We start from the raw sequence: 72,089 nt of genomic DNA on the forward strand, positions 1-72,089 counted from the left end.
CAAAGTTCCACTATGGTTGTTCATGTATCTCCTGCGTAGTTTGAAGAGCGAGTGATCGTATCCAATGTGTGTAGACATACAACTACGTTAGCCGATGCTACCAAAGCATATGCCGAAGTCACTAGCTTGAGTGTTAGATTCTTAATATATGAGAACAAGCACATGGCTAAGGAGTTAGAGGAGGCCACGCACCGAGGAGAGTAGGTTACAGCATATGCCAGAGCAGAGTTGAGGAGAGAGATACTAGATGAAGTATCAGCTCTTGAGACAATCATTAGGAAGTTGTACTTTAGATTTGTCACCATGCATAAGTCAGTTGTCCATCTAAACAGTTGCCAACAACGTTGTGCTAGGAGAGCACGCACCTTGTCAGATATGAAAACTACTATCAATCACATGAAAATATGCACAATGAGGTATAAATGATCCCCATTTCACTTTCCAAAGATGATGAAGCCAAAGGCGGTAGAGTTGAAGGAACACATCCGAAGTCAAATGCAGAACTATGAGTAACTTCTGTAGTTCATCACTAGTTTGCAGGCTTCACATGCATGGGTGTTCAGGAGCATGAATTTCACTGTTCACACACATGAAATCCCATACATTGGCACACTCACTGAGGTGATGTCAAAGAAACAAATACGACTGGAGTTGGACATGTAATTTGATTAGTTGATTCACGTAGCCATGAGCATAGACTTGCAGATGAGCACAGACACTATGCACCAGTATGTTGTTGGTCCGACTGCACTAAAGACTATGATGTGCATGTTATCTAAAAAGTTGGAAAGAGGTACCAAATCAGTGTACCCAGGTGCAACATAGGCAAGAGTTCCCTTTTAGAAGGATGTCACCACATAGTACACGGACACCATAATAGACTACCAAGCTTAGCGTCATTTTGCCACCATCAATCATCGCGAGGATGTCAAAGAGTTAATCTTCCCACAACTCTTTGAGTCTTAGTGATGTCTTGTATTGCTTACTTAAGCTTATTTTTTGTCTCACATGGGTACATGTTCAGATTGTAATGTAAGCATGTTGTAAAAGTGAAAGACCAAGTTTCAATAGTATAATGTAAGAGTCATGAGGGTAGGTGAAGCGTCATAAAGGGGAATTTCAATGGTAACCCCACCCTTTTCTATTTATAGAACCTCATAAATCATCGTACAAGATTTTTGGGAGCCAAGCTTCCTATAGGTGTAACTTAGAGAAAGCTTTGAGTGTATAGTAATGAGCCTCAGATTCTTGATAGTGCAGAGCTAGTACATCTCTTTGGAGGAGCAGGCGGCAGTGACTATAATGTTCCACTATCGAGGCTAGTGGAAGTCATGGTTGTATGTACGATCGGATCTTTCACTCTTTTAATATAATAGAGCCAACATGTTTCATGGATATGTTGTTATTGTAGTTCGGCTATCCTAGTTACTCTAATGATATACGTAGTTGTTATTTGCACATGTATGTATGGACTATTCCATATGTGTTTGTATGAATCTTATCATAGCGTGTTATTGATATAATCCTTCAATTTAGATCGTCGGCTATCCTGCATTCCATCTCTTGATTTCCTTCTGCTTGTGTGTTCCCTTCCAAGCTGCGTGCTATCACAGGTTTGTAAGGGGTGCACTCTTCCCCCCTTCTGTGTGTTAGAGCCTTTCATGCACCTTCCTTGACTTACTGCAAGGTCACACCCTTGCTACCAACAAGGACATCTTACTTACCTCTACGCACAACCACACTCAGGGCGATACTGTTCTACCCACTATTGGGACACCTACTCCAAACGGTCTCAGGTCTAGTTGGGACTTCTTACCAAGGAGATCCCCTAACATGTTGGCGGGTTCAACATCGTCAACAAGTTTGTAGACCTTAGTGACAGGATTCCTTACGATCAATAATGGGTCTACCTTATTGACTCTTAATCAATTGTGTCTGCTTTTGTTCAACATTGACTGATTTATTCACACTTATTGGACTGTGTTAGGTACCTTTTGGTCCATTTTCATTATTTGTGAGTCCCTTCATGTCAGTTAATGGCATACTTTCATGATCAATAATCAAGATATTTTAGCATGTTTGACATAAACACATCTATTTTCATACCATAGATTCACAGCAACGAGATGTATAAAATACCTTGGGTGAGGGACATTTCACTCTTATCTAGCTCCTTTCCCAAGATTTGTTGGAGTTATGTACCATTCTATGTACTTTGAGGACTATGGTAAGGAACCTCTCTTTCATGTATCCATAGTTCTATTAATATATGTTGTAACATAGGCCCACATTTTCTTTGTTAATGTCTATGATCTTTCGATTTTTCACTTAGATCCACTATTTATTACTCATGACCATGTCCTAGCATTTTATGTCACATATCTACACCGTATAGTTAGCGGCCATGTTCAATTTCTCTTTATGACTCAACATGGGTATGCTCGACTCAAGGATGATATAAATATGGTTGAGACTTCAACATTTGAGATAGTCTGATTGAGCTTTGTAGTCCTGACTCCTTCCTCCCATTTTGAGTTTTGTGTTTTTGTAATACATTTCACCCATTAATTTCTCTTCTAACCTCATGCATTAGGGGGGCATCTATTATAGCATATTTTACCCACATTGAGTTAGTTACAAGAACCCTTATGTCATTAACCTTGATGAATATCTTCACCTCTTGGTTTTTCCTTTCTTACAACAATGTTGGTGGTTAGACACGTGCATCCTATGACATAACTCTAGTTCACAATGTATAACTAGAGTTGTTAGTTACAACTTTTCCTTTCATAACGTGTGACATTGTTGATATTTCTAAATTTTGTAATTTCTAAGGAGATCAACTTGAATGATTTGTCTATGAGTAGGATAAGAGTGATTTATTATAGAATTTTCCCTAACTTCTCAAGCCCCTACGTGTCCATATAAATTCTCTCAAAGAGGAAAAAGGCCTATATAAAATTATCATGTCAAGGGGATAAGAGAGCATAAAAAATAGTGTGAGAGCTCTGTTAGATTTTTTCCTTGAGACTACCATTACTAGAGGAGGAGACCAAGATAGTAGGTTAGAGAAGAGATATCTCATTTGGATGGTATATCATTGTATCAAATTTTTATTGTAATTAAATTCAATTCCCTTCCCATTATATTGATTTCCTTTTGTTATCATATTTTATTCATAAGCTTTCAATTATTATCAAGTTGATACATCTTGCAAGAAATATGTTTGGTAGTAGTTTTGGTTGTTTATGTGTAATTCTTTGGCATTTGGGAGCTCTGCATGAAGATATTTTTAGTTTATTCCCTCAATATTTTTGCACCAACAAGTGGCCTCTATTGTTAAGAGTTACAACCCATCTTCCTACCTTCACAAGTTCTAGTGTTGTTTGTATGTGATAGGGATCCATCTAATTAAAATTACTTACACACTTAGTTGGTGAGTCTTTGGATAGACTCATGGAGAAAAAAATTCTTGTGACTAAGTCAATTTGGTTGCAACATAGATTAAGGGTAAATAAAATAAGGCAACTAATGCACTTAGCAAAAGATCAACCTAGATCTTTGACCTTGCAGTTACGACACTTCAAACTAGCAAATCTAGAATTTCGAGCTTCCAATAGCAGAATCTTCGACCCAAAAATTTTAGAACTTTGATCCCTTCAATAGTATAAATTTGATCCACCAACTAGCCCAGTAACTTCACATAACAGAGAGGAAGAGATAGCCCAAAACATTGACTTGTATTTTGTCCTTCTTCACCTTGAACTTCACACTTTTTTGCACTTCCTTGAGATAGATAGAACTACTTAGGATGATGTCTCAAGAATGACTTGATCTTCTTGAGGCCAACTTGGTGTGGAGGTGTTAAATACCTCATTTGACTCAATATTAAACCCTTTTACATGATTCAAAAGCCCAAGAAGGGCCTGCTTAAATAGAGAATGACTCTAATGACTTAGAGTAAATCCTAGAAGTCCTCAATGGGGGCTTTATACTAAACCATGATGATCCAAGCATGAAACCCATGCTTTAAAAAATATATATATAGTTTTCATTCTTTGAATTGAGTATAAATATGAAGATCGAACTTAGTTACATTATTCAACAAGATAAAGAAAAGAAAATGTAGACAAAAATGGTAGTAGGTAGGGCCCTACCTAAATGAGTATCATGATCATTTAAGTACAAGTTTGTCAACTGTCAGTTTCATATAAAGTTGTCATCACGGGTTACTCTACATTGTGTTAGAAATTATCAATGTGAAGGAATGGAAGTTATCAGCTCATTTGATTCATGTGAAGAGGTAATATGCATATGTCTTCATCTCAAATAATGATTAATATGAAGTATAACTTGTTGCCAAAATAGTGCAAGTAGATATTTTGAACAAGGTGTTAAGGTAATTTTATTCAATGTATATCATATTAGTTTTCTTTATTCCCTTTGATGATGTAGAAAAATACACTTCAACGTTATTTCGTATGTGATGCCAACATAACATTTTAGTGTAGACATATAGTAGACAAAATAATTGCAAATACAATATGGTGACTTGACCACTCATGCCCACCATAACAAGTAGGGACAATGGGATAAAAGTATGCTAAAAGGGAAGGTTTCCTCTCATAGAAAGCATTGCTCTTCATTTCCGTCATTTTTTATTTTCAGATCTAATGTTTATGTGGATTGACTTCAGTTTTCATAAGTACATTTTTATTGTGCATCGTGTATAGTCAGTACTCGTACTTCAATTTTGATATAGTACTACATTTACATATTTTTAAGACAACATATATTTTGGGACAACATATTGTTTCAACTTTTAAGATATGTGGCATCCATTTTTTGAGGATATTAATACATGCTCATTGCTAATATTTTTAAAATTTTTATTTTACCTTTTGTGAAAGGGAGACATAAGGGGTTTATCACAATTTCGAGAGTTACAAGTAGTAAGGGTTTTAATGATTTGACTTCATTCATTTCATGGCATGAATTTTAGTTTAGCATGTTTTTGTCATATGAACATGTATATGGTTTATGACTACCATCTTGTTATATATTTATTTAAAAACAACGTTGATCGAAAAGTCAAATAAATAAATAAAGTCTTTAGGATCAGGGGGGACCCACTACAAAAATAAAAATATAAAACATAACAACGAAAAAATAAATTAATATTAACCAATTCCTTCAAAAAGCTCCTCCCCGAATTATAATTAACATTTCTTTGGAAATAGATCCTAACAAATCTCTTAAGTAGTTTCAAAACCCAAACTAATTTGAAGATATTTAAAAGAGGATGGAGCCTATGAAGGAGAGAGAAGATTGTGAGAAGAGGTATGCATTAAATAATTTCCATTTGTAATTCATTCCTTCTGATTTAATTTTTCTGTGAGTTTTAAGAAGCTGACCCAAAGGTGGTGGTAGACTATATTCGAAGGGGATATAGAGTTTGAGGGAAACTCCATTCAACCTTTGAGTACTTTTTTTAGGTAACCATTCTTAATTTCCTGAAATTTATTTGTTGATATAAGGTCTAGTTTGTTTTAACTAGTGATAATAGTCATCAATATTGCAGAGAAACTAGATTGTATGAAGTTAGATCAGATTACTTAAGGGTGTTCAAAACTTAGCTTATAATTTATGACTTTCCAAAATATTTGAATATGATCTCTGCTACATTGCAGATACTCCAAAATTTAGTTTTCCCAAAGATTCTTTGTAGTAACCTGCCATTGTGATCTATTCTACTCATAGACATATTTCTTAATAAAATTAGGCACTTTTTTGCCCATTTGCCATGCATTTTTCTCATAGCTTTTTTCATATTTATCTACATTTTGTTCTCTTGATTTATATAAAATTAAATTATAGCTGAGGCTCTACAATTATTTGGGTCGTAATACTTCAAAACACTGATCAATTTTCTACTAATTTTAAGTATACTTTTTAATTTTATTTAATGATATTGTTGTGTAGAATGTTTATTTGTATATATTTTACAAAGTTTTTATCATATTTCTTTACATGTTTTATTTAGTTTTCGTTTATGTTTCATATTCAGTGTAAATAAATATGCTTGTGTTATAAACACTTGTAAATTCTATTTCAATCCATCACCAGTCCTTAGGGTATAAAATGATGGGAAACGTGTCCCATTATCTTACCTTCCCTGTGATGTTCGAACAGTTAGTTGACATAAGTATAATAACTTCTCTTCCATCAATAATTGGTGCCTCCAAGTGATGTGAAGCACATGTATTTAATGCATATCCTGAAGTCCAATTACCATACATGGATGATTTAACAATTGCATTATATGACATATAGAGACAATTACCGTGTGTTGCATTTTATTCTCCTATGTGTAAAATCTCAATGAGAACATTGGCCATAAAGGTCACATTGTGAATTCCATTCATTATGTTGGATAACCAAGAACAAGGCCCATTTGTCTAACAAAAATTTGAAGATAAAAATTGTCATCTCTATACAATACATCGATGATGTGGGGGTCGATATTGATGTTGATTTTGGTAAATGGTATGTGTGTGAGGTAATTTTCACCAACCATTATTATGGGATACAAAATCAATTTACACATTTCTGCAAAAAGACATAACTTCATCCGAAATCTATTTTTTTTAATCGGCATAAGTTTTTGAGATTTTTCCATTGGAACTCTTAGTTTCAACATCTACAGCTTCAGTTTCTTTTAAAATGGAAAGTCCATGTCTAGTTATTCTTGATAGCACCAACTACTTCCAATGGTTATCCTACATTTTGGATTTACTTAGAAGTAAAGGTCTTTATAGAATAGCCTTAGTCCAAGAGTTTAAACCTAAACATGATCATAAGCAAGCCAAATGGGAAAATAAGAAAAACCAAGCACGTGGGTTGATAGGGATGTATATTTATCCATAATTTAGATTCTATATCGTAGAAATTGATACCCTTGATGAGGCAATGAAATGACACAATAATGTTTTTGGAATTAAAAATGAGTTTAGAGCCCATCAACTCGAAAATGAGTTGGTTATGTTGGACCCCAATATGTTTTTCTTCCATAGAAGATTTTTTGTCCAAGTTCAAGACCCTTAGACTTATCTTGGAAGGTGTTAAGGTTAAGAAAGAAGATGGTAGTCTTATCTATTACATTCTTACTAATTTAGGAACAACCTACTCTATGTTTGTTTCCACCTTCCATTCTACTAGAGAATCCTTCATTTCTTAAGGACATGACTACAAGTCCCCCTCTTTTGATGCCTTTTGTGATTCATTAATAAGAGAGAAAGAAAAACTCTTACATCTTGGTCTTCTTAAGACTGAAAACTCTTCTAAGAAAACCTTAGCATCACAGTAGCAACCAACTTCAAATAATCCTATGAGGCAGCATCCTAAACGAATGGTCCTAAACCAAACAGGTGTCCTAAGCAATTTCAATCTGACAACGAAAATCAACTCAACAAAATTATAAGACAACTAAAAACAAAGGGAAGAATATCGATAGACATTGCAACTTTTGTAATCATGATGGCCAATTAGAATCCAAAAGCTTTAAGAAGATGGAAGCCTTGGAAGCAACCATGAAGAGTCGTAACATCCATTTGGAGCACTCTTCAACTTCAACTTCATCTTCAGGAATAACACTTTATACATGTGGTTTTCAAGCATCTCGGTTTGGTTGTTCACTAAATTTATCTTCTTATTCTCATTCCCATGAGTGGCTCATTGATTCTGGAGGTTCTTATCACATGACCAAAAACAAAGCCATCTTTTATTCTTTAAATTATTGTAACACCAAAAATATATATGTTGGTGATGATAGATCTCTTAGCATTTTAGGGACATGAACTATTCATCTAGACAATTATGTGTTCCTACCTTATCGTACAACCTTCTATTTGTATATCAGATAACTCACTCATGGGAAGGTAAAACCGTTGAATTTTCACCTCATGAAGTTGTAATTAAGGACCTAAGAGATCCTAGACAGATTTTAGCTACTAGCATTGTTGATGATTCTACAAGGTTGTATAAGTTTAGTGACTTTGGCTCATCAACTCTTCCCTTAGTATTTTTTGCTTATAATGATGAAGTGAGGAAACTTTGGCATGAACGATTTGGTCACTTAAACTATTGATCCCTTCAAAACCTATGTAAATAAAATATGGTGACATATATTCCTATGGTATCTTGTAGAGATGAGTTTTGTTCCAGATGTGTGCTCATAAAACATCATCGGGGTACTTTTGAAAAATGTGCCTCTTGGCATGCCTCAGCTCCTTTACAACTCATGAATAGTGATTTGTGTGGTCCACTGCCAGTTGTTTCATTCTTTGGCTACAATTATTTCTTATCTTTCATTGAAGATTTCTACAGAGACACTTGGGTATAATTCCTAAAACTCAAGAGTGAATTCTTTAACATGTTCTTGGCCTTTAAGGCCTTTGTTGAGAAACAATTTGGACATCAAATGATTAAGCTAAGATATGATAATGGTGGAGCATATGTTAACAACAAATTCATCAACTTTTTAACTGAGCATGGAATTCAATAACAAAATAGTGTGCATATACTCCACAACAAAATAGTGTAGCTGAAAGAAAGAATCACGCCTTAAAGGAAATGGCTAACTGTATGCTTCAATCTAAAGGACATAGTCTTAATTTTTGCGCAGAAGAAATTCGCTGCAAAAATTACAGAGTAAATCACACTCCTACTAAGGTTTTAAATAATATCACTCCAGAAGAAGCATGGAGCTCAATTAAACAAGATGTAAGTCACTTTCATGTTTTTTGAAGTGAAGCATGGGCCTATATTCTAGATGAGAAACATAAAGCCTTAGAACCTAAGAGTGAAAATTGTATTCTTGTTGGATATTCTGAAGATGTCAAAGGATATAAACTTCTTCAACCCAAATCTAAAAATTTTATCATTAGAAGAGATGTAAATTTTGTTGAAAATATATCATCCTATGAGCCTAGTTCGGTAGATATTCCACCTCTCTCTATCCCTGCCATTTATGAAAATATTTCTTCCTTATATGATGATAACGAGGATGAAAATCCTCTCCCACCTTCTGAGGATCGTCATTCAGCTCCTCAACTTCCAAAATGGGTCTATGCTACATGGGATGCAATAGGTTCTCTTGCAGGTGATCCTACAGATCAACATCATACACATTCTCAGCTTTATAGAGCCTCTCCTTTGCTAGCTCAAGATTCAGCAAATTATGAACTTGACACCTTTGCAGAAGCTTCAGGCCATCCAGAATGGGACACAACTATGAATGAATAATATCATTCATTATTGGCAAGTGATACATGGGATCTTGTTCCTCTTCCAAAGGGACAAAAACTTGCTATATTCAAATGGGTTTACAGAACCAAGTTTGGACGAGTTGAAAAGTTGATAAACATAAAGCTCATGTTGTTGCTAAGTTTTTTCACAAGTTAAAGGCATTGAATATACTGAAACCTTCTCCCCTATATCCAAAATGAACTTTATCCATGTTTTTTTTCCATTGCTGCCACTTTCAAATAGGAATTCCATCAAATGGATGTTAAATCTTCCTTATTGCATGGGGAATTGGATAAAGAAATATGTATGGAACAACCTCTTCGATTTATACAAATAGAATCCAGCCTTGTATGTCAACTTAAGAAATCCCTTTATGGTCTCAGGCAAGCCCCTCAGGCTTGATTTTCCAAAATCGATAATTTTTTTTTAGATACTAGCATTTCTAGGTCTCATTCTGACAATACTATCTACACCACGAAAGTGGGTATGTCTCTTATATTTCTTGTTCTTTATGTTGATGATCTTATCCTTATCGGTAGTGATACCAACCTTATAAACCATGTGAAATCCAAACTTAAAAAGCAATTTGAAATGACAGACTTAGGACACTTGCATTTTTTTCTTGGTCTTCCAATCTTACAATCCAAAGAATGTATTTCCCTTTCCCAATCCAGGTATGCCTATGATCTTCTATGTCCCTTTCACGTGGATGACTATAAGCCAACCCCTTCTCCCTTTTAGTCTAGACCAAACTTTAGTCATTTGTACTTCCCTTGAAGTTGATGCCACCTTATACCATAAGCTTGTTGGAAAACGTTTGTATCTAGCCCATACCATCCTGACCTTTACTTCGTTGTTAGCATTATTGCTCATTTTCTGAAAAAACCCACATGAAAGTCATTGGGAAGTAGCTAAACGAATACTTAATTATGTTCAAGCTACAATTTAGTTTTGGATTCATTACAATGTAGAAGCATCTCCTCTATTAGTTGGTTTCACTGATTCTAATTGGGATGGTGACCTTGATAATCAAAAGTCTCCTACAAGTTATGTATTCACTCTTGCTTCTGGACCTATTACATGGGATTGAAAGAAACAAACTGCCATTTCTTTCTCTTCAGCAAAAGCAGAGTATCATGGTGTTGTTGAAGATAGTAAGGGAGCCTTGTGGCTTCTTCAAATCCTGTCAGAGTTCGGCTTTTAGCAGCAACATCCGACTACACTTTGGTGTAATAATGAAAGTGCCATTCAAATATGCAAAGATCTAGTCCAACATTGGCACAAAAAACACATTGAGCTACAAATGTAGTTCATTAGAAAGCTCATTCATAACCATATTCTTGAAGTGAAACATTGTTCAACCGATGATAAATTTGTAGACATCTTTACAAAGGCTCTCATGGAGGCGAAGTTTACTAAACCTCGATTTGTGGTTGGAGTTCAGGAAATTGTCACTAAGGGGGGATAGGCTATAATGTCTCCTTCCTTCTGCTACTGTGTCATCTTTGTACATCCTTAAATCCTATCCTAAGTTGTTCTTAAGGGGAATGTTAGGATATTCCGACACATAGGAAATAATTAAGTACAACTTGGTCTAGTGTATAGTTATGTAATGTGTGTTTCTTTAGTATGTAATTTTTGTAACTTACAATTCGACGACCATGATATGCTCTAGACATGAAGTGATCCGATGGTTCATTCTCTTCTCAATATTACCGACACTTGACCCGTCGCTTAACACCCAATTGGTCCATGATCTCTATTTAAATAGTATGGAGGGTCATTTGTTAGGGGATCGTCCATGAGAGAAGCTTATGTAAATTTTCTTTCTTCTACATTAATAAACTGCCTGAAATGGTCGCGTTGGCTCAGGCTGTGGATTGTTTCCCTCTTTAAGGGTTTTAACAATGTCATGAATACTGGTGTATTGATCTGTGACATGTTTCTGAGTGTTGTCCTTCGGTGTTCTATCTAAGGAAGTTACCCTATAAATTCCTACAACTTATATAACACTTTTACTATATGAAATTTGGAAAAGATTAAAGATCATGTATTGCAGTGTAACAAAATAGTTGGGCATGAAATAAATGAGCCATCAATGTTTTCTACCATGGAATTCCACATAACCATGTAGAAATTTAGCCATGCTAACATGAAAGGATATTGCAACCTTTGTGATTACCATTTTAAAAGGAGGATAGCACATGGAGTAGGTCGGTGGAAGTTTTACTCCTTGATATCTAACAATGTAAGTCTCCACAACTCTCATTCCTTAAATGTTTTTTCACATGATTTAATCACTTTAGCTAAGCTATCAATCAAAACACCTTTATTGAACCATATTGAATATTGCATCTATGTGGTTATTTAAATTTTAAAATAGAAAAAAATGATTTTTGATATGAATAAATGTGGGTTGTGTATGTAGTGTGAGAGGCATTAGTGAAAATCAAAGTTAAAGGTTAAACATGGTTGTAATACCCTAATTTACAGGATATTAGAGAAATTTGAACTTAACCTTCAAAAGGGGATTGATAAAGCGTTTGAGGAGGGCACACTTATAAAGATACAATAAGCAGACATCAAATAATGGATGACTAAGCCTAGTTGTCTTATTACTTAGGGATACTGATATTAACTGAGATAAAGTCCATGGTTAAATTTAGGATAAGGCTAGTTGAACTAACCATCATGATTTATTTCAGATTCTCTTGAACCATTACCATTGTGCAAAGGTATTTAAGCTTCTAGGTTTTCTAAATATTTTTAGGACAACCAAAACAATAAGTATTAAATTGTTCTTCTTATAGCGATTCCTAAGTTGAAAAAATACACAAACCAAAGGTAGTCTATTATGGTGTCCATGGTGATAGCCTTGCCACGATCGACGGTGGCAAAATGATGTCAAGCTTGGTAGTCTATTATGGTGTCTATGGCCCTAGCAACTGGACATGATAAAGAATCCTACGAAGCAACGTCCTAAAAATAATGGTCCTAAACCGAACAAGGGTCCTAAGACAACTTTGCAAAAGCTTCAGGCCATCTAGAATGGGACACAACTATGAATGAATAAAATCATTCATTATTGGAAAGTGATACATGGGATCATGTTCCTCTTCCAAAGGGACGAAAACTTGCTATATGCAAATGGGTTTATGGAACCAAGTTTGGACTAGATGGAAAAGGTTATAAACATAAACCTCGTGATGTTGCTAAGGTTTTTCACAAGTTGAAGGCATTGACTATACTAAAACCTTCTCCCCTATTTCCAAAATGAACTTTATCCATGTTTCTCTTTCCCTTGCTGCCCCTTTCAAATAGAAAGTCCATCAGATGGATGTTAAATCTGCCTCATTGCATGGGGAATTACATGAATAAATATATATTGAACAACCTATTGTCTTTATACAAATAAAGACAACCCTACACAAACCAAAGGTATTCTATTAAGTGGGAATTCATAAGGATGTCACCACAAAGTACATGGAAACCATAATAGACTACCAAGCTTGACATCATTTTTCCACCATCGATCATCGCAAGGTTGTCGAAGAGTTAGTCTTCCCACAACTATCCGAGTCTTAGTGATGTATTGCATGACTTACTCAAGCCTACTTTTTGTCTCACATGGGTACATGTGCAGATTGTAATGTAAACTTGTTGTAAAAGTGAAAGACCAAGTGTCAATAGTAGAATGTAACAATCATGCAGTAGTTGAAGAGTCATGAGCGTAGGTGAAGAGTCATAAAGGGGAATGTCAAGGGTCACCGCACCATTTTCTATTTATAGAACCTCATAAATCATCTTACAGGATTTTAGGAGCCAATCTTCCTATCGGTGTAACTTAGAGAAAACTTGGAGTATATTGTAATGAGCCTTGGCTTCTCCACAGTTTAGAGCTAGTATATCTCTTTGGAGGAGCAGCGGAGAGTGACTGTAATGTTCCAATATTGGGGCTAGTGGAAGTCATGGTTGTATTTATGCTTGAATCTTTCACTCTTTTAATATAATAGAGCCAACATGTTTCATAGATATGTTGTTATTGTAGTTCATCTATCCTGGTTACTCTAATGATATATGTAGTTGTTATTTACGCATGTATGTATGGATTATTCCATATGTGGTTGTATGAATATTATCAAAGTGTGTTATTGATATAATCCATCGCTTTAGATCATCGGCTATCCTGCATTCCATCTCGTGATGTCTTTCTTCTCAAGTGTTCGCTTTCAAGCTGTGTGCTATCACAAGTTTCTATGGGGTACACTCTTCCCCGCTTCCGTGTGTTAGAGCCTTTCATGCACCTTCCTTGACTTACTGCAAGGTCACACCCTTGCCGCCAACAAGGACATATTACTTACCTATGCGCGCAACTGCAATCAAGGCGATATCATACTACCCACTATTGGGACTCCTATTCCAAACGGTCTAAGCTCTAGTTGGGAATTCTTACCCCGGAGATCCGTTGACATGTTGGTAGGTCCAACACTATCAACAAGTTTGTAGACCTCAATGGCAGGATTCCTTGTGATCAATAATCGGTCTACCTTATTGACTCTTGATCAATTGTGTCTGCTTGTGTTCAACATCGACTCATTTATTCACACTTATTGGACTGTGTTAGGTACCTTTTCATCCATTTTCATTATTTGTGAGTCCCTTCATGTCAGTTAATGGTATACCTTAATGATCGATAATCAAGAAGCTTTTAGAATGCTTGACATAAACACATCTATTTTCATACCATAGATTCATAGCAAGGAGATGTATAAAATACCTTGGGTGAGGGACATTTCACTCTTATCTAGCACCTTTCCCAATCTATGTTGGAGTTATGTACCATTCTATGTACTTTGAGGACTATGCTAGGGAACGTCTCTTTCATGTATCCATAGTCCCATTAATATATGTTGTAAAATAGGTCCACATTCTATTTTTTTTATGTCTATGACCTTTTGATTTTTCTCTCGGATCCATTATGTATTACTTGTGGCCATGTCCTAGCATTTCATGTCACAGATCTACATCGTATAGTTAGTGGCCATGTTCAATTTCTCTTTATGAATCAACATGGGTATGCTCAACTCAAGGATGATATCAATATGGTCGAGACTTCAACATTTGAGATACTCTGATTCAATCTTGCAGTTCTGGCTCCTTCCTCCCATTTTGAATTTTGTGTTTTTGTAATACATTTCACCCATTAATTTCTCTTGCAACCTCATGTGTTAGCAGGAACCCTTATGTCATTGACCTTGATGCATAGCTTCTCCTCTTGTTTTTTCCTTTCTTCCAACAATTTTTGTGGTTTGACACTTGCATCCTATAACATAACTCTAGTTCACAATGTATAACTACAGTTGTTAGTTGCAGCTTTTCCTTTCATAACTTGTGACAATATTGCTTGGATTTCTAAATTTTGAAATTTACAAGGAGATCAAATTGAATTATTTACCTATGAGTAGGATAAGAGCGAATTATTATAGAATTTTCCTAACTTCTCAAGCCCCTATGTGTCCATATATATTCATTTGAAGAGGAAAAAAGGCCTATATAAAATTATCATGTCAAGGGGATAAGAGAGCATAAAAAATAGTGTGTGAGCTCTACTAGATTGTTTCCTTAAGACTACCCTTGCTAGAGGAGGAGATAAATATATTAGGTTAGAAAAGAGATATCTCATTTGGATGGTATATCATTGTATCATTTTTTTAATTGTAATTAAATAAAATTCCCTTCCCATTATATTGATTTCCTTTTGCTATCATACTTTATTCATTAGTTTTAAATTATTATCAAGTTGATAGACTTTGCAAGGAATATGTTTGGTAGTATTTTTGGTTGTTTACGTGTAGTTCTTTGGCATTTGGGATTTATGAGTGAAGATATTTTTAGCTTATTCCCTCAATTGTTTTGTACCAACTAATGGCCTTTTTAGTTAAGAGTTACAACCCATCTTCTTACCTTCGCAAGTTCTATTTTTGTTTCCATGTGATAGGGATCCATATAATTACAATTATTTACACACTTATTTGGTGAGCCTTGGGAAAGACTCATGGAGATGTAACTCCTTGTGACTAAGTAATTTTGGTTGGAATAGATATTAAGGGTAACAAAAATAAGGCAACTAATGCACTTAGCAAAAGATCAACCTAGATCCTCGACCTTGCAGTGGCAGCACTACGACCTAGAAAATCCACAGCTTCGATCTTCCTGTAGTAGAATCTTCGATCCAAGAATTTCATAACTTTCACCCTTCCAATAATATAACTTTGATCCAACAACTAAACCATTAACTTCACATAAGATAGAGAAAGAGATAGCCCAAAACATCGACTTGTATTTTGTCCTTCTTCACCTTGAACTTCACACTTTTTGGCACTTCCTTGAGATAGATCGAACTACTTGAGACGATGTCTCCAAATGAAATCGAATTTAAAGTCCTAAATGGGCACTTAAACTAAAATGTGATGACCCAAGCATGAAACCCATGCTTTAAAATATATATATATATATATATTTCATTCTTTGACTTGAATATAAATATGAAGACTGAACTTAGTTAAATTATTGAACAAGATAAAGACAAGAAAATGCATGCAAAAACGGTAGTAGGCAGGGTCCTACCTAAAAGAGTATCATGATCAATAAAGTACAAGTTTGTCAACTGCCAGTTTCATATAAAGTTGTCATCACAGGTTACTCTACATTTTGTTAGAAATTATCAATGGGAAGGAATGGAAGTTATGAACTCATTTGATTCATGTGAAGAGGTAATATGCATATGTCTTGATCTCAAATAATGATTAATATGAAGTATAACTTCTTGCCAAAATAGTGCAAGTAGATATTTTGAATGGGGTGTTAAGGTAATTTTATTCAATGTATATCATATTGGTTTTCTTTATTGCCTATGATGATGTAGAAAAATACACTTCAACGATATTTCGTATGTGATGCCAACATAATATTTTAATGTAGACATATATTAGTCAAAATAATTGAAAATACAATATGGTGACATGACAACTCATGCCCACCATAAAAGGCAGGAACAATGGGCTAAAAGTATGGTAAAAGGGAAGGTTTCCTTTGATAGAAAGCATTGCTACCCATTTCAGTCTCTTTTTATTGTCAGATCTAATGTTTATGTGATTGACTTCAGTTTGCATAAGTACATTTTTAATATGCATCATGTATAGTTAGTACTCGTCCTTCAATTTCGATACATTACTACATTTATAGATTTTGAGGACAACATATATTTTGGGAGAACATCTTGTTTCAACTTTTAGGATATGTGGCATCCATTTTTTGAGGATATTAATACATGCTCACTGCTAATTTTTTTTTTTTTTTTTTTTTTTTTTTACCTCTTGTGAAAGGGAGACATAAGCAATTTATCACAATTTCGGGAGGTACAAATAGTAAGGGTTTTAATGATTTGACTTCATTCATTTCATTTCACGAATTTTAGTTTAGCATGCTTTTGTCATATGCACATGTATATGGTTTAAGACTACCTTCATGTTATTTATTTATTTAAAAAAAATATTGATTGAGAAGTCAAATAAAAAAATAAAGTGTTTAGGATTATGAGGGACCCACTAGAAAAATAAAAATATAAAACATAACAATGAAAAAATAATTTTTTATTAACTTATTCCTTCAAAAAGCTCCTCCCTGCATTCTAATCAACATTTCTTGGGAAAAAGATCCTAAGAAACTTCTTAAGTAGTTTATATTCCAAAACTAATTTGAAGATCTTTAAAAGAAGATGGAGCCTATGAAGGAAAGAGAAGATTTTGAGGAGAGGTATGCATTAAATAATTTCCATTTGTAATTCATTCCTTCTGATTTATTATTTTTGTGAGTTTTAAGAAACTGACCCAAAGGTGGTGGTAGACTATAATCGAAGGGGATATAGAGTTTGAAGGAAACTCCACTCAACCTTTGAGTGATTTTTTTAGGTAATCTTAATTTCCTGCAATTTATTTGTTGATATAAGATCTAGTTTTTCATTAACCAATATAATAGTCATCAATATTGCAAAGAAACTAGATTGTATGAAGTTACATAAGATTGCTTGAGGGTGTTTGAAATTTGTCTTATAATTTATGAATTTCCTATTTGTATATGATATCTATTAGATTGCAGATACTCAAAAATTGATTCTTCGTAGTAACCTGCCATTGCGATCTATTGTACTCATAAACATATTTCTTATTAAAATTAGGCTTTTTTCTGCCCATTTGTCATGCATTTTTCTCACAGAGTTTTTCATATTTATCTACAGTTTATTCTCTTGATTTATATAAAATTAAATTATAGTTGAGGATCTACAACTTTTTGTGTCGTAGGACTTCAAAATACTGATCAATTTTCTACTAATTTCAAGTATAAATTTTAATTTTATTTAATGATATTGTTGTGTACAATGTTTATTTGTATATATTTTACAAATTTTTTTATCATAGTTCTTTACATGTTTTCTTTAGTTTTTATGTTTCATATTCAGTGTAAACAAATATTCTTGTGTTATAAACACTCGTAAATTCTATTTCAATCCATCACCAATCCTTAGGTGTAAAATGATGGAAACTTGTCCCATTATCTTACCTTTTCTGTGACATTCGAGGAGTTAGTTGACATAAGTATAATAACTTCTCTTCCATCAATAATTGGTGCCTCCAAGTGATGTGAAGCACATGTATTTAATGCATATCTTGAAGTCCAATTACCATACGTGGATGATTCAACAATTTTATTATATGACATATAGGGAGAATTATCATGTGTTGCATTTTATTCTCCTATGTGGAAAAGGTCAATGAAAACCTTGGCCATAAAGGTTACATTGTGAATCCCATTCATTAGGTTGGATTAGCAAGAACAAGACCCATGTGTCTAACAAAAAATTGAGGATAAAAGTTGTCATCTCTATATAGTACATCGATGAGGTGGAGGTCGATATTATGGGATACAAAATCAATTTTCAATTATTGCAAGTTTTAATACTAATTCAATAGTAAAGGATAAGAAAGATTACTAATTTTTTACCTAGTGACATGGTAAAAAGACCCAACATCATTATTATTAGTTTTATTTTAGAAATTATAAGGTTGATTAGTATTACGAAATTAATGATTCTTGTTTTTTGCATAGTTTAGTAAGAAAAGGCTACCCTTACCTCAATTACTACTCATTATTTAATTTAAATTGAATTAAGTGATAAGCTTGGTTCTGAAATGTATAAGAAGAAGAAATTGGATGAGTATGTGAAGGGGTTAAAACATCAATAACACCTTCTACAACCTGTAGTGTTACAAGGGCCAGTAGAGTGTGCTACAACTTCCTATCAAGGGTAATCTGTATTTGACTATTTCTTGGTTCTAAGCCATTGATTCTTGAATTCATCCTAAAAAATTTATTTACCACCTATTGTTTAACCACTCCCTGAGAAAATTGGTAGATTCTATAAAGAAAATTTCATGAAGGCCAACATACAGATATATTTGTTTCCGTCTTTTATTGTGCACTATTAAATTTATAGTTTCTTGTCATGTGAACGATTCTTCGTTCTCTAAATCCTATTCTTTTATATCCTCATGCCCAATAGTTTCCACCTCATCACCTCATCCTTAATGAATATAAAAAATGTTTAGGTCTTGATAATGGAACTAGTTGCTATCCTCGGGTTCAGACCCATGGTTCAAGCTCCTTGGCCAACACATGCCTTCTAGGCATCGACCTTTTTGAATATCCAAAGGATGGAGAATGTCTCATCTGAGATTCTTACGGGAATTATAAAACCTTTAGCTTGAGATATAATTCAAATATGAATAAATTGAACATAATAGTAAGATCTTAACCTGTCTAACATTCACATGAAAATTAATTAAAAATCCATTAAAATTATACTAAACACTTAACAAACAAATTCATTATAATGCAAAAAAACAGACAAAATCTACAAGTTGATAGATTCTTCATTCATTCATCACAAAATTAATATATTTACGTGAAAAAACCCTATAAACATCCTCCATTATAACACTTGTGAGAATTGTAGTGATAACTCAAAGATACTAGACTCTTCTCTCCGTTAGAGGATGTCCTAGATGCCCTCCATCTCCCAAAGATCCCTCTTTACACACTTTTATATGTTTCTCCCCATGGGAACCACACTAACCTAACCATATATTGGTTACAAAATTGTACCTATTCATTATAAAATTTGAGCACCAACATTTATCATTGGGGAGTGTTTCGTGTAACAATACGCAAGAAATACCCCATGACAACTCAATTTTTTGGTTACTTATGTTAGGATATTCCGACACATAGGAAATAATTAAGTACAACTTGGTCTAGTGTATAGTTAGGTCATGTGTGTTTCTTTACTATGTATGTTTTATAACTTACAATCCAACGATTCATTCTCTCCTTAGTATTACCGATGCTTGATCTTTTGATTAACACCCAATTGGTCCATGATCTCTATTTAAATAGCATAGAGGGTAATTTTTTAGGTGATCGGTCCTGAGAGAAGCCTATGTAATTTTTTTCTTTTACATTAATAAATTTCCTAAAGTGGTCGCGTTGGTTGAGGCCGTGGACTGTTTCCCTCTTTGAGGGTTTTAACCACATGAAGAATATCGGTGCATTGATCTTCGATCTATTTGTGAGAGGTTTCCTTTGGTGTTCTATCTAAGGAACTTACCCTATAAATTCCTACATGGTACAAGAGCTATTCGAGGGCCACATTTGTTGGTGATTCAGATCTAAAGCCACTACAACTACATCCGACTGTTGTTTCATAGATCTACTATTTCTAACTAAGAAGAATGCTCTATTGTGTTAGGAGAATTTGTTTCAGTGAGGAGCCCTTTTCATTTCATGCGAAAAGGATTTTGGTATCCCAAACTACTTCATTTGTAAGATCTAGAGGTATACAGTCTTTATTTGCAGCAATAATTATTTATCTCTCTGTTTATTTTCGGTTCATAGTCCTCTATAATTTTTTTATTACAACATCCATACCTTTCATTTACGCGTATGCTCTTTGCCCCGCGACTCTATGCGATCTGGGAAAATTTGAAATAGAAAGAAATTTGAAATAGACTCCACTGTGCCTAAGTGCAATCTTAGAAAACCAAAAGCATTGAGGAAAATATATAGTTTCCCGTCAAATTTAGCTTTAAGCTGCAAGACTTGGATTTCGGGTTTTTCAAGTAAGCATGCACTCCAGAGCTTCAGTGAGGAAAAAAAATAAAAAAATAAAACCTTCCCCCTTTCCAAAAATTACTAACCCTTTTAATTAGCTTACTTGGTCCAAAGTTACTTTATGAGAATAGAGGTCTTGGGTTCAAGTCTTTACTTTTGTTGAGTTACTTTTTCAAAAAGCACATGTAACTTATGTTTTAAAACTACTTTATGTAAAAGTGTTCTCACCCATTATTAAAAGTGAGTCACTTGTAATTCTAAAGTCACTTTATGATTTAATTAAGTTACAATTTAGTGGATAGTTCATAAAGTACCAATGTAAAAGTGACTTTCACTTATTTATAAAAGTGGGTCACATAGAGCAATCTTTTTTTTAATGTAAGGTAATTAGATTAAGTTTGGAAAAGGTTTTTTGTTTTTTGTTTTTTTTTTTTCTTTTTTTTTTTAATTTATTTATTTATATATACATATACTATTATCATTCACTTCTCAACATTCATGTTGGAAATATGACTGGAGTTGGACATGTAATTTGATCAGTTGCATGAGCATAAACTTGCAGACGAGCACAGACACTATGCACCAGTATGTTGTTGGTCTGGCTGCACTGAAGACTATGATGTGAATGTTATCTGACAAGTTGGAAAGAGGTGCCAAATCAGTGTACCCAGGTGCAACATAGGCAAGAGTTCACTTTTAGAAGGATGTCACCACAGAGTACATGGAAACCATAATAGACTACCAAGCTTGGCATCATTTTGCCACTGCCAATCATCGCGAGGATGTCAAAGAATTAATGTTCCCACAACTGTCTGAGTCTTAGTGATGTCTTTTATTGCTTACTTAAGCTTATTTTTTGTCTCACATGGGTACATGTTCAGATTGTAATGTAAACGTGTTGTAAAAGTGAAATACCAAGTTTCAATAGTGTAATGTAAGAGTCATGAGGGTAGGCGAAGAGTCATAAAGGGGAATTTCAAGGGTCACCCCACCCTTTTCTATTTATAGAACCTCATAAATCATCGTACAAGATTTTTGGGAGCCAAGCTTCCTATAGGTGTAACTTAGAGAAAGCTTTGAGTGTATAGTAATGAGCCTCGACTTCTTGACAGTGCAGAGCTAGTATATCTCTTTGGAGGAGGAGGCGGCAGTGACTGTAATGTTCCGCTACCGGGGCTAGTGGAAGTCATGGTTGTATGTACGATCAGATCTTTCACTCTTTTAATATAATAGAGCCAACATGTTTCATGGATATGTTATTATTGTAGTTCAACTATCCTGGTTACTCTAATGATATATGTAGTTGTTATTTGCACATGTATGTATGGACTATTCCATATGTGTTTGTATGAATCTTATCAAAGCATGTTATTGATATAATCCTTCAATTTAAATCATCAGTTGTCCTGCATTCCATCTCATGATGTGCTTCTGCTTGTGTATTCCCTTCCAAGCTACGTGCTATCACAGGTTTCTAAGGGGCGCACTCTTCGCCCCTTCTGTGTGTTAGAGCCTTTCATGCACCTTCCTTGACTTACTACAAGGTCACACCCTTGCTACCAACAAGGACATCTTAATTGCCTCTATGCACAACTGCACTCAGGGTGATACCGTACTACCCACTATTGGCACCCCTACTCCAAACGGTCTCAGGTCTAGTTGGGACTTCTTACCAGGGACATCCCCTAACATGTCGGCGGGTTCAACATCGTCAACAAGTTTGTAGACATTAGTGACATGATTCCTTGCGATCAATAATGGGTCTACCTTATTGAATCTTGATCAATTGTGTCTAATTTTGTTCGACATCGACTAATTTATTCACACTTATTGGACTTTGTTAAGTACCTTTTGGTCCATTTTCATTATTTGTGAGTCCCTTCATGTTAGTTAATGGAATACTTTAATGATCGACAATCAAGATATTTTAGCATGCTTGACTTAAACACATCTATTTTTGTACCATAGATTCATAGCAATGAGTTGTATGAAATACCTTGGGTGAGGGACGTTTCACTCTTATCTAGATCCTTTTCCAAGATGTTATGTACCATTCTATATACTTTGAGGACTATGGTAAGGAACCTCTCTTTCATGTATCCATAGTCCTATTACTATATGTTGTAACATAGGCCCACATTCTATTTGTTAATGTCTATGATCTTTTGATTTGTCACTCAGATCCACTATTTATTACTCATGCCCATGTCCTAGCATTTTATGTCATAGATCTACACCGTATAGTTAGCGGCCATGTTCAATTTCTCTTTATGACTCAACATGGGTATGCTCGACTCAAGGATGATATCAAGATGGTTGAGAATTCAACATTTGAGATACTCTGATTGAGCTTTGTAGTCCTGACTCCTTCCTCCCATTTTGAGTTTCGTGTTTTTGTAATACATTTCACCCATTAATTTCTCTTCTAACCTCATGCATTAGGGGGGCATCTATTATAACCTATTTTACCCAGATTGAGTCAGTTATAAGAACCCTTATGTCATTGACCTTGATGCATATCTTCTCCTCTTGTTTTTTCCTTTCTTACAACAATGTTGGTGGTTTGACACTTGCATCTTATGACATAACTCTAGTTCACAATGTATAACTAGAGTTGTTAGTTACAACTTTTCCTTTCATAACATGTGACATTGTTGGGATTTTTTAATTTTTTAATTTACAAGGAAATCAACTTGAATGATTTGTCTATGAGTAGGATAAGAGTGAATTATTATAGAATTTTCCTAACTTCTCAAGCCCCAATGTGTCCATATAAATTCTCTCAAAGAGGAAAAATGCCTATATAAAATTATCATGTCAAGGGGATAAGAGAGCATAAAAAATAGTGTGAGAGCTCTGTTAGGTTGTTTCCTTGAGACTACCCTTACTAGAGGAGGAGACCAAGATAGTAGGTTAGGAAAGAGATATCTAATTTGGATGGTATATCATTGTACCATTTTTTTATTTTAATTAAATTCAATTCCCTTCCCATTATATTGATTTCCTTTTGTTATCATATTTTATTCATTAGTTTTCAATTATTATCAAGTTGATACATCTTGCAAGAAATATGTTTGGTAGTATTTTTGGTTGTTTATGTGTAGTACTTTGGCATTTGGGAGCTATGCATGAAGATATTTTTAGTTTATTCCCTCAATCTTTTTGCACCAACTAATGGCCTCATTTGTTAAGATTTACAACCCATCTTCTTACCTTCGCAAGTTCTATTGTTGTTTGCATGTGATAGGGATCCATCTAATTAAAATTACTTACACACTTATTTGGTGAGTCTTCGGAAAGACTCATGGAGAAATAAATTCTTATGACTAAGTCATTTTGGTTGCAAAATAGATTAAGGGTAAATAAAATAAGGCAACTAATGCACTTAGCAAAAGATCAACCTAGATCTTTGACCTTGCAGTTACAACACTTCAACCTAGCAAATCTAGAATTTCGACCTTCCAGTAGCAGAATCTTCGACCAAAAATTTTTAGAACTTTGATCCCTTGAATAGTATAAATTTGATCCACCAACTAGCCCAATAACTTCACATAAGAGAGAGGAAGAGATAGCCCAGAACTTCGACTTGTATTTTGTCCTTCTTCACCTTGAACTTCACACTTTTTTTCACTTCCTTGAGATAGATAGAACTACTTAGGATGATGTCTCCAAATGAAATCAAACTTCTTGTATATATAGTATTTAGGCAAGGTCGAATTTCCCAAATTGAGGATGACTTGATATTCTTGAGGCCAACTTGGTGTGGAGGTGTTAAATACCGCATTTGATTCAATAGTAAACCCTTTTACATGATTCAAAAGCCCAAGAAGGGTCTGCTTAAATAGAAAATGACTCTAATGACTTAAAATAAATCCTAGAAGTCCTCAATGGGGGCTTCATACTAAAACGTGATGACCCAAGCATGAAACCCATGCTTTAAATATCTATATATATATATATATATATATATATATATATATATATATATATATATATATATATATATATAGTTCATTCTTTGACTTGAGTTAAATATGAATATCGAATTTAGTTATATTATTCAACAAGATAAAGACAAGAAAATGCAGAAAAAAATGATAGTAGGCAGGCCCATACCTAAGGGAGTATCATGATCATTAAAGTACAAGTTTGTCAACTATCAGTTTTATATACAGTTGTCATCACGGGTTACTCTACATTGTGTTAGAAATTATCAATGCGAAGGAATAGAAGTTATCAGCTCATTTGATTCATGTGAAGAGGTAATATGCATATGTCTTGATCTCAAATAATGATTAATATGAAGTATAACTTGTTGCCAAAATAGTGCAAGTAGATATTTTGAATATATTGTTAAGGTAATTTTATTCAATGTATACCATATCAGTTTTCTTTATTCCCTTTGATGATGTAGAAAAATGCACTTAAACATTATTTCGTATGTGATGCCAACATAACATTTTAGTGTAGACATATAGTAGACAAAATAATTGCAAATACAATATGGTGACTTGACAAATCATGCCCACCATAACAAGCAGGGACAATGGGCTAAAAGTATGGTAAAAGGGAAGGTTTCCTCTCATAGAAAGCATTGCTCTTCATTTCAGTCATTTTTTATTTTCAGATCTAATGTTTAGGTGGATTGACTTCAGTTTGCATAAGTACATTTTTAATGTGCATCGTGTATAGTCAATACTCATCCTTCAATTTTGATATAGTACTACATTTACGTATTTTTACGACAACATATATTTTGGGACAACATATTTTTTCAACTTTTAAGATATGTGGCATCCATTTTTTGAGGATATTAATACATGCTCATTGCTAATATTTTTTTAATTTTTATTTTACCTTTTGTGAAAGGGAGACATAAGGGGTTTATCACAATTTCGGGAGTTACAAGTAGTAAGGGTTTTAATGATTTGACTTCATTCATTTCATGGCATGAATTTTAGTTTAGCATGTTTTTTTCATATGAACATGTGTATGGTTTATGACTACCTTCTTGTTATATATTTATTTAAAAACAACATTGTTCGAAAAGTCAAATAAATAAATAAAGTCTTTAGGATCAGGAGGGACCCACTACAAAAATAAAAATATAAAACATAACAATGAAAAAATAAATTATTATTAACCAATTCCTTCAAAAAGCTCCTCCCCACATTATAATCAACATTTCTTTGGAAATAGATCCTAAAAAATTTCTTAAGTAGTTTAAATTCCCAAACTAATTTGAAGATATTTAAAAGAGGATGGAGCCTATGAAGGAGAGAGGGAAGATTGTGAGAAGAGGTAGAGGATGGAGCCTATGAAGGAGAGAGAGAAGATTGTGAGAAGAGGTATGCATTAAATAATTTCCATTTGTAATTCATTCCTTCTAATTTAATTTTTCTGTGAGTTTTAAGAAGCTGACCCAAAGGTGTTGGTAGACTATATTCGAAGGGGATATAGAGTTTGATGGAAACTCCATTCAACCTTTGAGTACTTTTTTAGGTAACCAACCTTAATTTCCTGCAATTTATTTGTTGATATAAGGTCTAGTTTGTTTTAACCAGTGATAATAGTCATCAATATTGCAAAGAAACTAGATTGTATAAAGTTAGATCAGATTGCTTAAGGGTGTTCGAAAGTTAGCTTATAATTTATCACTTTCCAAAATATTTGAATATGATCTCTATTACATTGTAGATACTCCAAAATTTCCTTTTCCCAAAGATTCTTTGTCGTAACCTACCATTGTGATCTATTCTACTCATAGACATATTTCTTAATAAAATTAGGCACTTTTCTGCCCATTTGTCATGCATTTTTCTCGCAAAGTTTTTCACATTTATCTACATTTTTTTCTCTTGATTTATATGAAATTAAATTATAGCTGACGCTCTACAATTCTTTGGGTTGTAAGACTTCAAAACATTGATCAATTTTCTACTAATTTTGAGTATAATTTTTAATTTTATTTAATGATATTGTTTTGTAGAATGTTTATTTGTATATATTTCACAAAGTTTTTATCATATTTCTTTACATGTTAGTCCAATTACCATACATGGATGATTTAACAATTGCATTATATGACATATAGAGACAATTATCATGTGTTGCATTTTATTCTTCTATGTGGAAAAGCTCAATGAGAACCTTGGCCATAAAGGTTACATTGTGAATTCCATTCATTATGTTGGATTAGCAAGAAAAAGACCCATTTGTCTAACAAAACTTTGAGGATAAAAATTGTCATCTCTATACAATACATCGATGATGTGGGGGTCGATATTGATGTTGATTTCGGTAAATGGTATGTGTGTGAGGTAATTTTCACCAACCATTATTATGGGATACAAAATCAATTTACATTTATTGCGAGTTTTAATACTAATTCAATCGTAAAGGATAAGAAATCTTACTAAATTTTTACCTAGTGACATGGTAAAAAGACCGAACATCATTATTATTAGTTTTTATTTTAGAAATTAGAAGGTTGATTAGTATTATGAAATTAATTATTCTTGTTTTTTGCATAGTGGAGTAAGAAAAGGCTACCTTTACCTCAATTACTACTGATTATCTAATTTAAAATGAATTAAGTGACAAGTTTGGTTCCAAAATGGATAAGAAGAAGAATTTGGATGAGTATGTGAAGGGGTTAAAGCATCAATAACACATTCTACAACCTGTACCGATACAAAGGGGTAGGACGGTGTGCTACAACTTGCTATCAGGGGTCATTTCTGTTTGACTATTTCTTGGTTCTAAGCCATTGATTCTTGAATTCATCCTAAAAAAATTAATGACCACCTATTATTGTAACCACTCCTTGAGAAAATTGGTAGATTATGCAAATAAAATTTCATGAAGGCCAACATACATATATATTTTTTTCCATATTTTATTGTCCACTATTAAATTTATAGTTTCTTGTCATGTGAATGAATCTTCCTTCTCTAAAACCTAGTCTTGTATCTCGCCATGCCCAATAATTTCCACCTCATCACCTCATCCTTAATGAATATAAAAAATGTTTAGGTCTTCATCATGGAAGTAGTTGCTAGCCTAGGGTTCAGACCCATGGTTCAAGCTCCTTGGCCAACACATGCCTTCTAGGCATCGACCTTTTTGAATATCCAAAGGATGGAGAATGTCTCATCTGAGATTCTTACCGGAATTATAGAACCTTTAGCTTGAGATATTATTGAAATATGAATAAATTGAACATAATAGTAAGATCTTAACATGTCTAACATTCACGTGAAAATAATAAAAAATCCATTAAAATTATACTAAACACTTAAGAAGCAAATTCATTATAATGCAAAAAAACTACAAAATCTACAACTTGATAGATCCTTCATTAATTCATCACAAAAATAAGATATTTACATGAAAAAAACCCTAGATACATCCTCCATTACAACACTTGTGAGCATTGTAGAGATAACTCAAAGATATTAGACTCTTCTCTCGGTTAGAGAATGCCCTAGATGCCCTCCCTCTCCAAAATATCTCTCTTTACACACTTTTATATGTTTATCCCCATGGGAACCACACTAACCCAACCATATATTGGTTACAAAATTGTACATATTCATTATAAAATTTGAGCATTAACATTTATCATTGGGGGGTGTTTCATGTAACAATATACAAGAAATACCCCATGACAACTCAATTTTTTGGTTACTTAGGTTAGGATATTCCGAGATAGGAAATAATTAATTACAACTTGGTCTACTGTATAGCTAGGTCAAGTGTGTTTGTTTACTATGTACATTTTGTAACTTACAATTTGACGATTCATTCTCTCCTTTGTATTACCGACACTTGATATGTGGCTTAACACCCAATTGGTCCATGATCTCTATTTAAATAGCATGGAGGGTCATTTGTTAGGGGGTCGATCATGAGTGAAGCTTATGTAAATTCTCTTTCTTTTACATTAATAAATATCCTGAAGTGGCCACGTTGGCTAAGGCCATGGATTGTTTCCCTCTTTGAGGGTTTTAACCATGTCAAGAATATTGGTGCACTGATGTGTGATCTATTTGTGAGAGGTTTCCTTTGGTGTTCTATCTAAAGAAATTACCCTATAAATTCCTACATGTTATCAAAGCTATTCGAGTGCCACATTTGTTGGTGATCCATATCTGAAGCCAGTACAACTGCATCCGACTGTTGTTTCGTAGATCTAATGTTTCTGACCGAGAATAGTTCTCTATTGCATTAGGAGCATTTGTTCCAGTGAGGAACCCCTTTTGTTTCATGCAAAAAGGATTTTGGTATCCCCAGCTATGTCATTTGTAAGATTTGGAGGTATACAATCTTTATTTGTAGTTATAGTTATTTATCTCTCTACTTATTTTCGGTGTATAGTCCTCTATATTTTTTTTATTACCAGATCTATACCTTTCATTTATGTGTATGCTCTTTGCCCCCTAACTCTATGTGATCTAGGCAAATCAGATTCAAAAAGAAAGAATTTTTATCATGCCTTTGTTCCTTTCCACTGCGCCTTAGTGTGATCTCAGAAAACTAGAAACATTGAGGAAAATATATGGTTTCTGGCTAAATCTAGCTTTAAGTTGCAACACTTGGATTTCGGGTTTTTCAAGTAAGCACGCACTCTTGAGCTTCAAAAAAAAAAAAAAAAAACCTTCCTCCTTTCCAGAAATTACTAACCTTTTTAATTAACTCATTTGGTCCAAAGTTACCTTATGAGAACAGAGGTCTTGGGTTCAAGTCTTTATTTTTGTTGAGTTACCTTTTCAAAAAGCACATGTAACTAATCTTTTAAAACTACTTTATGTAAATGTGTTCTCACCCATTATAAAAAGTGAGTCACTTGTAATTCTAAAGTCACTTTATCTTTTATTTAAGTTACAATTTAGTGGATAGTTCATAAAGTATCATTGTAAAAGTGACTTTCACTTATTTATAAAAGTGGGTCACATAAAGTAATCTTTTTTTAAAAGTGAGATAATTAGATTAAGTTTGGAAAAGGTTATATATATATATATATATATATATATATATATATATATATATATATATATATATATCATTCAGTTCCCAACATTCACATAGTTCGTCGGCATCTTCAACAACTTTTTTGCAAAAAGGCATAAATTCTTCATTCGGAAGCTATTTTTTTTAATCGGCATAAGTTTCTGAGATTTTTCCATTGGAACCCTTAGTTTCAACACCTATAGCTTCAATTTCTTTGAAAATGGAAAGTCCATGTCTAGTTATTCTTGACCGCACCAACTACTTCCAATGGCTATCCTACATTGTGGATTTACTTAGAAGTAAAGGTCTTTATAGAATAGCCTTAGTCCAATACTCTAAACCTAAACATGATCATAAGCAAGCCAAATGGGAAAATAAGAAAAACTAAGCACATGGGTTGATAGGGATGTATATTTCTCCATAATTTAGATTCAATATCGTAGAAATTGATAACCTTGATGAGGCAATGAAATGACTCAATAAAGTTTTTGGAATTAAAAATGAGTTTAGAGCCCATTAACTCAAAAATGAGTTGGTTATGTTGGACCCCAATATTTTTTCTTCCATCGAAGATTTTTTGTCCAAGTTCAAGACCCTTAGACTTATCTTGGAAGGTGTTAAGGTTAAGAAAGAAGATGGTAGTCTTATCTATTACATTCTTACTAAGTTAGGAACAACCTACTCTATGTTTGTTTCCACCTTCCATTCTACTAGAGAATCCTTTATTTCTCGAGGACAAGACTACAAGTCCCCCTCTTTTGATGGCTTTTGTGATTCATTAATAAGAGAGAAAGAAAAACTCTTACATCTTGGTCTTCTTAAGACTGAAAACTCTTCTAAGAAAACCTTAGCATCACAGTAGCAACCAACTTCAAATAATCCTATGAAGCAGCATCCTAAAACAATTGGTCCTAAACCAAATAGGTGTCCTAAGCAATTGCAATCTCAGAACGAAAAATCAACTCAACAAAATCATAAGACAACTAAAAACAAAGGGAAGAAGACTAATAGACATTGCAACTTTTGTAATCATGATGGCCACTTAGAATCCAAAAGCTTTAAGAAGATGGAAGCCTTGGAAGCAACAATGAAGAAGCATAACATACATTTGGAGCACTCTTCAACTTCAAGTTCATCTTCAGGAATAACACTTTCTACACGTGGTTGTCAAGCATCTCGGTGTGGTTGTTCACTAAATTTATCTTCTTATTCTCATTCTCATAAGTGGCTCATTGATTCTGGAGCTTCTTATCACACGACCAAAAACAAAGCCATGTTTTATTCTTTAAATGATTGTAACACCAAAAGTATATATGTTGGTGATGATAGATCTCTTAGCATTGTAGGGACATGAACTATTCATCTAGACAATGGTCAATTTAATGATGTATTATGTGTTCCTACCTTGTTGTACAACCTTCTATCTGTATATCAGATAACTCACTCATGGGAAGGTAAAACCGTTGAATTTTCACCTCATGATGTTGTAATTAAGGACCTAAGAGATCCTAGACAGATTTTAGCTACTAGCATTGTTGATGATTCTACAAGGTTGTATAAGTTTAGTGACTTTGGGTCATCAACTCTTCCCTCAGTATTTGTTGCTCATAATGATGAAGTGAGGAAACTTTGGCATGAACGATTTGGTCACTTAAACTATCGATCCCTTCAAAATATATGTAAATAAAATATGGTGACATATATTCCTATGGTTTCTTCTAGAGATGAGGTTTGTTCTAGATGTGTGTTACACAGTAATTTGTCACTGTCTCCCTGTCAGTCTCCCTACTATGTCATGAATTTAAATCAATCATGCTCATGCTCTCTAATCTGGCCAAATGACCCACTTTGCCAAAGTTTTTTCTATCAGCGTGACTTTTGGCCAAATAACCGCGCTGATGGGCGCTCCATAACAGACCGAATGCGCTGTCAGCACGGAAGCACACGTGTTTTTCGCGCTGATCGAATTTCATGAGCCAGTGCATTTGCTATTCATATCTGATCGCGCTGACATGACCTTCTTTGTTATTCAGCTGCGATGTCAGCGCTCCAGTGCAGTTATGGACCTGCGCTGATCCAGTTTGGGCGAGTTTGTTCTAACAGCCGCCCTTCCAAATGACTCCAGACCTGGTTGTTGGCCTTGTAAATGTCGCCCTCACTTCTCTGGCATGTTTGTTTCGTCATTTGAGCCACCTTCCTTGGAGATAAGCTCATCCTCCCACCATTCATGGAGACTCTTTCTCCTATTTAAGTCTCCACCATTGCCATGAGCAGCTATTTTTGGAGTTTTTGGATAGTTTTGATAGTGTGGAATTCATAGTGCTTAGACTGCTGCTGCTAGTAGGTAGTTGGTGTGACAAGTGTGGATTTGCTAGAGGAAGCTTAAGGAAGGTTGTGAGTATTGCTTGTGTGAGAGAGAGATTTGTTTTGGGACAATCTACCTCCAAGGGTGAATGCTTAAGAGACTTGCTGGCTGGACCCTCTATAGAAGGACTCAGTGTTAGAACTTTGGTTGTACCTTTCTCTGTTATTGATTAATAATAGATGACTACTGTTATGGTTCCATTCTCATTTGTCTTTGTAATGGTTAATGTGAATTACATCCTTTCTGACTGATGTATAATTGCTTTTATTAGATTTCACGCTTGTGTTTGTCTTTCTCTTCGTGTGTGCAGGTATCTATTCACGGAGATCGTGGAGGATCGTGACCGGCCAGAGCGAAGGAGCGAGAGCGGCATCTCTTCATCAAACAATAGCGTTGGAATTCAAGTAGGTGTTCATTGCCTATATTTTATTTGCAGTTAGGAACTTGCATAGTAGCATTGACTGATTGTTGCTAGACCCGTTCTGGGCTAGTAGGGATCGCCTCTATCTGTAGAGGGGATTTACCTCTCCAACAATTTGGCAACTCCACTAGGGAGCTGGCCTTTGTCTCTTCTTGTTCATTCTTGTGTTTGAGTTTGATTATTACTCTCTTTTCAAAATTGGGGATTAGTTCTCTACTTTTAGACTTCCTCGTTCAGTTTGGGAGGTGTATAAATTGTTTAAAGAGTTCTGGCCATGGTTTGGGAGTTTCTGGCTTGATTCTGCCTCTTTTTTAGCCTCAGTGCGGTTTATATCAAAACAGTCGCGCTGACAGCGCATAGCTGTCTCTTTGACCCCGTTGTCATCGCGCTTGTACGTAAAACAGTCGCGACGGTTATGAAATCAAGCCAGCGCACTTAAGTCATGTGCTTCCGCGCTGACAGCGCTTTGTTGCTACGCGTGACCTCTAGTCAGCGCATTGTTGCTGAGTGTCACCCGTGCTGATCCTGTAAATTTGAATTTGTTTCAATTTTGCCTCCTGAGCCTGTTGGTTTGACTATCTCCTGCTCTTTCTACTTGGTTTATGATTTGATCTTTATTGTTTGAATTGTGAAACACTTGCTTGCGAGGTCTTGTCGGACGAATCTTGTTTTTGTGTCCCGTGACCTAGTGCCATCATCCCGTTGTCATTGGGTTGACCTTGTTTCATCACTCGTTCACAAAGATTCGTTGCTGCTCGTCTTTGCTATTGCGGAAACCTTCCTCTTTTTGCTTTCTTTGCTTGGTTGTTTGAAGTGATTGTCGTTGAACCGATCCTCAGATTGTTTCACTACCCAGACACAGATCACAGTTGTGGGGGTTCAATCAGCTCTTTTCACACTTGTTGTGTTTGTCATTGAGTGATTTTACTTCTTTTTACTCGGTGTTGCTGTCTCTCAAAATTCATTTTAAAGTGCACAGTGCCATTGGAAAAGAAATCAAACTAATGTCTTTTGCATTCAATAGTTAATGAAAAGAAGAGCATTTCATTGATTTGTGTTCTCAAAAGAAAAATTTCATTTCTTTGTCATTAGTTGCATTAGATTGTTTGATTGTTTGAGTTCGTTTTGTTTGATTGAAAACTCTTAACCCTCTCATAGTTAGAATTCATTGAACGAAATGGTATTCTTTGGCATGTAGTTTGCATCTAGGTAATTGTGAGAGATCACACGATAAGGCCTGAAACCGAAACTTAATTCAAGATCAACCATAAAATAAACTGAATAAACCTAAAAACGCATTGGAACTTAACGCAAACATCTAGAGGTCTAGGCTAGAGACGTGTTCTGGCGTCTTTAAACATAGTCACTGTTGTTTCACATTACGGTTCGGTGATTCCTCCTTCTGTGACTCGATAGTGGTCTAACACGGACTGTGCTCCCACGTACCGTCGCGTATATAGGGAGACCCCACTAGGCTTTTATCCTTGATCCATAGGAAGCCAAGTCTGCCGCCCTGCGAACCGTAACGCACCGAACACAGCATTCGGGAAGATTGACTGCAGTACAGAAAGTCCTTGGTTCTCATACGATTGCCAAGGTGTATAAGTAGTTTTACGGATTGCTTGGTAAACCCTTTTCCTAGAATCTCCAGAGCAGTCACTTTTGATCCTTTTCGGACTCCCTAAAAGAAAAGGTGCCAGTGAGTGTCTTGTCACTTCGTGCTCATTAAACATTCGAAGGAGACTAGAGTCATCTTTTCGTCCTTTTCTCGAATCTTAAAACATGAAAAGGTCAAGTTTAGTTCCTGTGTCTTAAAAATTTATTCGGCCACGTTAACATCACCTGGTTAAATCTTGTGTGCGTTAGCTTGAGTAGGTTTCTTTTTGTTTGCCATGGCAGCTTTTCCGAGGTTCACCAACCCAAGTTCCCCTCCTGACGGGAATCCTGGTCATTTCCCTCCTCTCGGGAATGTTGGTGCTCCTTATATGGCGACGTTATCCCTTCCGGGGTTAACTGTCGGGTTGCCTGTTTGGTTGTTTTCAACCTCTTTGGTCCCTGCCGTATCGGCTGCTAGTCCATCAGTCCCTCCACCTGAACAACATCATGTTGATCCTAAGGTGGATCTCTCCCCTTCGAAGCCTACTTCTATGTCTTCCTCTTGTACTTCACCCGGTGAAAGTCTCGATTCGAATAACCAGATGGCTAAGAAGAATAAGAAGAAGACCAAGAAGAAGAAGTCGCCTAAGGGAGAGGCTACAAGTATAACTCTTACTCCTTCGAGTCCCCCTGAAGTCGCGCCACCTTCTGCTCCTCCGCGGAAGGTTAAGTTTCCTTGTCGATTATGCAAGGGAGACCATCTTCTTCGCGATTGTCCTGGCATTCCCAAGGTACTAGAAATATGGTCTTGTGATCCGGCCCACCCCTCATCGTCCTCTGAAGCTCACGACGATGCTACCTTATCACTTGGGAATGGTAAGGGAAAAGGGAAGATTCGAATCCCCTGTAGACTTTGTGAAGGCAATCATCCCCTTCACCTTTGTCCACTAATGGATAAAGCCTCTGTTGTCTTGGAAAGTCTTACAGCTCCTTCACCCCAACTCCCCGTTGGATATCAACGTCTTTCTGCAGCTGCAGATCATCCGCCTCCCGACAATGAGATTGGTTCACATTCTTCTCTTGTCCAGGCCCCTCTTCCCAAACCCGGCTGTGTCCAGCCTGTTCCAAACCAACCATTGGTCGGAAAGAGTGTCGACTCGAGTCCGCCGCTCGCTCACTCTGTTTTGGAAGAGAATCACGCCCATGTTCTTCTCATCTCTTCAGATTCTTCGGAGACCCGAAATGACTTTCCTAACCCAGCTACTCCCGAAGGTTCTCCTTCGGTTCCTTTAGCACATGGGGGCAATCATACGATCCCCCCACTAAGTAGTCTGGTCGCTTCCTTTGATTGGAATCGCCTGATCGCCGGTCGCCTTCCATCCCATATGCCTTTCCAGATCACAGTACATGCTTGTGCTATGGCAGTACCTGGCACTGTTTTGGATGAAGGGGCGTCTGTCAGTCTTATGCCGTACACTACTTGGCAAGCCTTAGGTTCCCCGCAGCTTGGGCCAGTCACTCAGAATCTGTTGGCCTTCGACGGAGGTGCCTGTCCATCTCTAGGAGTTCTCCTGAAGTTCCCTATTACTTTGGGAGGCAAGACCGTCTATATAGACGTCTTGGTTACCCAAGGTGTTTTAGACTTTAGTCTTCTCTTTGGTCGCGACTATGTGTACGCCCTGGGGGCCCTCGTTTCTTCGCTTTTCCGTGTGGTTTGCTTTCCACACGATGGAAGAATTGTGACTATCGATCAATTGTCATTCGTTAGTCCCCCAATGCCTCCTGCGCAGTTGTCGTCCCCTCCTAGTTTTTATCCACTAGTTGTATCTGCCCCACTGCAGATCAACTACGTGGCCACCTACCCTGTGCCTGTATCCAGTGATGACACCGTCGTGCATAGTGTCCTGGGGGCATTAGGTCCTGACTTCCAAGATGTGGTCCTTTCACCGGGAGTAACACTCTTGGAAGCCTCGACTTTCTATTCATTATGATGAAGGTCTGGTCGGAGCATAGTTCACTTTCCTATGTCAAGCTCCCTAAAAAATGAAATTGGGTCTGGGCGGAGCATAGTTCACTTTCCTATGTCAAGCTCCCTAAAAAATGAAATTGGGTCTGGGTGGAGCATAGTTCCTTTCCGGTGTCAAGCTCCTTAAAAAAATGAAACTGGGTCTAGTGGAGCATAGTTCCTGATCTTGTGTCAAGCTCGTTAAAAAATGAAACAAGGGTTATGAGGATAGTTCTTTTACTGTGTCAACCTCTTTAAACAATGAAACACCTCCCTTTCCAAATCGAGTCTTTTGATTAAGATCTCGTAAAATACAAGTCGAGTCTTTCATCGATCTCGAGAGTGAACCTTCACTCCATCCACTTTGTTGAATGCAATGAAGCTTGGGGGGCATGTACCTCGATTTGCGTTATTATGCTGAGGGCATGCGAACTTATAACAAGCATAGTTTTTTGTTTCAAGCTTGTGTAAACATGAAACCGAATCCAAGCAGAGTTCTCCACGGTTCAAGCTTGTGTAAAAATGAACCCATACCCAATTTACATCTCGTGACTGCCATTTTTATCTGCTGAATTCTGCTAGACGAGCCTTGGTTTTTTCATTCCATTGCTACCATCTCTTTTGCCGATCATATGCTCTCACTTGGTTGTTTATCCTTTCCTGAGGAACCGCAGCGATGAGTGGTTTTATTAGCCAGCCTCTTGACCATTATATGTTTGAGCAGTTCCACCATTGCTGGAACCCGTTGCTACCTTTTATACCACTCGTTCCTCTAGGACGAGTCACCTTTAAGCTCTTTTCTGACTCGTAAAATGTGAAAAGATTGCCGAGTATTTTTCCCTTTTTGACTCGTTAAAGAGAATAAAAATCGAGGTCTGCTTTCAGCTCTTTTCTGACCGTTTAAAGACGAAAAGATTGTCGAGTCCCCCTCTCGACTCGTTAAATAAATGAGAGGCGGTCGCCTTTAAAGCTCTTTTTCGACCATTTAAACTAAAAAGATTGTCGGGTGTTTGTCGTTTCGAATTCGTTATTGGCTTCAAAACGGCGTACTTCTGACCGCTTTTCTACTTTTTCGGGTCGAAGTCACTACTTATGAAAAGTAATCCTCGATCATACTGGTCGGGCGGTTCTTTCGAGCATTGTTTTATACTTTTTCGGGCTCGAGAGACACAACTTTACGAAAAAGGACCCCCCTGGAGTTTTATTTTCCGCTGTCTTTTTAGCCTCTCTAAACAGGAAAAGACGCCGAGTTCTTCCTTTGTCGGACTCGTTAAAACTCAATGACATCGGACACCGTCGAAATGACGCCTTCCAAGCATATGCTATCCCCGTCAAGCTTGTCACCCAAAAATAACCGGGGTACCTGCCATAAATGGTGGGGAAAATGGAACTGTAATAATGGTCGTATCGGCAGTATGTCGCTCTTGAACATGGCACTCACCTGCATTCGTGTCTGGGTGGGGATTTCTCATCTTGTTTTACACTAGCCTCCATGGGTTTGGGTTATCCTATTTGACCTCTCATCTGCTCATTGCCTTGTCACCGTGACCTCTGGTCATTTGATGTCAGATACTGCCAAATCCGCTGTCGTGCTGCCAATATGTTCAAGAGAAGTTGACCTCTGCAAACTTACCACCTCCCTCTGATGTCTCACAAAAAATCTTTTGTCCTTCTTTCTCTCGTGTCGATGATGTGGGAAACATTATGGCCCACCTTCGATCAAGGTTACTTCCTGTCGACTTCAGCTCATTATCTAGGAAAGTGACCTAGAGACTCCCTTCAGGTGCCTTAGAGCCTGCATGCCTCAATGGCAGGTTCTCTGTGTTCGACGTGAGGTTTTCATCATTGGCCTCCGCTCGGATGATTCTGCGGGTGTTCGACACCAGCTCATTGATTCACACGCCGCGGATTGTACCTATAAGTACCTTGAGGACCATTGTCATTATTGGTGGTACCTCTCGCGTCTGTTAACAGTTTTGATTATTGGCTGGTAATCAGACGATATTCATGCATGTTCGACTTCAGCTCATGTATTCACATGCTTGGATTTGTACTTTGTTCGGGTTGGGATGGAGCGCAAGACCCTGGTTTTTGTCTGTTACGAACCAGGTTGCGATTTTTTGGATTATTATTGCATGACTCATTGATGGATGGCTACACCCATACCTAAGTCTTTGGGATGGCTGCGACCATACCTTCTTATCATCATGGACTCTTCAGCTGGGTGGCTGTGTCCATACCACAGACCTTCTTTATATGTCTTTTGGATGGCTGCGCCCATGCCTAGACTACATGTAATTGAGATATCAATTGTACATACGTGCAGGTCCTTCCTGGTGGTGTTCCAGTTCAGCAGTTTTGTAAAGCATTTCACCCCTCCCACTCTCTCGGGCTTCATGCTTTAGGGGGCATCTGTTACACAGTAATTTGTCACTGTCTCCCTGTCAGTCTCCCTACTATGTCATGAATTCAAATCAATCATGCTCATGCTCTCTAATCTGGCCAAATGACCCACTTTGCCAAAGTTTTTGCTATCAGCGCGACTTTTGGCCAAATAACCGCGCTGATGGGCGCTCCATAACAGACCGAATGCGCTGTCAGTGCGAAAGCACACGTGTTTTCCGCGTAGATCGAATTTCATGAGCCAGCACATTTGTTATTCATATCTGATCGCGCTGACATGACCTTCTTTGTTATTCAGCTGCGATGTCAGCGCTCCAGTGCAGTTATGGACCCGCGCTAATCCAGTTTGGGTGAGTTTGTTCTAACAGCCGCCCTTACAGATGACTCCAGACCTGGTTGTTAGCCTTGTAAATGTCACCCTCCCTTCTCTGGCATGTTTGTTTCATCATTTGAGCCACCTTCCTTGGAGATAAGCTCATCCTCCCACCATTCATGGAGACTCTTTCTCCTATTTAAGTCTCCACCATTGCCATGAGCAGCTAGTTTTGGAGTTTTTGGATAGTTTTGATAGTGTGGAATTCATAGTGCTTAGACTGTTGCTGCTAGTATGTAGTTGGTGTGAAAAGTGTAGATTTGCTAGAGGAAGCTTAAGGAAGGTTATGAGTATTGCTTGTGTGAGAGAGAGCATTGTTTTGGGAGAATCTACCTCCAAGGGTGAATGCTTAAGAGACTTGTTGGCTGGACCCTCTAGAGAAGGACTCAGCGTCAGAACTTTGGTTGTACCTTTCTCTGTTGTTGATTAATAATAGATGACTATTGTTATGGTTCCATTCTCATTTGTCTTTGTAATGGTTAATGTGAATTACATCCTTTCTGACTGATGTATAATTGATTTTATTAGATTTCACGCTTGTGTTTGTCTTTCTCTTCGTGTGTGCAGGTATCTATTCACGGAGATCGTGGAGGATCGTGACCGGCCAGAGCGAAGGAGCGAGAGTGGCATCTCTTCATCAAACAATAGCGTTGGAATTCAAGTAGGTGTTCATTGCCTATATTTTATTTGCAATTAGGAACTTGCATAGTAGCATTGACTGATTATTGCTAGACCCGTTCTGGGCTAGTAGGGATCGCCTCTATCCGTAGAGGGGATTTACCTCTCCAACAATGTGTACTCAGAAAACATCGTCGGGGTACTTTTGAAAAATGTGCCTCTTGGCATGCCTCAGCCCCTTTACAACTCGTGAATAGTGATTTGTGTTGTCCACTTCCAGTTGTTTCATTCTCTGGCTATAAGTATTTCTTAACTTTCATTGATGATTTCTACAGACGCACTTGGGTATAATTCTTAAAACTCAAGAGTGAAGTCTTTAACATGTTCTTGGCCTTTAAGGCCTTTTTTGAGAAACAATTTGGACATCAAATGATTAAGCTAAGATATGATAATGGTGGAGCATATGTTAACAACAAATTCATCAACTTTTTAACTGAGCATGGAATTCAATAACAAAATAGTGTGCGTATACTCCACAACAAAATGGTGTAGCTGAAAGAAAGAATCACACCTTAAAGGAAATGGCTAATTGTATGCTTCAATCTAAAGGACTTAGTCTTAATTTTTGCGCAGAAGAAATTCGCTGCGAAAATTACATAGTAAATCACACTCCTACTAAGGTTTTAAATAATATCATTCCAGAAGAAGCATCAAGCTCAATTAAACAATTTGTAAGTCACTTTCATGTTTTCAGAAGCGAAGCATGGGCCTATATTCTAGATGAGAAACATAAAGCCTTAGAACCTAAGAGTGAAAAATGTATTTTTCTTGGATATTCTGAAGATGTCAAAGGATATAAACCTATTCAACCTAAATCCAAAAATTTTATCATTATAAGAGATGTAAAGTTTGTTGAAAATATATCATCCTATGAGCCTAGTTCGGTATATGTTCCACCTCTCTGTATCCCTGCTATTTATGAAAATATTTCTTCTTAGATGATGATAGTGAGGATGACAATCCTCCCCCACCTTCTGAGGATCGTCATTCAGCTCCTTAGCTTCCAAAATGGGCCTATGCTACTCGGGATGCAATAGATTCTCTTGCAGGTGATCCTACAGATCAATGTCATACACGTTCTTAGCTTGATAGAGCCTCTTCTTTGCTAGCTCAAGCTTCAGCAAATTATGAACATGACACCTTTGCAGAAGCTTCGGGCCATCCAGAATGGGATACAACAATTAATGAAGAATATCATTCATTATTGGCAAGTGATACATGGGATATTTTTCCTCTTTCAAAGGGACGAAAACTTGCTATATTCAAATGGGTTTACAGAACCAAGTTTGGACGAGTTGCAAAGTTGATAAACATAAAGCTCGTCTTGTTGCTAAGTTTTTTCACATGTTAAAGGCATTGAATATACCGAAACCTTCTCCCCTATTGCCAAAATGAACTTTATCCACATTTGTCTTTCCCTTGTTGCCACTTTCAAATAGGAAGTCCATCAAATGGATGTTAAATCTGCCTTATTACATGGGGAATTGGATAAAGAGATATATATGGAACAACCTCTTGGCTTTGTACAAATAGAATCCAACCTTGTATGTTGGCTTAAGAAATCCCTTTATGGTCTCAAGCAAGCCCCTCAGGCTTGATTTGCCAAAATCGATAACTTTTATTTAGATACTAGCATTTCTAGGTGTCATTCTGACAATATTGTCTACACCACGAAAGTGGGTAAGTCTCTTATCTTTCTTGTTCTTTATGTTGATGATCTTATCCTTACTGGTAGTGATCCTAACCTTTTAAACCATGTGAAATCCAACCTTAAAAAGCAATTTGAAATGAGGGACTTAGGACACTCGCATTATTTTCTTGGTCTTCAAATCTTGCAATCCAAAGAATGTATTTCCCTTTCCCAATCCAGGTATGCTTGTGATCTTGTATGTCACTTTCACATGGACCACTGTAAGCCAACCCCTTCTACCTTTTAGTCTAGACCAAACTTTTAGTCACTTGTAATTCCATTGAAGATGATGCTACCTTATACCATAAGCTTGTTGGAAAACTTTTGTATCTAACCCATACCATCCTGACCTTTCCTTCGTTGTTGGAATTATTTCTCATTTTCTGAAAAACCCACATGAAAGTCATTGGGAAGTAGCTAAACGAATACTTCGTTATGTTCAAGGTACAATTTAGTTTGGGATTCATTACAATGTAGAAGCATCTCCTCTATTAGTTGGTTTCACTAATTATAATTGGGATGGTGACCTTGATAATCAAAAGTCTACTACAGGTTATGTCTTCACTCTTGGTTCTGGACCTATTACATGGGATCGAAAGAAACAAAGTGCCATTTCTTTTTCTTCATCAAAAGCATAGTATCATGGTGTTGTTGAAGATAGTAAGGGAGCCTTGTGGCTTCTTATGATCCTATCAGAGTTTGGCTTTTAGCAGCAACATCTGACTACACTTTGGTGTGATAATGAAAGTGTCATTCAAATATGCAAAGATCCAGTCCAACAGCGGCGCAACAAACACATTGAGCTAAAAATGGAGTTCATTAGAAAGCTCATTCATAACCATATTCTTGAAGTGAAACATTGTTCAACCGATGGTAAAGTTGCAGATATCTTTACAAAGGTTCTCACAGAGGCGAAGTTTACTAAACTTTGATTTGTGGTTGGAGTTCAGGAAGTTGTCACTAAGTGGGGATAGGCTATAATGTCTCCTTCCTTCTGCTATTGTGTCATGTGTGTACATCCATAAATCCTGTCACAAGTTTTTCTTAAGGGGGATGTTAGGATATTCCGAAACATAGGAAATAATTAAGTACAACTTGGTCTAGTGTATAGTTATGTAAAGTGTGTTTCTTTAGTATGTAATTTTTGTAACTTACAATTCGATGACCATGATATGTTCTAGACATGAAGTGATCCGATGGTTCATTCTCTTCTCTATATTACTGACACTTGATCCATGGCTTAACACCCAATTGGTCCATGATCTCTATTTAAAGGGCACGGAGGGTCATTTGTTAGGGGACCGTTCATGAGAGAAGCTTATGTAAATTTTCTTTCTTCTACATTAATAAATTTCCTGAAGTGGCCACGTTGGCTCAGGCTGTGGATTGTTTCCCTCTTTAAGGGTTTTAACCATGTCACGAATACTGGTGTACTGATCTGTGATATGTTTGTGAGTGTTGTCCCTCGTTGTTCTATCTAAGGAAGTTACCCTATAAATTCCTACAACTTATATAACACTTTTACTATATGAAATTTGGAAAATATTAAAGACCGTGTATTACAGTGTAACAAAATAGTTGGGCATGAAATGAATGAGCCATCAATGTTTTCTACCATGGAATTCCACATAACCATGTAGAAATTTAGCCATGCTAACATGTAAGGATATTGCAACCTTTGTGATTACCATTTTAAAAGGAGGATAGCACATGGAGTAGGTCGGTGGAAGTTTTACTCCTTGATATCTGACAATGTAATTCTCCACAACTGTCATTCCTTAAATGTTTTTTCACATGATTTAATCACTTTAGCTAAGCTATCAATCAAAACACCTTTATTGAGCCATATTGAATATTGCATCTATGTGGTTATTTAAATTTTAAAATAGAAAAAATGATTATTGATATGAATAAATTTGGGTTGTGTACATAGTGTGAGAGGCATTAGTGAAAATCAAAGTTAAAGGTTGAACATGGTTGTAATACCCTAATTTACAGGATATTAGAGAAATTTGAACTTAACCTTCAAAAGGAGATTGATAAAGCGTTTGAGGAGGGCACACTTATAAAGATACAATAAGTAGACATCAAATAATGGATGACTAAGCCTAGTTGCCTTATTACTTAGGGATACTGATATTAACTAAGATAAAGTACATGGTTAAATTTAGAATAAGGCTAGTTGAACTAACCATCATGATTTATTTAAGCTTCTCTTGAACCATTACGATTGTGCAAAGGTATTTAAGCTTCTAGGTTTTCTCAATCTTTTTAGGACAACCAAAAAATCAATAAGTATTAAATTGTTTTTCTTATAGGGATTCCTAAGTTGAACAAATACACAAACCAAAGGTAGTCTATTATGGTGTCCATGGTGATAGCCTTGCGATGATCGACGATGGTGAAATGATTTCAAGCTTGGTAGTCTATTATGGTGTCTATGGTCCTAGCAACTAGACATGATAAAGAATCCTACGAAGCAACGTCCTAAAAATAATGGTCCTAAACTGAACAAGGGTCCTAAGACACCTTTGCAGAAGCTTCAGGCCATCCAGAATGGGACACAACTATGAATGAAGAATATCATTCAGTATTGGAAAGTGGTACATGGGATCTTGTTCCTCTTCCAAAGCGACGAAAACTTGCTATATGCAAATGGGTTTATGGAACCAAGTTTGGACTAGATGGAAAAGTTGATAAACATAAAGCTCGTCATGTTGCTAAGGATTTTCACAAGTTGAAGGCATTGACTATACTAAAACCTTCTCCCTTGTTGCCAAAATTAACTTTATCCATATTTCTCTTTCCCTTGCTACCCCTTTCAAATAGAAATTACATTAGATGGATGTTAAATCTGCCTTATTGCATGGGGAATTGCATGAAGAAATATATATGTGGAACAACCTATTGTCTTTATACAAATAAAGACAACCCTACACAAACCGAAGGTAGTCTATTAAGTGGGAATTCAAAAGGATGTCACCACAGAGTACATGGACACCATAATATACTACCAAGCTTTACATCATTTGCCACCGTTGATCATCGCAAGGTTGTCTAAGAGTTAGTATCCCACAACTATCTGAGTCATAGTGATGTATTGCATGTCTTACTCAAGCCTACTTTTTGTCTCACATGGGTACATGTGCAGATTGTAATGTAAACTTGTTGTAAAAGTTGAAATACCAAGTGTCAATAGTAGAATGTAACAATCATGTAGTAGTTGAAGATTCATGAGCCTAGGTGAAGAGTCATAAAGGGGAATGTCAAGGGTCACCCCACCATTTTCTATTTATAGAACCTCATAAATCATCTTACAAGATTTCGGGAGCCAATCTTCCTATAGGTGTAACTTAGAGAAAACTTGGAGTGTATTGTAATGAGCCTTGGCTTCTCCACAGTGCAGAGCTAGTACATCTCTTTGGAGGAGCAGGCAATAGTGACTGTAATGTTCAGCTATTGGGGCTAGTGGAAGTCATGGTTGTATTTATGCTTGAATATTTCACTCTTTTAATATAACAGAGCCAACATGTTTCATAGATATGTTGTTATTGTAGTTCAACTATCCTGGTTATTCTAATGATATATGTAGTTGTTATTTACGCATGTATGTATGGATTATTCCATATGTTCTTGTATGAATCTTATCGAAGTGTGTTATTGATATAATCCATCTCTTTAGATCATCAGCTATCCTCCATTCCATCTCGTGATGTCTTTCTTCTCAAGTGTTCCCTTTCAAGCTACGTGCTATCACAAGTTTCTAAAGGGCACACTCTTCCCCCATTCCATGTGTTAGAGCCTTTCATGCACCTTCCTTGACTTACTACAAGGGCACACCCTTCCTACCAACAAGGAAATCTTACTTACCTATGCACGCAACCACAGTCAGGGCGATATCGTATTACCCACTATTGGGGCTCCTACTCCAAATGGTTTGAGCTCTAGTTGGGAATTCTTACCCGAAATATCCCTTGAGATGTTGGTAGGTCCAACATTATCAACATGTTTGTAGACCTCAGTGGTAGGATTCCTTGTGATCAATAATTGGTCTACCTTATTGACTCTTGATTAATTGTGTCTGCTTGTGTTCGACATCACTCATTTATTCATAATTATTGGACTGTGTGTTGATGCCTCGAAAATCACTGCAACAACATCGGGGATAACCACCCAGTCCGGACCTTAGTACAGCTCCTTTTCCGTTTGGAATAGTGGTTCCGACTGGGGATAATGGGACCAGTTTCCCAGAAATAGATAAACGGGATGGATGGATGATTATAAACTACGCTAGCGATGAGCGAATAACTAAAACTATTGACAGGAATATAATAACTATGATCTATCCCGGGGACTTATTGAGCTTTTAAAGTGCAGCGCTTGATGATCTGTATCTATAAACGAGCATATAGATGACTCCATTTGACAGACATGGACGTTATTCTGTTCATGATTGCTATGCCTAAATAGTTAAGCAAAGCGATTAAGGCGATATTACCACACTTTATCATTTATATCATTGACATATACATGATTTACAGAAAAGGCACATCAGAAAACATCCAATAGTGGAATGAATAAAGATCTGCTGTTATAGCACATGCATATAATCAACAATAGCAAGAATAATCAAATAACAATTCACATAACAGGAATGAATTCAGACATAGATAGAAATACCATATGAGCCGCTTTGACACTCCCAAATATCAATCGTTATTTGTAGTTCTTCCTTCAACGCAAAAACATCCTTAACAAAGACAATAGTGCACAATTGCATAAAGAAGCTTCCTTGTCAAATTAAGAACAACTGGTCTGGTTTCATAAAAGAATATTGACTGAAGCACAGTAGTGCAAAATTCAGTCTTTTACGTCTGTTACAAAACTTTACGACCCTTTCCAAAACAATGAAAGGGTCTATAAATACTAAGCTAATCTAAATATCTAATAAACAGAAATCCTACTTAATTGGCATCAATAACTTTTGATCCTATTTTTGCCATGCGATCTGGCAAGCGAGAGCATGATTCATCAAGTCGGCTGCTTTCCTTTGAATCAGAGCTGACTTATCGCAAGCATTGGCTCTACTTCAGGAGGTTTGTTGAGGCGCGAACTGAGCTGGGCGGCATAGGTGGCATCCTGAATATCGGGAATTATACACCCCATTGCATCTGTTAAACACTTAAGGGCGGCTCGTTGTGTGTGCGGCTTAATCAGAAAAAACCAATATGCATCCATAGTTAAACTATTAATCCCAACGATTAATCTCCCTTTCTCCTCTAAATCAGGATAGCATGATTGTTCCAATGTATTTTTTGTTGTGATCTTTCCTGGTGTACATTGGGAAATCATATTTGCTAAGTAGAGAGTGTTGTTAACTAGATCAAACAGATTGCTGGAAGTTGATTTACACCTTGAAGCTGCCCTTTCTGCATTCATCACCTGAATGTGCCATTCTGTGAAAAGTATGTCTTTATATGTTTCTGAAATCTTGGGCAAATTTGCTTCTCTCCCTTGATCAGAATCTTGCCAGTCAAGATATCCAGTTATGATCTCTTCGGTCTGGTCTAACTCATTCCTGGCCTTCTCTACCTGTTGATTTATTGATGTCGTTAGCTCACACAATGGTTCTTCCTGGGCGATTTGTTGACACAGGAGCCTAATTTGGTATATTAAGGCAGTGTTTATTTGCAATGCTTCTGCTCTAAATTCACCCACCTATTGAGCGCCCTTTATCTTTTCGAGCTGCCATGTCAATTGAGCGATTTGCTCATCTTTCATTTTCATCATTTGCTCGTTTGCTGCCCTTAATTGTGCCACTGCCTCCGACAATTCCTTTTGTTTCTAGATCGCGCTTTGGTCGATCCTTTGCCTTTCTTCCTGCAATTGCTGGGTTAATTGATTGTTCATTTGCTGTTGTGCCAACAATTGCTCCTCTGCTTGATCTACCCTCTGCTTTGTTTCAGTCAATTGTGCCTGTAATGCAAAAATTTCTTGGTCCTTAGTCTTCAGTAAAAGACTTACCTCCGATGCCTTGTCGATTGTTGCTACCGAATAGGCTCCTGCATACTGTGACAGTTTTGTTAGGTCATCGGAGGGGTCGAATTCCTCTTTCCAAACCACGCTGCCCGTAACAGTTTGTTCTGGGAAAAGGGAAGGTTGATCAATCCTCCTTCTTTTCCTTTGTCGCTTTACCACTGCTCTATGCCTTGGGCTGTAGAAGACATCCAGGGGAGGAATGTTGGCATTATTATGCATGTGTTGTACTTGATGGCAACCCTCTCATAGAAGAATATCTCACTTATGTATAACTAGATGAATCTTCAGAAGAGATGTCAGATGTGACTGATGGAGGACAGCTCAAAGGAATCAGATGATAGTTCTAAGTGTAACAAGTTAGCTTTGCCATCAAGTCCAAAGGGGGAGATTGTTGGCATTATGAGACAAGTGTTGGCCTTGATGGAAAATCACACTGATGACAAATCATAGTGCAGAAGGATAGCAGCAAGGAATTGATGATCATACTACAAGTATGAAGAGAAAATATATACACGTTGGTTCACTACATACCAAGTCACGTATACAAGCAGGTTCACTATATACCAAGTCGCGTATACACATGTTCGCTATATACCAAGTCGCGTGTACACGCAGGTTGGCTTCAGTAAAAGAGTGTGTATGTGGAAAACTTATCTTTGGTCCGTGGTGGTTATTCCTTGGAAGTTGCGCCTATGGTTTTGGACCATGGTGTCTCGACGGATGTGTTGATCTCTAGTTTTGAAGTTGATGGTATTGGATTTCTATGGTTTTGGCCCATGGTATTGAGCAAGGCCTAAGGCTATATAAGGAGAAGAAGATCATTAGGCCAAGGTATCTCTGAAAAGTCTTGAATATCTGATGAAGTATTAGATCCAGTATGCAGGTTATGGGTTGATGATGCAATTGCTTGATCTGAGCTAAGGAGAGATCTCACCGGTTGATGGAGAACAAGATCTAAGGAGAGATCGGGATCAAATGGTTTGAAATGAACTACCTTTATATGGTTGATTATGCTTATTCTAGATCTGCATACTGACGCAAATAATATTCTATAAGTGTTATAGTATGATTGATGTCTGGTACAGCTGCAAAGTTATAAGAAATAATTTTAGATCTGTACGTGGGTTGGCTTTGGAAAAAGGGCGTATACACACAGGTTGGGTTCATCCAAGTAGCGTGTACACTGTAAAGCTTGATATTTGAAGTTGCAGATGGGTCTGATGGTTATTGCAGAGTTCTGTGTCTGCTCTGTGCTCTGGTGACTGTGTTGTTGACAGAGTTTCAGTGTTTCAGTGCTTCAGTAATTGATGATGCAGGTTGTACTACAATGGTGATTGTCTTATGGATCCAGTATGAAAATGTATGAAACGTGGTCCCGGGTAGATCGTAGGTCGGCACCTACGTACTGGTAAACATATCAGCCAGTACAAGAGCAAAGGAGTTGTAGCTCCCTTCCAGGAGCAGCTGAAGGACGAGTAAAGGTTGGAGCATTCTGTAGGCAGGCACCTACGTACTAGTAAATGGATTGGCTAGTACAAGAGCTAAGAGGGTTGTAGCCCTCTGCAGGTTGTAGCCTGCGTACTGGTATAAGGCTGCACCAGTACAAAATATTGTAAACTGAAGTTTCTTATTAAAGAAAGATAGAGACGACTTGCAGCAAGTGGTTTTCACCCACATTGGGTTTCCACCTTATATCATGGTGTTCATGTGTGTGGCTATTGTGTGATGATATGTTCTGTTATACTGCATCTGTTTATCTTTAATATGGTTAATAATGTCTTGATGCCTTTACAGAAGATAAACTAACTGAATCATAAGTTTTCTGGATATACGTTGGTTGCTTTAGACACAGTAGCGTGTACACGCTGGTTCACTTAACTGAAGTAGCGTATATGTTTCTGAGTATTGAAAAAGTTTTATTGATCTGATAATACTGATTCACCCCCCCCCCCCCCCCCCTCTCAGTATTATTTCCAACAATTGGTATCGGAGCAGGTCCTTTGGTAGAAGCTTGATCGCTTGAAGGAGATCCGTGGAACAATGGGAAAGAAGGTTAAGAAGAAAGATCATAAGAAGAAGAAGACATCTCAGAAGATCTATGACAGTGGGAGAGTCGATTGGGGATTAGGTATAAGAAGTTCTTCAGATTCAAAATCAGATTCAGAATCATTATCAGGTATGAATGTCTTATCCTCTGATGTTCCTGCTATATTTCCTTGTGAAAGTGATGGAAGTGATAGTGAAACTACTGAACATGCTTTTATGGGTGAGCAAGAAAAGTATCAAATAGAGGCAGTATTTAGAAGGCTTACAGACAAAGTTAAAGATCAACAAGATCTATTGAACAAAAGGGAATGTTCTTTCAAAGAAGAAGTTACCAAACTAAAAGCTCAATCAGAGGAAGGAAACAAGGTAAGAAAGTTACTCAAGGACAAGGAAAATCAATGTCAAAAGTTGCAGGGTGAAGTGACATCATTAAGAGACGAAGTCAATGAAAGAAGCACAACCATCAAGAAACTCAGAGATAGAACCAGTTACTATGAAAGTCTTGAAGCCACGATCCGCTTGCTAAAGAAAGATCTTGAAGAATCAAAGAAGCAGAATAAATATCTACTCCAAGCTATTGAAAAACAGGTAAACGAAGATATCAGCTTAAAATCTCAACTGGAATGTGCTCTCAGAATTCGTCAAATGCAGCAGGATCTGAATGAAGAACAAGAAAAGGAGATTCTCAAACTAAGGCATCAGTTGGAAGAAGGAAGGAAAGATGGAGAAGACATGAAGAAGCAATGTCTAGAAAAGGAGGAACAACTTCAAGTTGAGGTAAATATCTTGAAAGGTAAATTAGAAGAAAAGGATAAACTTTTGAGATTTCAAGATAGTACTAAAGCCTTGGATGATATTCTTAGTAGTCAAAGGTCTCCTGCTATAAAGACTGGTCTTGGTTTTCATGAATCCGTTGAAGGTGAATCTAGCTCACAAGGTGAGGCAAGGAACTCTAAAGAGAAAACTAAAATGATCAACAAGGAGATGAAAGGTCAACCCCATCAACAATCGAGGAAAAAGACTCCTCGAAGAAAATATTTTACTCCTCCTATGAATAATGTTGAATGTTATGTATGTCATAATCTTGGACATGTTGCAGCTAGTTGTGGAAGAAGAAGGGTTCAAGACCATCATGTAGAAAGATCATCACATTCAAGGTACTTTAATGGATATTGTTTTTCTTGCAATATGTTTGGTCACAAAGCTGCTGATTGCTACAGGAGGAATATGAAACATGTAAGATGTTACGCATGTAACAAGCTTGGACATATAGCAAAGGAATGCAGGAACAAAGGATGGACATCACACCAAAAGGAGAAAACCTCATCACACTTGAAGATATGGGGGAAAAAGGAAGTACAGTCAGCACAATGTACTGAGACACAGCACAGCATAGACATATCAGACTCAGGGGGAGCTGAAAGTGTAAAACTTCAGTGTTCTGAATCTCATACGCAAGTTCCTTAAAGGGAAGTCGCGTACATACGCGAGTTAGACACTGCAAAGTCGCGTATATGTTAGTCTGAGGAAAAGCAGTGGGGACAGGATCAGAAAAAGGATCTGATATGATTCAGTCTATTATTTGCTCTATTGGTTACAGTCTGCTGAGGATGTGTGGAAATGTTTTGTTACTTATATGATGTCTAGAAGTGTTTTGATCCTAACTTGAGGATGATGATGTTTTGATGCTTATTGCTGATATATGCATGATCAGATCTAACAGATGGCACTGGTTGAGGGGGAGCATATGCCTTTAGTAATTCATTGTTGGCATTATGGTTAATAATCCTTGGTGATGATTCTTATATGGCTAAATGATATATCTTGCTATGATGTGGTTGTGAGTTGTCTATGATGAACTCTCATATAATTCTTGAAATTACATAGAAGATGTTCAGATCAGATTTATGGTTGATTCTTTGATGATGCATATATGGTGCTTACATGGTGATCTTCATAAGGACAAGGAGGAGTACAAAGCTTGAATACACATCTTCCTCACTTGATGATGAGTCACTTATATACTGTTGTTGTCATATGCATAAAGATCATACAGTTATGATGCAGGCACTCATGTGGATAAGGATTGTTGCTGATGATGATATCAAGAAGCTTTGTCAAAAGAGTTTGAGCTCAAGATACATAGTGCTGATACATGGATGACTCCTCAAAGTCACTTTGTTGGAGACATGATGATGAGTTCGTATCTATATGATGATAGGTTTATACTTACATATGTTGGTTGATGCAGATGTTCCCAAGTAATGATACTTGGATCATGTAGAGCTTGATGAAATGGCTATGGTGGTTTCACACATGATCTAATGTGAATGACTCTGAATTCTGTTCAAAGGGATGAATTGATGCAGACATACCTTGTTATAGGTTGATGACTTATTCTCTACAGGACATTTACAGGTTGCTGATATGGAAATTGGTGTACGCGTGTTGTTTAAAGGATATCCGCGTACATACGCCGTTTTATGCAGGGATAATCGCATATATGGTGTACGCGTGTTGCGTAAGGGATATCCGCGTATATACGCTGATTGATGCAGGTGAAGTCGCGTATATGGAGTTCTGAACAGCAAGGGCAAACTCTGAATGAAAAGATTCTGAAATGGGTCTAACAGAGACCATCTGGTACAGTCAAAGGGATCAGATAATGATGCAGTGTTGGCATTACCTTAGATGCAGAGGGAGAACAAAAAGAAAATATAATTGCTGGACTAGATTCTTATGGAACAAATCATACATTGTGTATGATAGTTGCTGATGACTATCGTGGTCTTACTTAGATGTCTGGTCTCTTGACTCATGAAGTAATTGAGTGTCTCTATCTATTGTAATCAGTTGATGAAATCTCTTCTGGTCATTTGATGAATGTTGAAATATTTCAGTCATGTATTTTCATCAAGGTCATGTAACGGCCTATGTTGGTTTCCCCACTATGCCTGGGATGAATGATGTTATACTCTTGAATTATCATGTGTAAACTTTTGGTATATCCCCACTTGATTGGGAGATGGATGTATGTATGAGTCTTTGGTGCTAGGAAGGTCACTTATGATGTATAAAGTCGTGTTCTTTCTTGTAGAACATTTTTCTGTAGACCTTGCTTACAGTCAGGGAGAGCATGATCAGCACACTTCAGCAAGAACAAAGATTCAGCATGTACTCAGAGGGAGCATGGACAGATTGGTACACCTTGGCATATACAAAGGGGGAGATTATTCAGAGATTTCAGCAGGTACTCAGGGGGAGTATGGACAGTGGAATGATTCAGCAAAGGAAGAGAATATCTTGGTCCACCCTTTGCCCTTGATGTCAAAGGGGGAGAGTGATTTGGTGTTGTTGCCATCAAGTCCAAAGGGGGAGATTGTTGGCATTATGATGCATGCGTTGTACTTGATGGAAACCCTCTCATAGAAGAATATCTCACTTATGTATAACTAGATGAATCTTCAGAAGAGATGTCAGATGTGACTGATGGAGGACAGCTCAAAGGAATCAGATGATAGTTCTAAGTGTAACAAGTTAGCTTTGCCATCAAGTCCAAAGGGGGAGATTGTTGGCATTATGAGACAAGTGTTGGCCTTGATGGCAAATCACACTGATGACAAATCATAGTGCAGAAGGATAGCAGCAAGGAATTGATGATCAGACTACAAGTATGAAGAGAAAATATATACACGCTGGTTCACTATATACCAAGTCGCGTATACAAGAAGGTTCACTATATACCAAGTCGCGTATACGCATGTTCGCTATATACCAAGTCGCGTGTACACGCAGGTTGGCTTTAGTAAAAGAGCGTGTATGTGGAAAACTTATCTTTGGTCCGTGGCGGTTATTCCTTGGAAGTTGTGCCTATGGTTTTGGACCATGGTGTCTCGACGGACGTGTTGATCTCTAGTTTTGAAGTTGATGGTATTGGATTTCTATGGTTTTGGCCTGTGGTATTGAGCAAGGCCTAAGGCTATATAACGAGAAGAAGATCATTAGGCAAAGGTATCTCTAAAAAGTCTTGAATATCTGATGAAGTATTAGATCCAGTATGCAGGTTATGGGTTGATGATGCAATTGCTTGATCTGAGCTAAGGAGAGATCTCACCGGTTGATGGAGAACAAGATCTAAGGAGAGATCGGGATCAAATGGTTTGAAATGAACTACCTTTATATGGTTGATTATGCTTATTCTAGATCTGCATACTGACGCAAATAATATTCTATAAGTTTTATAGTATGATTGATGTCTGGTACAGCTGCAAAGTTATAAGAAATAATTTTAGATCTGTACGCGGGTTGGCTTTGGAAAAAGGGCGTATACATGTAGGTTGGGTTCATCCAAGTAGTGTGTACACTGTAAAGCTTGATATTTGAAGTTGCAGATGGGTCTGATGGTTATTGCAGAGTTCTGTGTCTGCTCTGTGCTCTGGTGATTGTGTTGTTGACAGAGTTTCAGTGTTTCAGTGCTTCAGTAATTGATGATGCAGGTTGTACTACAATGGTGATTGTCTTATGGATCCAGTATGAAAATGTATGAAACGTGGTCTCGGGTAGATCGTAAGCTGGCACCTATGTACTGGTAAACATATCAGCCAGTACAAGAGCAAAGGAGTTGTAGCTCCCTTCCAGGAGCAGCTGAAGGACGAGTAAAGGTTGGAGCATTCTGTAGGAAGGCACCTACGTACTAGTAAATGGATCGGCTAGTACAAGAGCTAAGAGGGTTGTAGCCCTCTGCAGGTTGTAGCCTGCGTACTGGTATAAGGCTGCACCAGTACAAAAGATTGTAAACTGAAGTTTCTTATTAAAGAAAGATAGAGACGACTTGCAGCAGGTGGTTTTCACCCACATTGGGTTTCCACCTTATATCATGGTGTTCATGTGTGTGGCTTTTGTGTGATGATCTGTTCTATTATACTGCATCTGTTTATCTTTAATATGGTTAATAATGTCCTGATGCCTTTACAGAAGATAAACTAACTGAATCATAAGTTTTCTGGATATACGCTGGTTGCTTTAGACACAGTAGCGTGTACACGCTGGTTCACTTAACTGAAGTAGCGTATATGTTTCTGTGTATTGAAAAAGTTTTATTGATCTGATAATACTGATTCACCCCCCCCCCCTTGTTGTGGGGAAAAGTATCCAACACGGAATGACCCTATCCCACTCTAAGGGTGATAGTTCCTTAGCAACAGCTAAAGCAAAGCTATCTAAAGTTACTTCTTTATGACATGCAAGAGATGAAAGGAAGAGATCCACTTACCGATGTCTTGCACAAATGGTCGATCCAATCTCCTCTATTTACCGCTCGCTCCCAGCTCCAAGTCTTCTCACGGGCCCAGCTACACGAGATCCTGCGAATAAGACAAGAAAAGGAAACTACGAGAAGCATGCATTCATAATTGATTCAAGGATTAGCATAAATCAAATACGCAAGTAAGACAAAACACCATTGAAACACATGCGAATAGAAGAACCTCAAATGCTTTATTAATATAAGGAAGTAAGGTTCAGGCGGTGATACAACCGTGAGAGGTCCAATCCAGCATCACCTTCCCAACGGAAAGAAATCTCCTCTTCACCTCCCTCAAGCAATCACCCAATACTCACAACAGTAAACCAACAGCAATTCTTTGCACAAAATTCCGGCCTCCAGATCCCATGGGATGAGATCCTTATATAGAGTTTTGGAGTGAAGATAAGTCAGCTTGATGTGTGACTTGTTGTCCTCTTCAACTCCAGTTGTTCTTCAGTCCTTGAGTCCACTCAGAGTTTCTACCTTCCACTTGGAGTTTTAGAACCTCTTTACTCATCATTAGGCGAATCTTCTGATCCAAGTGTCATTTTGGAAGCTTCCTGGGCACTGGCACATCGAGAAAAGATTCCTCCACATGTCAAAGTACGCCCAGCGCAGGTAGCCTTTGTTGCACTTGCTATGCAGCGCAGGTACACCATAGAGCTTTTGACATTGAGCGCATATGCTTAGTGGAGCAGCTGCTTTGATCCAAAATTGACCTGTTTTTGAGTGTTTTTCAGTGGAGAACTGATCTGTAGTGCTGTGGTTTGCTGACCTTGTTCCTCTAGGGGTAGGAACAACATGTTTAGGGACTTTGGATCCCTCAGATTATTGACATTTCATGCTCCATGTTGTAAGGCACAAAAATGTCTATAACAGTTGCCCCCTAAAGTATGAGGTCGTTTATCGGGTGAAATGCTTTATTAGGAGGATCCGAAGTTCATTCAATCGTCGGAAGGTGACCTGTAACAAAATACAATACAATACATTATCTTTTCATACTTTCTTTTCATGATCTAGCTGATGCGGGCATTTCCCATGCTCAGCTTTATAAAAACATTTGTTGTACATAAACAGACGATCGTCTGATAATAGACTGATAATTCTCTCCTTTTAATTATCATCCTTTTAGTAGGATGATCATCTGCTGCACATGTCTATGTTTTTATCTCCTGAATATATATCGCAGCCCGGATGGATGAAACTAGATCCGGGGTCTTCAAACTTGTCCAATCTTCACTCTAGTACAAGTCGATCCATGTGAGAATTTCTTGAAGTCGAACATGGAAAGACATCGCTTGATTACCAGTCAATAATGTAAACCGTTAACAAGCGCGAGAGGAATCACCGATAATGATGATGACCCTCAAGGTACTGCAGCACAATTCACGTGGCGTGAATATAGGATCTGATGTCGAACACCACGCAAAGTCTCCCGGTCGAAGGTCATTAATGTATACCTATCGCCGGAAGTGAGAAACTTGCCATTGAGGCATGCAAGCTTCAAAGTACTGAGGGGGTGTTCCTAGGTCAACTTCTTGGATAGTGAGCTGATGTCAACAAGAAGTGATCCGTCAAAGGAGGGCCTTAATGAATCCCACATCAGTGACACGGAACGGAGCTAGTGATGATGGTGAAAACTATCTGTGAAATATGATTCAGGGTGGCGGTCATGGAAGGATGAAAGATGATGTATGGTAGTGGATGGGACCCGGTTGACACTTTCTGAATGACATCTCTTGAACATATAACGACACTGATGTGATGGATCGGTAGCATTACCCCTTGTATGGATGGTATGGCGAGACCATGGTGAAGGGACCGGTGAATGATAATAACCCAACCCGATATTTACGGAGGCAAAAGTGTCATGTTCAAGAGCGACTTGCTACCATTAAGCTTTGAGGTTCTTCCCAATTTTTCCCCAGTCATTTCTGACCAGTACCTCTTTATTTTTGTCAAGCTTGAGGAGGATAACATATGCTTGTTCTATAACCTGCCCTTCTGGCAAGCCCATCGCTATGTTTTAACGAGCTTAACGATAGGGAAACTCATTCTCGTCTAAAGACAAGTTTGTCGCTATCTAATATTTTTAACGAGCCCAGCGACAAAGACAGCTCGGTCCTTTTCATCTTTAGAGAGTCTGAAAAGGGTACATAAAGTGGACTCCAGGGGTCCTTTTTCGTCATCAAATCCCTTAAGTCTGAAAAAGTATAAAACAATACAGAAGGGATGAATGTTCTATATCTTTATCGAGCCGAACTAGACAAGCGCTCGATATTTTTGTGCAATAATCCCTCAGGTCCAAAAAGATTAAAATCTAGAGGAGGGATAGCTCTTCCGGTCCTTTTAACGAGCTGGAAGGCCAAAACTCGGCAAACTTTTCATATTTTACGAGTCAGTGAAAAGAGCTCAAAGAAGACTCGTATTTTGAGGAACGAGTGATAAACAGGGATAGCGGCAGATTCCAGGTACAGGTTGGAATTTTCCAATCACGGCAGTGTCACAAGGATGGCTAGGTGAAATCACTCTTCGCAGTTGTTCCTCAAAATAGGTAAACAATTAAGTGGATGTGAATGATCGGCCAAATGAAAAGTGGAGGTGACGGCGCACAAACACGACCAAGGCTTTTATGGCTGATGAATTTATGGTCTCAAATGGTTATTTACCGGTTCATTTTTTCTTGATGAGCTTGAACTCTGGGGGAAGCTTGCTCACATGTGCATTTATTTTTTAATGAGCATGAACTCTTGCTAAAACTGCTCGGTTTTGCGTTTATTTTTTAACGAGCATGAACTTTGCCAAAACTGCTCGGTTTTGCGTTTATTTTTTAACGAGCATGAACTTTGCCAAAACTGCTCGTGCTTTTACCAGTCATAAAGTAGGAAGGTCTCCTGGTAGGTTGCTCGCTATTTTTTAAGGAGCTTCATCTCGTTGTGCTTTGCTCCATATCCTCTCTTTATGCAAGCTGGGTATCGGCTAATCCTACGAGTTTAACGGGTTAGACCTACAGGTTTAAAAGGGGGACCTAAAAACAAAAAAAAACAAAATAGCCGCCCGTGCTTGCATTCCAAGAGGTTTTCATGCCCCCAGGTGTAAGTCTAATTTCAAGGTCGCCCCTACTCCTCCATCAAAAACCCTTGTTTTCAACGGGTGAGGCTTACCTCTTTCTGGTTACCCAAAGAATGGTTTTGTTTGCTGCCGCAAATGAAACTCTTTCTTCGGCGATGTCTATCATTAGGTTACACAAAGATGGTTACAATTTGTTGCAGCAATAGAATCTCTTTCTTTGGAGGCTGCCCCTACTTATCCTTTAAATCATTTGTTTTAATGGGTGAGGCTTGCCTTTTACCCAAAGATGGTTACTACTTGTTGCCGCAAACGGATCCCCTTCTTTGGCAGAGCCTACTTATCTAGACAAAGGTGAATGACCTTTGTCAAACAAGTAACCTTGACAAAAGAATCCTTTTCCAGAACAACCCCATTCCTAACTGCCCCTTCTTCTGCATGAGAACTCTTGCCGGCTCTTCTGTTTTACGAAGATGAAGGAGGGGACGGGGTACGGACTAGCCATATTCTCCCGTGGAAATTCTACTTTACACCCAAGGTTTTTTCTGACCCCAGGAGACCAGGATGCATGCCCCCTGGGTTCCGGCCCTACTTTCCCGAATCACTCGCACTCATCAGGAAGAAGAACCGGAGGTAGAGACCTTTCTTGATCGAAAAGACCATTCAGGATAGGTTTGTGACTATTTGCGATGCGTGATCCCAGAAATGAAAGTTGGTCTACAAGCTTGACCATTCTTCCTTCGTATGGAAAACACATTATTCGAAAGAGTGAGGAGACTATTGCTTCCATGCAATATATGTAGTCTCGTCCAAGGAGTAGGTTATAATCCAAGGGTCCTTGGACGACCATCAAATTCATCTTGACAGCCTTCCCTTTCAATGTCATAGGCACATTAGGTAGAATCCCTAATGGTCGACTGGTTCCTTTGTCAAAACCTGAGAGATTCCTTATCTCAGGCAAAAGCGCTGGGCAACCCAGTGCTTTCCAAGCAATAGAGGACAGGATACTCACAGATTCCCCTTCATCAATGATAGTCCCAGCCATCACCCTTTTGTATATTTGGACTATAATTCTAAATGGTATACTGGCTGGTAACCGGGGTCTGCCTAGTTGGTTCCAATCAAAGGACACAACCAGGTTGCTTGGTGGTCGGACCGAATACACGGCCGGGTATGATCCTGACGATGCTCCTTCCTGCGATAAAGGAGTGGGCACATTGCCCTGATGTTCATCAGAATCAGTGTTGATGAAAAGAATCTGGACGGTGTCATCCTTACTCTCTTCGGTAGGGGTGTCAGCTGAAGATGAATCCTCAGTGATTGTGGTATTTGAAGATGAAACTTCTGAAGGGAGAACCGGGTCAACTGCCATTTCGACCTTTGGACTTTCGTCTGGTCCGGATTCAGTAGGTTCATTTTCAGTGACTGACACTTCAGCTGGCCCTATGAGCGGGGCAGCCGTATTTTCGACCAACGAAGGACTTGGCGCGAGTTTTTGGTATCCAGGAGGAAGTAGCAACGGTGCAACCGGTTGATCTTCCAAAACTCTCTTTGCTTCGTCTAAAAAGGGGCAACGGCGGAGGGTGTGATTGCCTTCACACAGTTCGCAGGGGAATCTCATTCCCCTTCGTTGTCTAGAACCTTCACTTTCGTTGGTTGACGGTAAGCATTCCACCTGGTTGTCAGAGGTTGACACTTCCGAACTGTTCAAACGAGGGGACCAGTCCCTTAGTATCCGGGGAATACCGGGACAATCACGGTGGAGGTGGTCCCCTCTACATATGACACATGGCAATTTGGGCCCGGTCCGTGCTGTGTGTGGATTTTTGTTAGATGCCTTTTGCTTGCCCCCAGGCGCCTTTGGCTCCTTCTGCTTCTTTTCTTTCTTCTTCTTTTCCTTCTTCTTTTCTATGGGAGCTCCGCTTTCGGCGGCTTGACCTTTCGAAGAAGAAGGATCGGAGGAAGGCTTATAAGAAGTGGAAGGCTGGAGGGTAGCTCTAGACTGGTCTAACTGTTGACTCGACTGTTCAGGAACCGTGGTGTTCTGAACTACAGTGGTTGAGAATAGCCAAACTGGCAGGCCAATTGTCAGTCCTGGAAGCGACAACGTGGCCATGTGGGGCGCACCAACTTCTCCCCAAGAGGAGAAAGGGCTAGGGTTCCCATCATGTGGAATCCCTTGGTTGGCGTGTTCCATGTTCCCAACCTCAAGATCAACGCACGAATAAGGGGTGATTATGTTCCGTTTAGAATGAATTTTATATGACGACACTTTAGACACAACTTGCTTTTTCAATTTTTAAGAGTCGAGAAAAAGCTAAAGATGACTCTAGTCTCCTTCGATGTATTAACGAGCCCGAAGTGACAAATGCTCGGATGGACATTTTCAGTTACAGAGTTTGAAAAAGGCCAAAAGAAACTACTCTGGAGTTCTAGGCAGAGGGTGTGCCAAACCTTTCGCGAAACCACAGAATATGTTTTACGGTACGAGTGGTCGATCTTCGTGAATGCTCTGTTCACTGCATCGCGATCAGTAGGGCGGCCGACACGGCTTCCTATGGATAAAGGCTTTGCTCCTATAGGGGTCCCCCAATATACGCGACAGTACGCGGGGGCACAAGTCCGTATTAGTGCTATCGTCCCTCAGGAGGAATCACCCACCTTCGTAGAGATCGACGGTCACTATGTTTAACGACGCCGGAACACGTCTCTACCTAGACCTCTACTGTGTTTCGTTATGTTTCAAAGCGTTGTTAGATAAATTCAGTTCTTTTTAGGTTGATCTTGCTTAGCAGTTTGCCTTTATGGATCACCACGTGATGTATGATACAACTCCTAAATGCAGTCTAAGAATGATAAGCAAGCTTTTTCAATTCTTTCAACATATGAAAATCTTAACTACTGAGGGAAAAGAAAGACATCATCTTTTCAAACAGATCATAGAGCACACACTGATGCACTTTTCCTAAATCGACATGCAAACTGTCAAAATGCACATGCACAATGCAAGTATTTCTTTTCTTCTTCCTTAATGTTGATGTATTACAAAAAGAAAGCTGTTGTATAATTTCGAATTCAATTTCAAGTGAAAGAAAACAAGTTTTTGTCCAATAATCAAAAGAAAACCTTAAGATTCACTCGTTTCAACACAAGAAATACTGAAATTCGAACCATATAACGAAAGCAAATGTTCAAGCAGCTATGAACAGTAATAAACTAGCTCTTAGAATCACAACGACACTTTCTTACAGGCCTAGATCCAAGAGGTCACAGCAAGACTAGTTCACTTTCGCTACGGGAAACTGTGAATGAAAGCAAGAAATACAATAAGAACAATCACGGTTTCTTCATACAACTGAGGCGGAATGAAGGCAAAGAAAGGTAGTTTCAGCTGGGTATACAGGTTGACAACAGGCTGCAAAAAACAATATTGAAAACTGGGCAATAGACAGTAGGGAACCCCAGTTGCACAAGGCAAAACTGGATCAGCGCAGGTACTGCACTGTCAATCTGACATGCAGCGCAGGAAGCCCCTTTGGGACCTGCGTTGCAGCGCAGGTAGCCTTTGCTGCAGCTGCACTGAAGAGACAACTCTCGTCTCTCTCAGATTCCGGGTCACAGTTTGCTCAAAAATCAATGGTTTTTGGCCAAATCAGAGGCTATCAGCCAAGTATACACTAGAGGATGATTAAGGAAGATGAACACTATCACAAAGAGCTAAAAAGAGTCCTTGTGGATCAGCTCTTCAAATCATAAACATGCCCAGCACTGAGCTAGAGTAGCTGCCCTCTACTTTGCATTCGAAGGATTCGAATGCAGTTCGATTCGGTACTCCCTTTGTTTAGGAAATCAATAGCAAGAAACACAAGCTACCAACAGGACATGATCTCCCCAGTGGAGTCGCCAGTCTGTTGTGGGGAAAAGTATCCAACACGGAATGACCCTATCCCACTCTAAGGGTGATAGTTCCTTAGCAACAGCTGAAGCAAAGCTATCTAAAGTTACTTCTTTATGACATGCAAGAGATGAAAGGAAGAGATCCACTTACCGATGTCTTGCGCAAATGGTCGATCCAATCTCCTCTATTTGCCGCTCGCTCCCAGCTCCAAGTCTTCTCACGGGCCCAACTACACGAGATCCTGCGAATAAGACAAGAAAACGAAACTACGAGAAGCATGCATTCGTAATTGATTCAAGGATTAGCATAAATCAAATACGCAAGTAAGACAAAACACCATTGAAACACATGCGAATAGAAGAACCTCAAATGCTTTATTAATATAAGGAAGTAAGGTTCAGGCGGTGATACAACCGTGAGAGGTCCAATCCAGCATCACCTTCCCGACGGAAAGAAATCTCCTCTTCACCTCCCTCAAGCAATCACCCAATACTCACAACTGTAAACCAACAGCAATTCTTTGCACAAAATTCCGGCCTCCAGATCCCATGGGATGAGATCCTTATATAGAGTTTTGAAGTGAAGATAAGTCAGCTTGATGTGTGACTTGTTGTCCTCTTCAACTCCAGTTGTTCTTTAGTCCTTGAGTCCACTCAGAGTTTCTACCTTCCACTTGGAGTTTTAGAACCTCTTTACTCATCATTAGGCGAATCTTCTGATCCAAGTGTCATTTTGGAAGCTTCCTAGGCACTGGCACATTGAGAAAAGATTCCTCCACATGTCAAAGTACGCCCAGCGCAGGTAGCCTTTGTTGCACTTGCTATGCAGCGCAGGTACACCATAGAGCTTTTGACATTCAGCGCAGATGCTTAGTGGAGCAGCTGCTTTGATCCAAAATTGACCTGTTTTTGAGTGTTTTTCAGTGGAGAACTGATATGTAGTGCTGTGGTTTGCTGACCTTGTTCCTCTAGGGGTAGGAACAACATGTTTAGGGACTTTGGATCCCTCAGATTATTGACATTTCATGCTTCATGCTGTAAGGCACAAAAATGTCTATAACACCCCCTCTTAGTATTATTTCCAACAAGGAATATCTTCTACCTGAAGAATGATTTGGTCGGAGGGGTCTTTTGGTATTATCTCAACATCCTTAGAAATGGGTGGGCCGCTGGTTCCACTTAGAACCTGAGGTGAAGTGATGTCTTGTGTATCATTTGTCTTGGAAGTGTCCCCATCTTTTGAACATTCCAATCCACTAATGATGGAATGAAACTTCTGCCATTCCTGGAGTAGTTTGGGGTCTATGGTAGTGTCCACATTGACATCGGTGGTGGTCTGTTTCTCCTTTTCGGCTTGGGACTCCTTCCGCTCTTTTAACTGCTCTCTTTTCTGCTGTTCCTCTTGTTCTTTCTTTTGCCTTTCCTCTTGCTCTTTCCTCTGTTGTTCCTCTTGTTCTTTCCTCTGTTGTTCCTCTTGCTCTTTCCTCTGTTTCTCCTCGTGTGCTCTCTTCTGCCTATCTTCTTTTTCTTTTCTTTGCCTTTCCTCTTGTTCCTTTTTATGATCTTTTGTTACCACCGGAGGTTCCTTTGATTGTTGCCGAACAGGCCCGCTTGATGATATCGTCGAGGTTGTTGCTAGTAAATCTAGAGGCAGAGTTTGCAACCTCTGTTCTCTAAGCTTATTAAACTCAGTCAGCCATTCATCATTATATTTCAGCCAAGCGAGTTCTTTAGCTTGACCTATTGTTTCGACTGCAACGAATAGGTCGTCAAACAAATCTTCTTTGTGCTCAAATTTTGTCAATTTGGCCTGTTCCAGTGCATTGTAGGCAACTTTGCTTGGATCATATGGCCTGTTTGGGATAGTCGCCAGAGTTAAAGATTGAAGCTTTGTGGCTTCCTTTTCTGCATGTTTGAGATCATGCAGAGTATAGACACCACACCTGAAGGGAAAAGAGGGCCAGCCCCTCTTCTTTTCTTTCTTGAGAGTTTGTGTAACACTCTCAGCCATAATCTGATAGGCGATTTCTCTTGCTAGCAGCGTATCTGGTATATACAAAGGGAGAACATGTGGGTCGGCTTGACTGCCGAAAACTCTTATGTAGGTAAATCTCTCCTCTTCGAACCAACTTGCTACCGCTGTTATATCAAACGACGCTTGATAGGAAATCTTGGGAATGGGTTTGTCAAAAATAGAATAATGAATAGGCACCATAAAGCCATTACAGATTTGGTAGAGATGGTGCTTGTAAGAGGACTTCCATAGTTTCTGATGGTATATGTGGATAGCCGTGGGATCTTGTGGCGTCCACCTCCAGCCGAGCACGGGGAATTCAGAATTGAAACATAGTGTATCTAATATATATGCACTGTAATAGAATGGGGGAATTTTCCTTTCAGTGACGATTGACTGATGTCTAAAATCACGCACAGCTTGTGCTAATTTGTCAGAAAGGATGGTGGCCCAATCCATAATTATACCGTTTACAGCTGCCTCCATTAGAGGAACCATTTCTATGGTAAAATTAGCAGAGTCATGCAATCCCCATAATCTACACATCATTATCCCCGCATAGCAATAAGGAGAAGCAAGTGAATCAACCGAGTACTTACCGGAAGATTCGTGTTTGTGTTTGGCTGGGTTTTGTCTCCAATCCCGGATGGGTTCGGATTCAACTTCATTTTCGCTTGCAAACTTCTCCAGGAATGCTTTATTATATATATTCTCCGGTTCGGGAAAATGATACATTTTCCTTAGATCATCCGGCTTGAAAGATCCAAAGATTCTTCCATCTCTAGTGCTGAAAGTTCTATCCAAGATTGGGATTTCTTGAATCGCCCACCGCACTACGTCCGTGTATGGGAGAATTTCCTCCCTGGCCACTATTCTGTGAAGGAAAGAGTCGGCTAAATCCTTAAGCGTACAGTCAGACTTCCGAGTAGGATCTGCAGTAGCTTCTGTTACTGTCTTTTCTGGTTCTTCGGCTTCAATTAGGTTGTAAGTGCCTTGCCAAGTAACTCTAGTGAGACCCGTGCATGTAGTATCGGATATTAAGCCCTTCTTCTTGTCCACAAGAGCTTGTCCTACTGCTGATGTAGTGGAAGCGCCTGCGGTCTTCTTAGATTTCTTCCCCATCTTATTTGAGATTCCTTCTATGGATGAATTCTGCACAGCGGCGCAAATATACGTAATACAGAGAAATAGCTTTGAAAACTTACAAGTGATGAGAAAACATGGACAGATGCGTAATAAGGGATTAGCCTTTAAAATGGGCGCGGACACAATCCATGGGAAGATTTTAGGACTTATGATCACATTAATTGGCCGTTTAAAACATGTCATCCCTTAAATGCCCATTATATCGTTGATAGGCCGAATGATTCATTTAAGCGTGCAGTAGGCATTTTGGCGGTTGAGCGCAGGTGAATGATTGCTTAACCGGTCAAGCTTTAAATATGATTGAACCGTGATATCCCATCACTTAATGGCTTCTTATTCAAATCTGTGCTTTATCACAATCGGGCATCGGGATGACCTTAAACTTTCTTGTATTGACACTATTCACAACCTCCGATCGCCGATAGCGATATCGCATCGCGTCGAGGGTATGACCTGAGCGCCTTTTTAATTGTACATTGGATATTCCTGATCCCCGATTGCGATATCGCATCGCATCGGGGTGGATCCCTTCGGGCGCATCAAGAATGTTTTATAAAATATCGCCGAACGTCGATCGCCGATAGCATATCGCATCGGAACTGATGGTATGTGGGTTCTTTTAAAACCTGCATAAAGTATCACCGATTGCCGATTGTGATATCGCATCGGCGAAGATTAATGTGCCGCTTACTTGCATTCCTTATGTCATTGCGATATGCGATCTTGCAATCGCTTTATCGCAATGACAAAGATTTTCTTTATTCCATTTTATGGGTTTTATATAATGATTTCATTTGATTATCGGTTTTTTCGAAATAATGAATTATTGATACCAACTAACTTCTAAAGGGACCCATTTCATATGATAATAAATAAAAAGAATAATAATATGACATGGGGGGTTGTTTGTAGAGCACAACAATTGGTGATTCGCTGGAAGAACCAGTTATCTTTGGAAATTATAGAAATACTTAAGCTTTTTCAGAATAGAGTTTCAATCAAAGGGGAAAATTCTAATATAACTAGATTTCTATGCATTCTGAGTAAAATGAAACTATTTTGTTGACTTCCTCTTTTTTCAGAAAATAAATACATTCTAAGTTTAAAATAGGCCTTTATTGGTTTATAATGATAAAATAGAAAACCTTTCCAAATCAGCTTTTATAGTAAACTCATCTGTCATAGGTAGAGCCTCTGCTGCCAGCAAACATCTATAGTTTCGACAGGGATACCTTTTAACCATGTGATTGTCCATTGCTCCATCCAATTAAGAGTGTGATTAACAGAATGAATTCAAAATATGTTTTCATATTTTGTATTTCATTTCCTTTTCTGTTGTTGATCACATAAAAAGCCATTGTCCTGGTTTGGTGGCCAGCTATTGACAATGCCATTCACTGGTAGTAGTCTAACTGAACAAGCTGGCTCGTGATGAGACCCCTTGTCTTGTAATTTCAAGCCATTACCCTGTTTTGGTTTGCAGTATTGGTAATGTCAGATAAACTATTTCCCTATGAATATGGTAAGCAGGCTTGTGATAAGACCTCTTATCTTTAATATCTTATATTTTAGAATTACACTCTGAATAATCATAAACTTTAGTGAATGGGATGAACAATCTTCTCCTTAAGAGTAAATGGATGACAGGGTAAGAGTTGAAGATGCTGAAATTGGATTGACTTCTATCTTGATATTGATAACCTTTTGAGACCAATTTGAAAACAGAAAATGATTTACAATACTTCTATGCTTTGAGAGGAGTTGACAAAACTTGAACTGTGGTTTCAGAATACAATGATGTCTAATTTCCTAGAAATTATCCTCTTTGGTTAAAAGTTCTATTTATTTAAAAGCAAATATTCATACTAGTTCTGTGGGACAACTTTTTCAAACACAGCAAAAGGTCAATGGGAGATATCTCACAACCTTATTTTCTAAAAATCCTACAAACTATAAAATCCTACCAAAATGAAAGGAGAAGGGGTTACCTCCTCAATTAAAGAATTTCTTCAAGATAAGGCCATTAACAGGGAGAGAATCTCTCAAACCTGATAAATCTTGCAATATAAAGGTTGAATGGCCTATCTTCTCACAGATCTGAAATGGTCCAAGCCACAATTTCTGGAACTTGGAGTGTTTGCCCTTGTCCTCATGGGCTTTGTCCCATTTCAGAACTAAATCACCGACTTGGAATTGTTTTGAACTGGATGAGACTGAATCAAAAGCTGCTTTGATGACTTGCTGATGTTTGGCATGGATAACTTTGGCTTTTTCTCTTTCCTCTTCTAATTTTAGGATTTGGTCATGTCTAAACTGAATAGAAGAGGAAGGACTTTCCTCAATAAACGGCACTAGGGCTAAAGAAGGAATAACAAGATTTGTGGGTAGTATTGCTTCTTTTCCATATACAAGATTAAACAGAGAAGTTCCAATAGAAGCCTTTTGTGTTATCCTATCAGCCCATAATTCAAACACTAAAGATTTGTGCTAGTTTTTATGATTTTGTTCGATAGTTTGCTTAATGATTTTGATCAGATTCTTATTAGTAGACTCCGCTAAACCATTACCTTGGGGATAGTAATTAGCAAAATACTTTAACTTAAATCCTCTTCTAATAGTGAAATCGAACATAACATTGCCTGAGAAATAAGAATCATTATCAAAAACAAGAGCATTTGGGACACCAAAACTGGTAATGATGAATTGATCTATAAATTCAATGATTGCTTTAGAATTCGTTGCCTTCAAAGGGATTGCCTCCACCCACTTAGTAAAATAATCGGTAGCAGTAAGGATATACTTATGCTGTTTGGAAGAAGGTGGTTTAATTTCCCCATATCCAATCCCCATTGCTCAAATGGTTGTTCAATGTTGACTGGTTGCAAAGGGAAAGCCGGTTTCCGTTGTCTTCCACTAGAGGTTTGGAAATTGAGGCATTTCCTTACATACTCGTGGGCATCTCTAAATAGAGTGGGCCAATAATATCCAGCATGAAGAATCTTGTGAGCCGTTGTGTCAGCTCCAAAATGTCCTCCTGCTGGTCCATCATGTAACTCCTGCAAAACCTTTTGGGCTTCAGGTTTCTCAAGGCATCTTAATAAAACAGAATCATAATTCTTTTTAAAAAGCACATCATCAATAATTGTAAAATTCTTTGCTTTTAACCTAATGGCCCTTTTGTTTTTGTAAGACAAATTTGGAGGTGCATAACCATTCTTTAAATAAAATATTAAATCTGCATATTGAGATCCAGAATCAGTAACACTTATCTGATTGATTTCTTGAGTTTGATCTATATCGCTTGATTCTGGAATGTTGGATGCTCCTGCCAATATCCTGCAAAAACCTTGGCCCCTAACAATCTTTGCTGGCCTAATTTCTAAGTCATACTCTTGAAGCGCTGTGACCCAATTTGCCCTTTTTTCACCCAGCTCTTTTTGGATTAATAGTTTCCTAACTGCCGGGAAAGGAACTATCACTTTTGTGTGGGTTTTCAAAAGGAAGGGTCTATAATACTTGACTGCTTTAAATACAGCAAAGGCTTGTTTTTCTACATCGTAGTAATTCAATTCAGCACCCTGAAGATTTGAGCTGAAGAACGAAATGGGTGCTTCCAAATTGTGTTCATGTAGTTGCATGAGTACTGCAGCATAAGACACGTTGGACGCAATGGTATACAATGTAAAATGATTAGAAAAATTTGGAGTATTCAAGGCTGGGGCATTGATTATTGATTGCTTGATTATATCAAAATCTTACTTTTCTGCTGATCCCCACTTAAAGACTGAATTCTTCTTGATCATTGTTTGAAGTGGCAAAATAATTTGAGAAAAATCTGGAACAAATCTTTTAACAAAATTGATATGGCCTAAAAATGACTGCGTCGACTTTTTATTGTGTGGGAAAGGGATTTCAGAGATTTCTTTGATCCGATCAGGATCGATATAAATGCCATCCTTGGATACAATAAAACCTAAGAGTTTTCCTTGATCAAGAGCAAAGAAAGACTTTTTTGGGTTAAGAGAAATACCATATCTTTTGCAACGCTGAAAGATTTGATTTAGATCATGCAAATGATTATACCTCTTCTTAGAGAATACAGTAATATCGTCTAGATAGACGACTATTGTTCTATTAATCAACCCTCTAAAAGCTATATCCATAGCTCTTTGGAATGTCGCTCCTGCATTTATAAGTCCGAAAGGTATTTTCTGATACGCATATGTTCCCCATTTTGTTCTGAATGTGGTTTTAAGTTGGTCATCAGGATGAACCAGAACTTGGTTATATCCTGAGAATCCATCAAGAAAAGACATCAATTCAGAGCCTGCTACTGATTGGAGTATTTGCTCCATAGTAGGTAATGGGAAATTGTCTTTCAAGCTCGCTTTCTTTAAATTTCTGAAATCAATACAAATTCGAATGTCGCCATTTTTTTTTCTAACTGGCACCATATTAGAGACCTAGTTTGAGTGTCGGACAGGAAAAATAATCTTGGCTTTCAAGAGTTTGTTAAGTTCCGACTTTATCTGGCTCTCTAAATTTGGATGTATTTTTCTTAACTTCTGCTGAATTGGTTTATGATCAGGAAGCATAGGAATGGTATGCTGGATAATGGATGTATCATCTGTCTTCAAATCATCATACTTCCAAGCAAAGACCTGTTTGTTTTTTCTTAACAGTTTAATGAATGCCTCCTTCTCTTCCAAGGAAAGTCCTAATCCTAAATTAATATTTTGAGGAGCATGGTCAGTACCTAGATTTATCAATTCAAACCTAAGGGTAGAACTTTGGAGCTTTGCATTAATTACAGGTTTAAACCTGTCTTTGATATCATAAAGATCTTCGAGCTTTACCACTGGTTTAGGAATTGAATTTTCCTGAGGTGTTTCATTCATTTGTAGATCATGGTCATTTTCCTCAATAATTTGATCGTCATAGGACTTTTCAGAAGTTAGAAATTGTAAAATATCCTCATCATGGTTAAATACTCTCCAATTAGTGACATTGTCGGGAATTGAAGGCCTAAAAAGTAATTCTACGAAAAATCTATCAAGGTTGTAGTCTTCAAAAGGTAGAAGCTTGGAAGCTACATTAGCTAGTAGGTCGGCTGCCGAGTTTTGCGACCTGGGAATGGAGGAAATGTTAAATGCTGAAAAGTGTGAGATAAGATCTTGTACTAGCGATTGATAATGCTTGAGGTGATTTGAAAGACAATGAATTGCATTCATCACCTGTTTAACAATAATTTCAGAATCGCCGAATACTTTTAAATATTGCACTTTAAGGCCGATTGCTTTATATAATCCCTGGACTAAAGCTTCATATTCGGTTGTGTTGTTAGTGCATTCAAATTCTAACCTACAAGACAGCATTGTCTTTTCTCCTTGTGGACTAACCAAAATGCAACCTGCTCCTGAGCCCTCGTTGGACTTAGAGCCATCAAAATATAAAGACCAAAATAAAGAGCAGGGAAAATTTTAAGAACCCCCCCTAAATTTATAAATATAATAAATGGGCGAATCTCCATGGTATATGGGAAAAATGGAAGGCGATTTTATCAATAATATAATATGTATATATAACTTTTTGGCGAATCTCTCACGAGGCCTGGCGAATATTTTACTCAATTATAAAATCTTGTAAGATCTTGGCGAGTCTTTCACTAAATAATAAAACATTGTAAAGTCCTAGTGAATCTTAGCATATGCTACATGCTGGTTTAATTCCCCCATTTAAATATGCTACATTCCAGGTGAATACCATGGGTCAATACCATGTGCCATTTTGGTGAATACCATGGGTCAATACCATGTGCCATTTTTATTTTTATTAATTCTAATATTAGGGTTAATAATGGTTTTTTGCATGGTATTAATAACAATCTAGTCCATGGTATTTGTCCCATAGTATTTTGGCCATAGGTTTCACCTAAATATAACCCATTTTTTGAGTGTTCTTAAATATAAGGTGACTTATGGAGTAAATATAAAAAAATGTTTTATTTGTTTACCATACCTCTTGTTTATTTATATTTTTATTAATTTACCATATCTCTTTTACGTATTTGGCCCATAGGATTCACTTAAACAAAACCTCTTTCTTGAGCCTTCATAAATAGAACGAGGGTTATGGACTAAATATAAAAAGAGGTTTTATTTATTTACGATACGTCTAGTTTATTTATATTTTTATTTATTTACCATACCTTTTGAGTAAGTATAAAAAGACGTTTTATTTATTTACCATACCTCCACTTTACTTATATTTTTATTTGTTTACACCCTTACATGTATATAAGGTGACTTATGGAGTAAATATAAAAAATGTTTTATTTATTTACCATACCTCTCATTTATTTATATTTTTATTAATTTACCATACCTCTTTTATAAATATGGTATTTGGCCCATAAGATTCACTTAAATAAAACCTATTCTTGAAAATGGGCGAATGGATTCACTTAAATAAAACCTATTCTTGAAAATGGGCGAATGGAAGGTTGTAAGTCCTAATTTCAAGGGCTAAATTTACCTTTTTTACCCTCTCCCTTAAAATAAGGTGGGCTATTTGAGGTGATTTGTAAAAATGTAATATGATACAAAATATTCGCCCACTAAAAATTTAAAACCCCTTAATTTCGCCAAAGGACGAACATTCGCCCCTAAAATTATCCTTGATAAAGAGGTATTAACAAAAGTATTTACAGTTTTTTCAACATCATTGAAACATCTAGACTTATCAGTTTGTGAAAAATTTTCAATCTGAGATGTAAAATGATTGACTGAAAAAGGAGATGGTTGGGCAACAAAGTTGCCAAAGAATGACTCTGACGAATAATTCCCCAAAATGCTGTTGTTGAACGCTACAGGTTGGTTTTCTTGCTCAAATTCAGTAACTGTGTGGGTCATGTGTTTCTCTCGATCGATCCTTATTTGATTTGGCTTGCCCTTGTAGGGAAGCCACATATGTGACCAATCAGTGGAAATATACCCATGCAATTTTTCAGACCAATCCCTACTCAGAATCAAACCGTAAAATTCAGGTATATTGGCTATTAGGATGTCAATCCTTTGTACTACTCTGGGATCAGCAGACAACCTGATAGTTACGGAATTAATTTCTCCCACAACCTGCACTTTGGTTCTGTCCAACTGTACAATATGAATAGCAGACTTCTGGGGTTCAATGTTCAGTTTAGAGCAAACTGAAGCTCGTATTATGTTAGATGATTCCCCTGAGTCAATTAAACAGTTGTGCAGGTTTCTGTTATAGATCTCATAGGTTAGAAGGAAGGGTAGAGTATGAGAATTTGATCTATCTCCAATCAGAACTGAATCGGTAGCTTCAACCATACCTGGAGGAGGTTGGCCTGAATCATTAGCAGCTTTTGCACTGGGAAGGGGTGTAGAGGGAACATCATTCAATTCTTTAAGAAGTAATTTTTGCTGATGCTTTAATTTACTAAGTTCAAACATAGTTATGTTTGCTTTAGTTT

This window comes from Pinus tabuliformis, chromosome Q (genome assembly GCF_031772625.1).
Source record: "Pinus tabuliformis cultivar Carrire ecotype Pingquan chromosome Q, CPIR1, whole genome shotgun sequence".
NCBI lineage: Eukaryota > Viridiplantae > Streptophyta > Pinopsida > Pinales > Pinaceae > Pinus > Pinus tabuliformis.